General features: G+C 43.7%; 1 protein-coding gene and 2 pseudogenes across 3 annotated transcripts; all 3 read right to left on the minus strand.

Annotated features, from left to right (window-relative positions):
* Positions 1–13,211: 13,211 nt before the first annotated feature.
* On the minus strand, positions 13,212–25,768 carry LOC308173844 (annotated as a pseudogene). The gene is made up of 13 exons: positions 25,594–25,768; positions 24,997–25,096; positions 24,492–24,559; positions 24,299–24,369; positions 24,086–24,168; positions 23,898–24,009; positions 23,591–23,731; positions 23,100–23,402; positions 22,071–22,739; positions 19,234–19,698; positions 17,111–17,558; positions 14,932–15,411; positions 13,212–13,270 (listed from the first exon to the last, which is right to left on the minus strand). The product of its transcript is annotated as an uncharacterized misc_RNA (transcript).
* A 66-nt stretch (positions 25,769–25,834) lies between these two features.
* Positions 25,835–27,516, minus strand: LOC308173845 (F-box DNA helicase 1-like; the record flags this gene model as incomplete). The annotated part of the gene is given in 2 exon segments (XM_080548902.1): positions 25,835–26,988; positions 26,991–27,516. Coding segments are annotated over 2 exon segments (1,680 nt in total).
* A 4,749-nt stretch (positions 27,517–32,265) lies between these two features.
* LOC308173846 (F-box DNA helicase 1-like) lies at positions 32,266–34,784 on the minus strand (annotated as a pseudogene). Its single transcript has 3 exons — positions 33,114–34,784; positions 32,862–32,972; positions 32,266–32,369 (listed from the first exon to the last, which is right to left on the minus strand). The product of its transcript is annotated as an F-box DNA helicase 1-like (transcript).
* Between the last annotated feature and the right edge of the window lie 37,305 nt (positions 34,785–72,089).

Genomic DNA, 72,089 nt, shown 5'->3' on the forward strand with positions numbered 1-72,089 from the left:
TTTCAAGGAAATCACATCCCAGGTCTCTTCCAGGTCTTCCACGACAAGGAAAGTGATTCTCTCAGCAATGAAAAGGAGAAATTCGCATGGGAGCGGGAGGTGGAAAGCAGGCGGTTGGATCTCGAGAAGTCACGCCTCGACTTTGATATTCAAAGAATGGAGGCTGAAGAGAGGCGCTCTCATGATAATCGACTAATGATGATGCAGTTTATGCAGCGTATGATGCCTACACCACCACCCACTTGTATGTATCCTCCTATGTATCCAGGTTCTTTGGCTGATACAACCACATTTCCATATGGAGCTCCTATGCCACCAGCTACAATGGCTACACCAATTTACCAGCCAGACTCTCCTTAGAAGCCTGTAGTTTAGGGTAGCCATAACACACGACTAGTCACTTTGCTTTGCTCCTTCCTAGTCATGCTCGTACCCCTAATTTTTTGTGGGAACATTGTATTAAAACTAGCCAAACTTTTTCATGAGTAATACAATGTTCCCACTTACAATTAGGGGTAAAAACATGGGGTATGAGTACGACTTGGGAAGGAGCAAAGCGAAGTGACTAGTCGTGTGTTACTAAGTTTAGAGTAGCTCTGGTCTGGTACAGAAGTACAGCCCTGTCCTAGCCAATGTTGAGTCATGTTTAGGCATAGGAAGTGAAAATAAGTGTTAAATACATTTTTATTTATTTATTTTTTTTATTTATTTATTTTCCAGACTAAAAAAACAACCCATCTTGGGGGGCACTTAAGTTCTCAGGTGCTGACAATTGTACACTGTACATATTTTTTACTTTTACATTTATACTTTTATTTTAACTGAACACTACTTTTTGTTGAAGTTGTTAACGTTGTTTGTGGAGAAGATCCAGCAACCAAAAGAAAATCTTTAAATAAAGATACGTTTTTGATATACAATTCATCCTACTGCCTGTCTGCCTGCAATGTGTGCGACTAGAGCTTCACGGATCCTATCTGCAGTGGTAAGTGCAGGGAGGATCCCCTCTGCAGGGTTAGGGTTATTAGCTTCTGTATCTCACAAAAGTTGTGCAAAACAATGCAGGCTGCTACTATGCATTTCACATGTTCTGTTTGTGAGTCATTCCTCTTCATAATGGAACGCCACCGTCCTTTTAAGCGCCCAAAAGCATGCTCAACAAGAATGCGAGCACTGCTCAAGCATTCGTTGAACTGTTTTTGAGGTCCCCTTGCTGTGCCGTCTGCGAATTTGCGAAACCCAGGATGGTAGGGGGTGGCAGGGCTATACCGCTACCTGATTGGTTGGCGAAGCACTCCCTCATTGCCCCCTCATTGGCTGGCAATAACGCTACCTGATTGGTTGGCGAAGCACTCCCTCATTGCCCCCTCATTGCTGGGGAGTCTACCATCTAAAGCCAGACTCCTTGCTATAAGCTATAGCTTGGGCTAACGTAAACGCTAGCATGCGGCGTGTGAACGGGTTGAAAAGCACGCCCAGAGAAGTTAGAAGTCATAAGGAAACATGTTTATTGACTGGGCAACACAGTGTAAAAATACACAGCTTCATAAAATAAACCAGAAACACTCATTCTGCAGTCTGCACGTTTTATTCTGATATTAACCAGCTATCACAAACCATATTACTGCATAAGCAACCACACAGGGGAAATACAGTATCAAAGGAGCAGTACATTTCAGGAACATTTCAGAACTTTAGGAGTTGTTTAAACTTGAACTCTCTTAGATTATATTCAAGCCGATCAGCTACAGTGTTAGAAGTCATAAAGAAACATGTCACGTTCACGTTGTTGACGTGGACTGTTGATCTCATTTGCATACTCACGCTACGTTCATGTCTATAAATGTTAGAGCGCCAAATAAATCTTCCTCTTTCCGGAATGTTAACCGATGCGAGCAGTCGTGTGTACGTTATCCTTTCTATCTAATATATATATATTGTTATCTACGCTGAGGAACTTGGCTGAACTGTCAATGACATCTGGACACACGTGGACAGAGGTGGTCAGTGGAACACTTTTTTGGAGACGCATATTACAAGTTTAAACAGCAATGTTTCTCGCTGTCCACTTGCAATCTAATCTCAAAAACACATTCTAAGTGTAACAGTCTCATTGTTCCCCACCCTTCTAACATGTCTAACATTTTACATTTTGTATCAATTAAGGTAGACTACTGAAGGAGAAGTGAGCGAGGGAAAAGACGAGCGAGAGAGGGAAAAGATCGAGGCAGCCATGAACATTAAGTGGTGTCATATTTGTGGAAAGCAGGATGACTTGGGGATACCGGAGCATCTTGAGGTTAGGCTTAGTTTGGACGGTTAAGTTTAGGCACAGGTATCGAATGGTTAGGGTTAGGTGTCCGTTGTGTTGATCGGATCTAGCCTCTACCCATATCAACAGCCATTTTACAGTCCAAATACAGGTGTAACTCAGTAACGTGCAGTGAGGTCATTGGCTGGGTAGGCAGTGAGCTATTAAAAAAAAAAATGCGATTAACGCAGCAGCCAGACTTCAAATGGCATAGCGCATACTATAAAGGCAATCAATAGCCCTTATATCTTTTAACGCAGGCTCAAAACTCACTTCTTCAAGAAGTAGGTCTACTACCAGAATCCTCCCTGCACCTATTGTATTGTTAGTTTGCTATTCTTCTCTATGCTATTGCTATTGCTATATTGCTATACTGTATTTTTAGTTTGCTATTCTTCATTTTGCCTTAAAAAAGCAGTACACTCCTACGTTAAATGCAATTATTGTAAGTCGCTTTGAATAAAAGCGTCGGCTAAATGACTGTAATGTAGGCTAATATACTATACTAAAGTCAATCACATAGCCCATATATACTATACTATCAAATAGCTGGTCAAAAATGTCAAATGTATTGTTATCTCATAACTACACATAGCGTAGCGCAACAGCCTGTATGGCATTGCCTACATTCACCTAGAACCGCGGCGCGAACAGCAGAGGATGCCGCTACGGCAAGCCAAACGCAAACTATCAATCATGCTGTCAGAAGCAGCATGGGACGGTGCCTCAACGTCCACCAATGAAGACAATGTGAGAACAGACTACGCATGCGCAAACCTACGAAACCGTTGGTCTGTCACTTCGCATAGCACAGAAGCACAAGCACAGTCTGCCTCAGCCTCTGGGAGCAAACTCTCCTGGTGCCAGGGCATGCATTATATTTTTAAAACAACACATTTTACATCATTTATTTTTATTTTAACAACATATTAACACATTAAAGTTAAGAATAATGAGTAAAATAAATTAAAAATATATATTTTTTTGAGATAAAAAAATAATTAAAAAATATTTTAAAAAGACTGATATTCTTTTTCTTTCTTAAATGCCTGGGTGAGGCACTGCCTACCCTGCCTCACCTGACTGCACGCCACTGGTGTAACTGATCAAATGAACTATGGTCCAGACGGTTTATTTAGTGGGTGTATGTCTGTTCCAGCCATTTCAGTGAGCCAGCATGTGGGCACATTTTGTTTTTTAAGAATCTAAGACTGTTGTATAGACTGGATTTAAGAATCTAAGAATCTTATTTACACTGGATTTGAAATAACAGAATGACTACTGGGTTAAATGACAGACTTGCATATGTGCAGAGGAAGATGATGAAAGTGATATAATAACAATTTATGAGGGGATATGTAGGCCTATGTTTGTGTCAGGTGTCATGTAAGTGTGTATGTAGGTGTTGAATGAATGAATGCATATGTACAGTGGGTGCGGAAAGTATTCAGACTAGTGTAGATTCTAGATTCTTAAATCCAGTGTATACAACAGTCTTAGATTAAAAAAATAAATAAATGTAGAACTCTGGATTGAAAATGAACATAGTATTACATTATCTGTCAAGTATTACATTATCAGTAAAAATGTTATTACAATATCAGTCAGGTTATTTTATTACATTATTGGTCAATTATTACATTATTGGGTTTTATTACATTTTCGATGGAGTTAAGTGGACATTTTATTACATTATCAGGTGTTATTACATTATCAGGAAATTATTACATCATAGGGTGTTACATGCCCCACTCAAATTTTAAAGGGGACCTATTATGCAAAATGCACTTTTACAGTTATGTACCTACATATTTGTCTTCGTTGGTTTGTGATGGTTGATTTACTAACCTTACATTTAATGTGTTTAAACAGCAACTTGTCCCTGAGGGGTACTGCCATTATATCTGCTCATATACTCCACTGGAGCGGGGAGGTTTCACGGCCTCTTTAAAGCTCCAACTCAGCACCAGGGAGGAGGTAGAGACATGGCTGGAGGACTTCCAACGGTCATCACAGATGACCATGAGAGTGGACAAAACGTATCCTGCTACTCAGGAATGTGCACGGCGCAACAGCTACAGAGTAAGATCATTCAAGTAATTTTTCTTGTTTTTATAATTGTTAAAGTGGTAAGACCTTTAATTAAGAATTTCTATGTTCAAAGGTGGACTTAAGATGCCAACACAACACATGGCACACAAGTCAGACAAAGAAAAACACAAACTGTCCAGCTGGGCTCTACCTTGTGCTTAAAAAAAGCATTCGCTCTCGAAACCGAAAGTCCAGGTTTGTTCTGTAACGGAACAATCATTTTGAGATTAATATACATGACATACAGTTTAATCGAGGTTACATGCTCATGTTTCCGTTCCATATTTTGTAGATCTGTTGATTGCCACAACCAAGAGGGGTTGTTTTTCCATGTCACCATAAAAAACACCCACAACCACCGCCTTACTTGTGCCGAGGCCTTACAGCAGCGCGATGTAGCAAAAGAAACGGTGGAGAAACTGGAGAAGCTCTTTGAGAGTGGCCACTCACCCTCCTCAGCCCTGAACACACTGAAATACGACCTTCAGGAGGAGAAGGGTGATGTTTACCTATATGCCTCAGCAGATCGGTCCATCTGCCCAGATATCTACTTTTGTTATCGGTTAGTTTCACGTTAGCATATTCAAAAATAGTCACAATAATCAAGTAAGCATTAATGCATGTAACATCTCCCAGTGGACAAAAGATGGAAACATATTTGTTGTTTATTGCCATTACAGATTATACTATAACATTTTTGAGAGGGAGTATGGAGCAGCATCTGGGAACGCTATGATAGTAAACCTCCAGCAACGTCTGGAGGCCTACAACATGGAGCAGGGTGAGACCTGTGTGAGGATGGAGGAGACCACAGATGGGCAAACCATCATCGCTGTGTGCACTCCATTAATGAAGAGGGTCCACAGGCTTGGGAAACACAGTGGAGAACTGATGTTCATGGATTCTTCAGGTTTGAAGGACATAAAGCTGATTGATAATGAGGGAAGTGGTCATTTAAAGACTTGCATGGCTAAATAAAGTTTGTTTTTGTTTGTGTCAGGAAACTGTGACCGCATGAATAGCAGGATCTTTCTCCTGCTGACCCATTCGACTGCAGGTGGGCTGCCACTTGGAGTCATCATCACAACCTCTGAGTCACAAAGGACCATCACAGCAGGACTCAAGTTGCTGATGACCATCCTTCCAGAGGATGCTTTTTATGGAAGAGGAGAACTAGGCCCACAGGTCGTCATGACTGACGACTGCAAAGCCCTGCGACAGGCACTACAAAATGCCTTCCCTCAGACCACTCCCCTCCTCTGCTAGTTTCACATGCTGCAGGCCATGTGGAGGTGGCTCTGGGACACTCACCATGGGGTATGTCATCGAAATTCATATAATTTTATTCTAAAAGCTGTTTTCTGGTCCCCTAGCCAGGTAACACACAGAGTCAGGCAGAGTCAGTCAGGCAAATCACACTTCCACGGTATATCAAAGGAAGTTAGGTTACGCCACTCCACCAGGCCTTAGTATAGATCGAGCCGTAGCCTAGGTGGGCTCTAGTGTAACATATGAAGAAGCTTGATACAGTAATATTTTCTTACTTATTTATCTGGCCCCATGGGTAAACAGTTTTTTAGCTTCCCCCTGGAAAATGGTGCTGAAAGGGTGGGGCCTATACACCCCCTCCTTTCCTTTGTGAAGCACATTGTGTTGCCTCTGGGTATGAAATGCGCTATATAAATAACATTTCATTCATTCAATCATTTCCATCACAGGTGCCGAAGGGGGACCGGCAGCGTCTCCTAGAGATCTTTAAACATCTGGTGTACGCCGTGTCACCACAGGACCTGGAGGCCTCCTACCACCAGGCTCTCCAGGACCCGACGGTACTGAAACACCAGCGCTACAGGGACCATCTGGCCTCAGTGTTCACACGACGCATGGACTGGGCTGTCTGTCTCCGCTCAGGCCTTCCGACACGGGGCAACAACACAAATAACTTTGTGGAGAGTGCCATGAGGGTTCTGAAGGACAGGATCTTCTACAGGTAGGGATGCAATGCCATTCACACATACACACTCTCTGATATGATGCGTTTTGTGTAGCTATGTGCAAATGTTGTGTGCCTATCAAATATTGCAATACTCATTGTTTAACCTTAAACATATTTTAAGTGTGTCCACTCTCAGGACATAAACTGGCCACTCTTAGTGAACATGATTTGCTGTAACTGGACCTGAGCCAAAGATAGAGACCATAGCTAGTGGGGACCAGTATAAGGTTACCAGTGGTCAGCAAGACAGAAACGCATGAACACAGGATGGAGACTTATATGGGTACTGGGGTCAATAGATCAGTATATTTGGGAACGAACGGTCAGCTGACTGAGAGTCAGGTAACTGTTGACCGGCCGTTATGGTATTGGAAAGAGGCGAAAGCCACATCTAACTTTAGTGACAAGGGACAGCTGTTTCCGGTGTCAGCGGAAATCTAGCATATAAGCCCACTGCAAAGTGTCATTCGAGGTGTGACTCTCACCGTTGCTTGCCGTGTGTTGAGAGGCTGACCCAGCGCTGTGGAATAAACTTTATCTTAATTGTCTACTTGAGCAAATCTATTAATTAATTGCACCTCGGCCTGCCGCCCTTCATCTGACATTCACCCACTATCAATCTCTCTCTCACACACACACACACAGACACTTTCTCACACACACAAAGACTCTCTCTCTCACACACACACACACACACACGCACCATGAATTACAATGCTTATCTTTTCCTTTATAGTATCGTGATTCTCAGAGGTATAATTCTGATACGATTCAGTTCTCAATTCCCTTCCCTACAGGCTGAAGGCCTACAACATCACTCAACTGGTAGACTTCATCTTCACCAGGCTGGAGGCATACTATGTCAGGAGACTACTGGATGCCGCAAATAAGAGTACTGCGAAGCGGGAGTCCAAGTACAAAGACGTTGTGTGTCCTGACAGAATCGTCAAGGTGTGTATTCTTTGTGCATATGTAAGGGCGTACACCCAAAACGGTCACTACCACAGTGCGTTTTGAACCCAGAAGCATTAGCTGGAATGGAATGGAATGGAATGGAATGGAATGGAATGGACTTTATTTGTCATTGCTACAGTACAGGTACCAAACAACGAAATTTAGGAGGGGTGGCTCCCCTGGTGTTAGGAAAGGAAAAAGAAAACACATTTTAGAAAAAGCATAGATGCATAAAATCACAAGAAGGTAAGGAGCTGGTTTACATCAATAAAGGCTATGTACACAACCCACTGTACTATACTGCACAGATAGTCAACTAGGGTTGTCATATTGCACAAAGAGTCTTTTTTCACATTATTTTAAAGTGTCACAGTTTGCAGGCTTGAAAATGTACATGTTTGTGCCTCAGCACTAGCTGCCATACAATCCGTCCGGACTGTCCTGGGCCCAGAACTTAGGCCTTTTCTGTGTTCAGGGCCTTGACGGCCCTGTGGTAGAAGCAGTCCTTCAGTCTGTTTGTCTTAGCGGCCGGGGTCCTGTACCTCCTGTTCGAGGGCAGCTTGACAAAGTGTACGTGCCCAGGGTGGGTCGGGTCCTTGGAGATCTTGGAGGCCCTCCTGAGACAGCGTGTGTTGTACAGCTCCTCCAGAGAGGGGAGGGGGGCGCCGGTGATCTTCTGTGCTGTTCTCACGACTCTCTGTAGCTCGTTTCTCTCCGCTGTTGTGCAGCTGTAGAACCAGTTGGAGATGCCGAAGGTGAGGATGCTCTCCACTGCGCCATGGTAGAAGGCCACCAGTATCTCCTGCTTGTTGTGTTGTTTCCTGAGGCATCTCAGGGTGTATAGCCGCTGTTGTGCCCTCTTGATGGTGCCTTTAGTGTTGTCCTTCCAGGCCAGGTCATCCCGCATGTTGTGTCCCAGGAATCGGAGGGTTGAGACTCTCTCCACGCTCTCTCCGTCGATGAGCAGGGGCTGGATCTCGGACTTTTTCCTCCTGAAGTCTACGATGAATTCCTGGGTCTTTGACTTGTTTAGCAGCAGGTTGTTAACCTTGCACAGCTTGCTCAGTTGCTCTACCTCATCCCTGTACGCCGACTCGTCCCCCCCCGAGATACATCCCACCACGGTGGTGTCGTCTGCAAACTTTACGATGTAGTTGCTGGGGTGGACGGGGGTGAAGTCGTGGGTGTAGAGGTTGTAGAGCTGAGGGGTTTTGTAACTCACTGAAGGGATCTTTCAATACTGACCAGCTTGGCTTCTTACACAGGCTTGCTGGGCTTCTTACACGGCTATTTACCAACAAAATGTATACATAAAGACAAAATGTTGATCACAAAGTATTTTACGTTTATTTTGTAACGCCTGAGCTTATTTTTTTGTAATATTATCTTCAACGTTCATCTCTTTTCATATTTTAGGAAGATGAATCCAACTATGCGGTTCCCAGTGAATCTGGAGAAGCTGTGTACCTGGTGAATGTCTCTGTGGGCATGTGCACCTGTCCAGTTGGCAACAATGGGGCTCTCTGCAAGCACCAGCATGCGGTAATGCAGGCCTTCAACGTGCAAGGCAGCCACTCCTTTCCAGTGATGTCATCCACTGCAAGGAAGTGCTTTTATGAGATTGCCACAGGTATAGTACTTGGCTTGCTTGTCCATTCGCCTGATATATTATACACACAGTCTCTCAAAAATGAACAGTATTGCTTACTTCATGACTCTGTGTACCTCTGTCAAAAAGGAAAGCTCAACGTACCAGACAACTGGTTTAAGGGTTTGGAGTTTGAGAGGGAGGAAGACTTTGAGGAAACTCAACTCAATGCAAACAAGCACGCAGATTGGAGTCCAGCCTACAGCTGTGGCTCGTCGGAAGACACCACTTGGGGGCAGACGGGCACTGATCACCGGGCGGCCTCCTAAAAGAGTCCGGAGGGAGCATGACTATGGGAAAGTGAAAGAGGGGAGCGGTGCACTGCCCAAAAGATCTGCACCACACTCCCTCTCTCAGTGTGTGTCTGATGGTGTGTCCCTGGGTGGCCAACACAGCAGAAAATGAACACACTCCCCTGAAGTTGCGTCAACACACACTGTAGCTGTCCTGTTGGTTTTTTGTTTAAATGTGTATGCTCCGCTACTCATTCATTATAAATGAATATAAATCACAATTCAGATCGTAATCTCACCTATGCCCGCTCACTGCCATGATCTCCCTCACCTCGATTCCCGCATCGGACAGTTTCTGTATGTCTAATTAACATCGGACAGTTTCTGTATGTCTAATTAACATCGGACAGTTTCTGTATGTCTAATTAACGGTCATTTAATAGAACACCTGTGTGGCGGAGCGATACACATAGTTAAAGGTCCAAGTGCTGTTATACTGTATATCGGAATGCCTCTTGTCCTAGGAGGGAATTGTTCACAGAGGGTGGAATTCTACATCTGCGTGTGCCGTGTTAGGATTCCACCCATAATTGTTCTTCCAGAGCCTACATCCCACTGTCCACACTTGGCGTGCTGTTATTAAGTGGGCATGGCCAGCTCGCTTCGTACTCGGTAGTGTTGGACATTGGGACCTAGACTCTATAGCCTTTCATAAAGGGGTGTGCATTACTGAAATGTGTTGATGTGGAAAGCTTCGACTGGCTGGCCTAGAGGTTGTTCCTAAGTACTGGTCTGGTTTCGGCGAACTTTACCTTTAACCCCCCAACCCAATACTAACCTAAACCTGTAGGAGGTCACAATGCAACGCACCCTTAGATCAGTTCTTGGAACAACTTGGACCTATTCAGTGGGGAGGCCAAACAAAGTTACGTTCAGATAGAAATGTGCTGTCTAGAACAGACACTATGCTCTGTCGGTCGTGCAGAATAGGGAAGCGTGTTCTCTCCGTACACTACAGTTCTATCGCTCCACTGAATAGGCAGGGTTCGAGTGTGTGTGTGTGTGTGTGTGTGGGGGGGGGGGTGTTAGATGCCCCCATAACAGATCAGGGCCCTGCCACTAGAATTTAAGTATCAATGAGGGTCCCCCTCTAAAAAGTCAGAATCAACCAAGTTGTGTGTGTGTGTGTGTGTGTGTGTGGGGGGGGGGGGGGGGTGAGTTGAACCCTGTGAATAGGCCCCTGTTATACACACATTCATCTGCTTCTTCTCCTCCTCCTGGTGTTCCATCTCTCTAGAGCCAACACTATTATACTGTTTCCTGATACCTACTGTATATAATTATTTGTTTTAAAAAAAGAAGTAATAAATGGCTAATCTATATACTTAACATTTAGGTGTTGGTATGATACATGTGGTTCACATTGTAAAAGGAATAAAATAAACAATTGAATTGCAATCGATGTATTATGTTTAATTAAAGACAAAAACAGACTTTTACATTTGGGTGTTCTTTTTCTACGTTGTGTGAAGATCGGCTTGAATATAATCTAAGAGAGTTCAAGTTTAAACAACTCCTAAAGTTCTGAAATGTTCCTGAAATGTACTGCTCCCTTGATACTGTATTTCCCCTGTGTGGTTGCTTATGCAGTAATATGGTTTGTGATAGCTGGTTAATATCAGAATAAAACGTGCAGACTGCAGAATGAGTGTTTCTGGTTTATTTTATGAAGCTGTGTATTTTTACACTGTGTTGCCCAGTCAATAAACATGTTTCCTTATGACTTCTAACTTCTCTGGGCGTGCTTTTCAACCCGTTCACACGCCGCATGCTAGCGTTTACGTTAGCCCAAGCTATAGCTTATAGCAAGGAGTCTGGCTTTAGATGGTAGACTCGCCAGCCAATGAGGGGGCAATGAGGGAGTGCTTCGCCAACCAATCAGGTAGCGTTATTGCCAGCCAATGAGGGGGCAATGAGGGAGTGCTTCGCCAACCAATCAGGTAGCGGTATAGCCCTGCCACCCCCTACCATCCTGGGTTTCGCAAATTCGCGTGCCGTCTGGGTATAAACTCCACTCCTTCCGCGTCACATGGGACACGAGAACCAATCACATTCGAGAATTCTCGCATCAGCCAATAGGATCGCGTATTTTCAAAAAAAATGCAACCTATCTATTTTAGTGATTGGTTGCTGGGCGTTGCATATTTTTTGGGCGAACATTTTTACCTATATAAACAGATCTATCCAACGAGCCCAGGGTTGCCATATTTCAGACAGCAGCCATTTCGGTAAAGCTGTGCGTAAAGTACTAACTTTTGGCGAATTTATGAGGATTTTACGGACACAAGCACCACAATCAAGTAAAATAAACAACCAAATGTGTTTTTGTCGACGTTTTATTGTCACTAATATGAAAGAGCTAAAGCGGTGTCCAAGCATGACCCAGTTCAAAAAGCGCTATAAAAACATGGTTTTCACCAGGTACGAGGAGGAAGAAGGGCTTTGATAGTTACCAGTTGTTTTCACAGATTATTTGTTTATTTACATTATCTGTTTTCTATTGTTGGTAAATATGTAAATATGTAAATACATTTGATTTAATTAAAAAAATATATTATATTAATATTGAAGTTAACTGCAGAGTATTAATTATTAATCTCTGAGTATTGGAGAAGGGGTAGGATTAAATAAGCTTATGCTTCTTCCTACTCCTTTTCGGACATGTTAAGTAAATAGTGTTTTTTGTTTTGTTTGTTTTTTCTTGTTTTTGTTTTGTTTTTTCTTGTTTTTGTTTTGTCTTTTGTTGTTATAACTATTTATTTTTACACATGTTAGAAATAAAGCATTCATTCATTCAAAGAAAACATGTTTAGGAGGCAAAAGAGCACCTCATCTCAAAATCGAACGGAAAAAGGGAAAATTGCGTTTTGGGGGGTAGGCTCGCCTTCAAAAAAAAATTGGTGTTCCCATCTGCCACGTCATTCCCTCTCAGAACCAGGTTGTCAGCTGTTCTGGCCCCGTCCCAATTCACCCCTAGCCCTTCGTTTTCACCCCTATGGCTCGATTTGCGCGTTCACGTTTAGGGGTAGGGCTGTCCCAATTCATATTTCATCGAGCCATGGCTTCATTTCGAGGGCTAACTATGACTTCGTTTCGAGCGATTTCAGGACCAGACTAGCTTTGAAGCCATATGGGTACGCTACCCCTTGATTCCAGGATGCATTGCGAATCATCTACAGAAATCTTATGTCGCTCTATTCAATGCGTAAATGTCATTTTAATTCTCTGTAATTACTTATTAATAAAGATTTGAAAAAGTATGATAACCATCTTATTGTCTTAGTTTAATGTCATTACAATGCATTATAGACCTTTTATTTATAACAAGCATAACCCAAAAATCGCTTTTATGTCGGTGCTGTGTCTAACGTTACAGTAACGCAACGCTGCATGACAGTCGAGCATTTCAGAGATGTACAATCATAAATCAATTATTACCTGTGGCGTTTGACAGTGGATGATGGTACACATATGTAAAGTTATCTATCCAGGTGTTTGCAATAAGGCTTACTTAGCTTACTCCAGGACTCCATAGTCTCCGACTAAGCCACAGTTGAGATACTTTCATGCAAGCGGCTTAAATTACCTAGTTTAACTAGTCAAGATTAGGCCTAGTCCTGTCTTTATTTAAGCCCTGTCTGAGCAACCGGCCATGTCATGTTGGTCAAATTATATGAGATTTGGTTGGAGGTAGTAAATTTCATTCACAAGGTTTGGCAAGAAAACATGAACATAAAACAAACAAAAAATCCCCAGTGAAGGATCATGTGGTCAGTGTGACCAGGTCATCACTAGAGGCCACTCCCTAGTTCCCATGGATCTAGGATCAATTTACCAACCACAAATAAATAATATCCTTTAGCGTTCACGGGGAAAACCCAAAACTGACCCTAGATCAGTGTCAGTGACTTCATCTCACTACGAGTCCTTGGTCTTATGAACAGAGAAGCACTTGTTAATTTTAGACAGAGAGTAGCCTAAGAATGAAAACATGTATTAAAAGTTTTAAGGGTAACGTAACTTATTTTTTTTTAACCTTTATTTATACAGGTAAAAAACACATTGAGCCCCAAGGGCTCATTTTCAATTGTAACCTGTTCACAGACATACAACATCCACCACAAACAAATACAATACAAAACCTGGCCTACATAGTCTAAAAACTAAACTAAAAACGACATAGTCTAAAACTAAAAATAGTCTAAAATAATCTAAACTTTCCGTCAATATAGAATAAAACTAAACTAAAACTACATAGTCTAAAACTAAAACTAGTCTAAAACAGTCTAAGATAATCTAAAACTAAACTAAAACTACAAAAACCTAAAACTAGACAGCTAAAGATGAATGAATGAATGGTCTTTATTGTCATTGATATAGTACAGGTACCAAACAACGAAATTTGGGAGGGGTGGCTCCCCTGGTGCTAGGAAAGAAAAAAACAAGAAGGGAAAGGAGCTGGTTTACATAAATAAAGGCTATGTACACTATCCACTATACTTTACTGTACAGATAAAACGACTAGGGTTGTCATATTGCACATAGTGTTATTGCACATTCATTTAAAGTGTCGCAGTTTGCAGACTTGAAATGTACACATTTGTGCCTCAGCACTACACCTGAGTTTTTCAATCCAGCAGCAATAGATAAATGAGAACTTTGAATAAAATGTGATGTTCAACCTTCCTGTGTGTACCGTATAAAGACTGACTAGACAACTAAAGGCCTAACTGGCTCCAAACTAGTCTTTGGCTTTATAATTTCAATACTGTGTCACGTGAATAAGAAATGAGTATTTAGCTCCCATGTTAAACCCATCCTGTCATTGTATGACTAGAAAAACCTACAAAAACGACCATGCCATTGCACTGTATACGTATGATAAGCCCTGAATCCAAGAAGTGGTACAACAAACAACCATTCTCTGACCTCCCCAAAAAAGTCTGTGACACTCAGTTCAGTATATCAATCACTCATACGAAAATGATTTAACCAAAAGGGGTAGCTTCCATATAATAACTCCATCTGGTAGAAAGGCGGACATTTTACCCATTGTGGTGTACATGCCCCATCATAAGCATTCACTCCAACAAACAATGCTTGTAAACAAAGTGAGGGTTACAATTTCTGACATTAACAAATGTATTTAAGGCTTTTTATATACCTTGTACAATGTATACATTTTACATGCTATTGTTGAACTAAAAGGTATAACATAACAGTTTTTTTTAAGTAGAAAAAACAGCAAACCATACCCATTTCACTGACTTATGTCCATAGAACATGGTCTAAATTAAGTTGTGGGAATTGTCTAAAACAAACCAGAAACATGAAGAAAAAAAAAATCTCTATTGGTATTCCTGATACAGGACTGTTTATGTATAAAAAATAACTGATAGTACAGTTCAAAATTAAATTCACAGTATTCTTTCTTATGAACGCTAGAAAAAACAAACTGGATTTTAAAAAAGCAAACACAAAAGGTCCACAGCCAAAAGTGATAACATGTTTATTTTTTTAATGTTTTTTTGTATACTTGAATAATGAGTTTAAAAGAAAGGATAGAAAGAAAGGGTGTCTCAGTGAATGTGAAAAGAGGGATGCAGAGAAAAAAAGGGTGCCGTTGGCGATGCATGACCAGAAGGGAGGCTGAAGTCATCGTAGTCGGTGCGGCGTTGTTTATTAGGAGAGTGGTCGTTGACATGGTCGTCGCCATGGTAACGGCGCTTCCGGTTCGGCCTCTCCTCACTGCTTCCTTGATGGGGTGCCGTTGGCGATGCATGACCAGAAGGGAGGCTGAAGTCATCGTAGTCGGTGCGGCGTTGTTTATTAGGAGAGTGGTCGTTGACATGGTCGTCGCCATGGTAACGGCGCTTCCGGTTCGGCCTCTCCTCACTGCTTCCTGCCCTCCTCACTGCTTCTTTGGAGCTGGGCTTGTCCAGATGGGGCTCTCTGCCCTCTTCTCGTCGCTCCGGCCCTGTGGCCAGGCTGTCGGTCTCAGAGACAGTTCTCTGGATCTCCCTGGTGTCGTACTTGTGTGGGGCTACCAGGCCCACAGAGGCCCCCGGGGCTGGGCCAGGCGGGGGCTTGGAGAAGGCAGAGGTGACCGGGGTGTCGGCTGGGTGGATAAGGCCGTCTGGTTGTTGGGGTGCGTAGTGGAACTACTTGCCCTCTGGGCATCGGTTAGCGAATTAGCTCCTACATCCGATGTGTTCATGGTGGCAGTGGGCATTGGCGAACTAGCAGCAGAGGATGGTGCGTGGTGAGGGAGCGGATTAGCTCCGTTGTCATGGGTGGAGGCGCATATCTCTGGTGTAAGGGAGAGTCGACCCTCACTAACTGCACCGTGCAGACTCTCACTCTGAGAAGGGGTGGCCTGGGTATTATATACCTCTTTGCTAGAAAAAAAGAAGAAGAAAAGCATACAGGCTTAATACAATTACATTCTTAATATCATAATTTAAAATCATTGAAATCTGCACAGTGCCTGGAGGTGTGAGGGTTGTCTCACCTTGGCCGACTGTGATGAGACTCCCTGCCGTTAGCTATGCTTGGACCCACACCAGACGACAGCCCAGGACCACTGCTAGACACCTGCCACAGACCACAAACACAAACATCAATGGGCGCACTGATGAAAATATTTACATGACATGATTACATACTGCAGGATAATGACATGATGACATACTGCAGGATAATGACATGATTACATACTGCAGGATAATGACATGATGACATACTGCAGGATAATGACATGATTACATACTGCAGGATAATGACATGATTACATACTGCAGGATAATGACATGATGACATACTGCAGGATAATGACATGATGACATACTGCAGGATAATGACATGATGACATACTGCAGGATAATGACATGATGACATACTGCAGGATAATGACATGATGACATACTGCAGGATAATGACTAATTCAATACTGTGTCACGTGAATAAGAAATGAGTATTTAGCTCCCATGTTAAACCCATCCTGTCATTGTATGACTAGAAAAACCTACAAAAACGACCATGCCATTGCACTGTATACGTATGATAAGCCCTGAATCCAAGAAGTGGTACAACAAACAACCTTTCTCTGACCTCCCCAAAAAAGTCTGTGACACTCAGTTCAGTATATCAATCACTCATACGAAAATTATTTAACCAAAAGGGGTAGCTTCCATATAATAACTCCATCTGGTAGAAAGGCGGACATTTTACCCATTGTGGTGTACATGCCCATCATAAGCATTCACTCCAACAAACAATGCTTGTAAACAAAGTGAGGGTTACAATTTCTGACATTAACAAATATATTTAAGGCTTTTTATATACCTTGTACAATGTATATATTTTACATGCTATTGTTGAACTAAAAGGTATAACATAACTGTTTTTTTTTACATAGAAAAAACAGCAAACCATACCCATTTCACTGACTTATGGCCATAGAACATGGTCTAAATTAAGTTGTGGGAATTGTCTAAAACAAACCAGAAACTTGAAAAAAAAAAATCTCTATTGGTATTCCTGATACAGGACTGTTTATGTATAAAAAATAACTGATAGTACAGTTAAAAATTAAATTCACAGTATTCTTTCTTATGAACGCTAGAAAAAACAAACTGGATTTTTAAAAAGCAAACACAAAAGGTCCACAGCCAAAAGTGATAACATGTTTATTTTTTTAATGTTTTTTTGTATACTTGAATAATGAGTTTAAAAGAAAGGATAGAAAGAAAGGGTGTCTCAGTGAGTGTGAAAAGAGGGATGCAGAGAAAAAAAGGGTGCCGTTGGCGATGCATGACCAGAAGGGAGGCTGAAGTCATCGTAGTCGGTGCGGCGTTGTTTATTAGGAGAGTGGTCGTTGACATGGTCGTCGCCATGGTAACGGCGCTTCCGGTTCGGCCTCTCCTCACTGCTTCCTTGATGGGGTGCCGTTGGCGATGCATGACCAGAAGGGAGGCTGAAGTCATCGTAGTCGGTGCGGCGTTGTTTATTAGGAGAGTGGTCGTTGACATGGTCGTCGCCATGGTAACGGCGCTTCCGGTTCGGCCTCTCCTCACTGCTTCCTGCCCTCCTCACTGCTTCTTTGGAGCTGGGCTTGTCCAGATGGGGCTCTCTGCCCTCTTCTCGTCGCTCCGGCCCTGTGGCCAGGCTGTCGGTCTCAGAGACAGTTCTCTGGATCTCCCTGGTGTCGTACTTGTGTGGGGCTACCAGGCCCACAGAGGCCCCCGGGGCTGGGCCAGGCGGGGGCTTGGAGAAGGCAGAGGTGACCGGGGTGTCGAGGGAGGGTGTCGGCTAGGTGGATAAGGCCGTCTGGTTGTTGGGGTGCGTAGTGGAACTACTTGCCCTCTGGGCATCGGTTAGCGAATTAGCTCCTACATCCGATGTGTTCATGGTGGCAGTGGGCATTGGCGAACTAGCAGCAGAGGATGGTGCGTGGTGAGGGAGCGGATTAGCTCCGTTGTCATGGGTGGAGGCGCATATCTCTGGTGTAAGGGAGAGTCGACCCTCACTAACTGCACCATGCAGACTCTCACTCTGAGAAGGGGTGGCCTGGGTATTATATACCTCTTTGCTAGAAAAAAAGAAGAAGAAAAGCATACAGGCTTAATACAATTACATTCTTAATATCATAATTTAAAATCATTGAAATCTGCACAGTGCCTGGAGGTGTGAGGGTTGTCTCACCTTGGCCGACTGTGATGAGACTCCCTGCCGTTAGCTATGCTTGGACCCACACCAGACGACAGCCCAGGACCACTGCTAGACACCTGCCACAGACCACAAACACAAACATCAATGGGCGCACTGATGAAAATATTTACATGACATGATTACATACTGCAGGATAATGACATGATGACATACTGCAGGATAATGACATGATTACATACTGCAGGATAATGACATGATTACATACTGCAGGATAATGACATGATTACATACTGCAGGATAATGACATGATGACATACTGCAGGATAATGACATGATGACATACTGCAGGATAATGACATGATGACATACTGCAGGATAATGACATGATGACATACTGCAGGATAATGACTAATTCAATACTGTGTCACGTGAATAAGAAATGAGTATTTAGCTCCCATGTTAAACCCATCCTGTCATTGTATGACTAGAAAAACCTACAAAAACGACCATGCCATTGCACTGTATACGTATGATAAGCCCTGAATCCAAGAAGTGGTACAACAAACAACCTTTCTCTGACCTCCCCAAAAAAGTCTGTGACACTCAGTTCAGTATATCAATCACTCATACGAAAATTATTTAACCAAAAGGGGTAGCTTCCATATAATAACTCCATCTGGTAGAAAGGCGGACATTTTACCCATTGTGGTGTACATGCCCATCATAAGCATTCACTCCAACAAACAATGCTTGTAAACAAAGTGAGGGTTACAATTTCTGACATTAACAAATATATTTAAGGCTTTTTATATACCTTGTACAATGTATATATTTTACATGCTATTGTTGAACTAAAAGGTATAACATAACTGTTTTTTTTTACATAGAAAAAACAGCAAACCATACCCATTTCACTGACTTATGTCCATAGAACATGGTCTAAATTAAGTTGTGGGAATTGTCTAAAACAAACCAGAAACATGAAAAAAAAAAATCTCTATTGGTATTCCTGATACAGGACTGTTTATGTATAAAAAATAACTGATAGTACAGTTAAAAATTAAATTCACAGTATTCTTTCTTATGAACGCTAGAAAAAACAAACTGGATTTTTAAAAAGCAAACACAAAAGGTCCACAGCCAAAAGTGATAACATGTTTATTTTTTTAATGTTTTTTTGTATACTTGAATAATGAGTTTAAAAGAAAGGATAGAAAGAAAGGGTGTCTCAGTGAGTGTGAAAAGAGGGATGCAGAGAAAAAAAGGGTGCCGTTGGCGATGCATGACCAGAAGGGAGGCTGAAGTCATCGTAGTCGGTGCGGCGTTGTTTATTAGGAGAGTGGTCGTTGACATGGTCGTCGCCATGGTAACGGCGCTTCCGGTTCGGCCTCTCCTCACTGCTTCCTTGATGGGGTGCCGTTGGCGATGCATGACCAGAAGGGAGGCTGAAGTCATCGTAGTCGGTGCGGCGTTGTTTATTAGGAGAGTGGTCGTTGACATGGTCGTCGCCATGGTAACGGCGCTTCCGGTTCGGCCTCTCCTCACTGCTTCCTGCCCTCCTCACTGCTTCTTTGGAGCTGGGCTTGTCCAGATGGGGCTCTCTGCCCTCTTCTCGTCGCTCCGGCCCTGTGGCCAGGCTGTCGGTCTCAGAGACAGTTCTCTGGATCTCCCTGGTGTCGTACTTGTGTGGGGCTACCAGGCCCACAGAGGCCCCCGGGGCTGGGCCAGGCGGGGGCTTGGAGAAGGCAGAGGTGACCGGGGTGTCGAGGGAGGGTGTCGGCTAGGTGGATAAGGCCGTCTGGTTGTTGGGGTGCGTAGTGGAACTACTTGCCCTCTGGGCATCGGTTAGCGAATTAGCTCCTACATCCGATGTGTTCATGGTGGCAGTGGGCATTGGCGAACTAGCAGCAGAGGATGGTGCGTGGTGAGGGAGCGGATTAGCTCCGTTGTCATGGGTGGAGGCACATATCTCTGGTGTAAGGGAGAGTCGACCCTCACTAACTGCACCATGCAGACTCTCACTCTGAGAAGGGGTGGCCTGGGTATTATATACCTCTTTGCTAGAAAAAAAGAAGAAGAAAAGCATACAGGCTTAATACAATTACATTCTTAATATCATAATTTAAAATCATTGAAATCTGCACAGTGCCTGGAGGTGTGAGGGTTGTCTCACCTTGGCCGACTGTGATGAGACTCCCTGCCGTTAGCTATGCTTGGACCCACACCAGACGACAGCCCAGGACCACTGCTAGACACCTGCCACAGAACACAAACATCAATGGGCGCACTGATGAAAATATTTACATGACATGATTACATACTGCAGGATAATGACATGATGACATACTGCAGGATAATGACATGATTACATACTGCAGGATAATGACATGATTACATACTGCAGGATAATGACATGATTACATACTGCAGGATAATGACATGATTACATACTGCAGGATAATGACATGATTACATACTGCAGGATAATGACATGATTACATACTGCAGGATAATGACATGATTACATACTGCAGGATAATGACATGATTACATACTGCAGGATAATGACATGATGACATACTGCAGGATAATGACATGATTACATACTGCAGGATAATGACATGATGATATACTGCAGGATAATGACATGATGACATACTGCAGGATAATGACATGATGACATACTGCAGGATAATGACATGATGACATACTGCAGGATAATGACATGATGACATACTGCAGGATATTGTCATGATGACATACTGCAGGATAATGACATGATGACATACTGCAGGATAATGACATGATGACATACTGCAGGATAATGACATGATGACATACTGCAGGATAATGACATAATGGCATACTGCAGGATAATGACATGATGACATACTGCAGGATAATGACATGATGACATACTGCAGGATAATGACATGATGACATACTGCAGGATATTGACATGATGACATACTGCAGGATAATGACATGATGACATACTGCAGGATAATGACATGATGACATACTGCAGGATAATGACATGATTACATACTGCAGGATAATGACATGATTACATACTGCAGGATAATGACATGATTACATACTGCAGGATAATGACATGATTACATACTGCAGGATAATGACATGATTACATACTGCAGGATAATGACATGATTACATACTGCAGGATAATGACATGATTACATACTGCAGGATAATGACATGATGATATACTGCAGGATAATGACATGATGACATACTGCAGGATAATGACATGATGACATACTGCAGGATAATGACATGATGCCATACTGCAGGATAATGACATGATGACATACTGCAGGATAATGACATGATGACATACTGCAGGATAATGACATGATGACATACTGCAGGATAATGACATGATGACATACTGCAGGATAATGACATGATGACATACTGCAGGATAATGACATGATGACATACTGCAGGATAATGACATGATGACATACTGCAGGATAATGACATAATGGCATACTGCAGGATAATGACATGATGACATACTGCAGGATAATGACATGATGGCATACTGCAGGATAATGACATGATGACATACTGCAGGATAATGACATGATGACATACTGCAGGATAATGACATGATGACATACTGCAGGATAATGACATGATGACATACTGCAGGATATTGACATGATGACATACTGCAGGATAATGACATGATGCCATACTGCAGGATAATGACATGATTACATACTGCAGGATAATGACATGATTACATACTGCAGGATAATGACATGATTACATACTGCAGGATAATGACATGATTACATACTGCAGGATAATGACATGATTACATACTGCAGGATAATGACATGATTACATACTGCAGGATAATGACATGATGTCATACTGCAGGATAATGACATGATGACATACTGCAGGATAATGCTTTGCAATAGTATTTCAACAACAATAGCTTCTTCTCTTGTCCTTGCAAGCAGCCAAATACCATGACAACAATCCTATACGTGGCCCGATATCAGATAACCACACTTTATCAGATAGAAACTATTCTATGCTACCGTTTTGGCATGTTATTTGACTAAGTACCTTGTCAGTGTGTTTGAGGCCATTGACTTTGTGGTGTCCGTTCTGGTGACCGTTCTGGTTGGGTTTGGCGATGCCGTTACTGTTGTGGTACGCCCCAGCCTCACTCCCACCAGCACCGTTGGTCTTAACGGCCGGCTGGGGTCGCGGGGCCGGTCCGTAGACGGCTCCTCCGTTCCTCCCGTTGAAATTAGGCTTGGCCAGGCCGTTTTCTAGAGCGCCGCCCTCCTGATCAGACTCCTCTGATGACTCGTGGCCGTACGGCACCAGGAAGGAGGAGCCGTGATTCCCATTACTGGCTAACGTGCCGTTCATACGAGGCGGGCGAGGGGCGGACATACAGGCTGAGGTAGACTGTGAGGAAGAGGAAGAGGAGGATGCGGACGGCTGGACGTAAGAGGAGGAAGCTGAGGCTGAAGAAGAGGATGAGGAGGGGCGGATCTGCTTGCCCTGGCCAATGTAGAAGGAGAGCTTCTGTAGAAGGAGAGCAGGGTCGGGGATCCCAGTGGGACGGCAGAGTGGGTTTGAGGAGATGGAGGACGAGGAGGATGAAGAAGAGGAGGCGGAGGGCAGCACGTGGCTCGGTTTTCCGAGGCCGCCACTGCTGGTGCTAGGCTTGGAGCCAGATGGATTGTCTCTTAGAGAGCCGTTCCCGTTGACGTGAAGGGTGTTCTGTGAAACAACCAAAATAAGTTAGCTACAAGCCTCATTACACACTGATGTTTCCCTTACCATTGAATAGGTGGGGCGGACCCCCCTGTCTGGAGTTTTGGCTTAGATAGAACTCAATAGAAAATGAGTAAATGGTAATGGCATCGCTGGATGTGTACTCATGTGCCCTGCCAAAAACAAATCTGTGCGAAACACTGGTACGCGAGCTTGCTGTGAATACAGTATTATCATTCATTGATCTTTAATAATCATCAGAATTATCATTAAGTATCATGCCAATGTGGTGTGAAGCTGCGTGTGGAGGCTCATATGACAATCAAAGAGTGTGTGTGTGTATACAGTGCAGTATAGAGGCTGTAACTTAGCCATGTTTGGGGGCAGCTGGGGGCCGATGAAGCCAGTGGAGTTGTGGCGAGGTCCAAGGTTGACACGGGGCGTGAGGACAGGGCGCGGGGACGACTGGCCTGGGGTGCGGCTCACGAGGTTACAGTACAGGGGGGGGGGGGGGGCATGCACAAGAAATGTAAGTTGTGAAATGTCTTTGCGCCTCTGTGGTACTCACCTGATGTAGAAGAGCACGTAAGCCTGTTGGTTGAGAACAGATCTGATGTCACTGACAGACACCGAGGAGTCGTACATCTGATACCACTGCCCGTTACTGGCCTGAGAATTAAGAAGAGGACTGTTAACGTCACATCACATCAACATCTAATTCTGAGCAAAATGAGACTGGCTGATGCACTGGTGAACTGAATTTTTATGGGGTGTGTGTGTGTGTGTGTGTGTGTGTGTGTGTGTGTGTGTGTGTGTATGTGTGTGTGTGTGTGTGTGTGTGTGTGTGTGTGTGATACCTTGATGTAGCAGTAGTAGTGTCCAGCATGGCAGCTACGGCCTGAGTGGACCAGCACTGCGTATAGAACATAGACCTGGGGCTCCCCGTGGGACTGGGACATGAAGGGCCTAAGGTCCAGGTACTCGGGGTACCTCACGTCCTGAGTAAGGAGAGTAAGGACGTGGTCAGCACCACACAGGGAAACGGACAGGGGGTACATCTTCAAAATAACTAAGGCATTTCTGATTGTCTGAGAAGAGGAAAAAAATACCCTATTGCATTTAACATTCTAAACCTGAATCCAAATATTCCCAAAATGATCTTACCTTTCCAATCTTGCCCCCGTTGAAGTTGGCAAAGCGCTTCAGTGAGATGGTGAGCACGTTGGAGCTCCGGTGGATGGTGAATCTCTTTGAGGCTGGAACCATTTTCTTACACCTGCAGACAGGTTTTAGTCAGTTGCATTCCAAACTCAATAGGCTGCACAAATAAATGAATACAGGTATATACTAACTTTGTGCATTTGTATGCATTCTCTCCATCCAGTTGCTCTGGCTTGACAAACTGCTCCAGTGCCTTGGTTATGCTGGGAGCCATCTGCAAGACGACAGACACAATTCTCAATTATTTACTTATTACCAATATCTCATATCACGATGAATAATTCTTGCAAAAGGTACTTGATTGATGTGAAACAGCAGAATGATTATGTATAATTGTGTGTTACCGTTATTTCCAATGCGACATCCAAGTAGGGGTCAAACGTGTCAGAGACTGCTTTGCAGTTTAAACATTTTACTGTGAAAGATTGAGCATTGAAGATTCAGTGCTTTTCTTTGCTAACTTTGTACGGGTAAGCAACATACATACAGTATAAGCAGCATACAAATGAGCAATGCACGTTTGGACCAATAACTTACCCCTGGATCGTAGGTACCCTCCAAAGACTTGGTGGATAAAACTGGTTGCCTGCGTTTGCCTGTCCAATCTATTGAAAAAAGAAATGTCAGAAGAATTAAAAAGACAAACTACAAACTACTCAAAATGTGAATGAATTATTCCTAATAGTCAGCCAGTCTGTACTACAGTACATTCTCAAATCAAGATACTCGTTTATTAACCATTAGCAACACAAACTGTTACAGCCCTTTGAGAAGAAGAAATAAAGGGGAAGAGACAGCAGAGGAAATAGAGCAAAGATAATTACAGAAAGGTAACCTGTTGGCGCAGAAAGGAAATCCACTATCCACAAGAGCTTGCTACAGTCAGTTTTAAGGGTCGCTTCTATAAGCGAGGGTCATTGCAACATATCTATTAATCATGTCTCACTGTATTCTAAGCTAAATATGAATGTAGGTCAGATCCAAGTACACTACATCCTAGTGGCTGAACACTGATTTCCATAACTCCCTCAGTAACACCTACTTGGTTCCAGGCAGGCAGGACTTTTGCATAGCATCCACTGTGCATCGCAGGAACTCGTGGGCATCCTCCTGACTCCCTAAGCGGAAGTGCTTTGCCATCTCTACCGGGTGTAACAGGGCAGGTAGATGACCAAACCATACAGTTGACAAACACTTGAGAGCATCAAACAATCACATTGACATGGTTATGGTTAGCTGTTACTTATCGTTTGGTATTTTGGTGGAAGCATAGGATGCTATTGCTAAGAAACTGTCTGTCAAATAGTTCTCCCTCCAAAATAAATTGATAGCACCTTCTACTTTTTTGGAGGGAAAATACATTTTCTGAAGATACTGTGTGTTCCCTGGATTTGGCACCTGTGATGCTATCCAACTCTCTTTGCATTTTTGGAGGGAAAACTATTTAGCTGACAGGCTGGTCATATTGTCCATATATCTATTATTTTGATACAGCAAATATGTTTTTTTGTTTTGTTCTGATGTGATTGCAGGCAGTTATTATTATTATAATTTTTTTTTTTTACAACAACACATATTTCCATCAAGCATATATTAAATAGTAATATAGTTTTTTTTCTGATTGTGAGTGGACACTCACGTTTTAGTTCATTGAAGACACCAATGGGCTTGATGACGTTCCTCGAGTTAGCAAAGACCTGGGTGATGTGGTTCTGCATGGTGCACATCATACAGAAACCAGGCTCATGACCTAAAGGGGAACAGATATGGAGGTTAATCGGATAAGAGGCATGTTGTACCGTATCTTCTAGCATTCTGTTCCGATTAACTTCATTCCTCAATACAATTGTTTAAAATTCAATATATCACGACCAAAATAGTCATTCTAAACAGGTCTGGAAAGGTGTGTGTGCCACTAGATGAAGAGCGTTGACCGCTGCCCTGAAGGTGTAGATCTGCTGGTGAGGGTCTCCAACCAGGATCTTCCCACAACACTGAGACAACATGATGTCCATGATGGCTGGCGTGCAGTCTTGGGCCTCGTCAATAAAGATAGCATCATACTTGTCCAGACACGGCCTCTCTAGCTGCCACAGCTTCAGATAGCCGTCAGGGCACATGTGGTATCCTGAATCTCTGCTCCTGTGTCCCAAGTCCACCATTCTGTCCCAGATGTCCTGGGCGTCATTCACAAACAACCTCTTCTGTTCCTCGCTGGTTATCTGCATGTTCCCTTTCGTGTTCTTGTACCTCGCGGGGACGTGCTCCGGGGTGATGTGCGTGTCGGCCGAGGCCATGTAGGCGGTGAGGGTCTGGGTGACCACCTTGGCGTTGACGAAGCCGCCGCGCCCCTTGGGCAGGACCCAGGCCACCGAGAAGGGCTTCACATTGAACGACAGCTTCTTCTTCTCCTGATACTTCTTGCCAACGGCTGCAAAGGCCATGGAGTGAACCGTCCGGCAGTCTACGTTGGAGGGAAACAACCGCTGCGCCGCCATGGCAACCGACTTGTTGAAGGCCACGTACAGGAAACGGAGGTGTGGCCTCTGCTGGGCATACCTCACCAGTGTGGTGGTCTTCCCAGTGCCTGCAAAGGCCATGATCTTAACCACGTGGCCGCTCTGGATGTCATGGTTCAGGATCTGCTGCTGTTCGTGGGTCACCTGACACTGGGGTCTCCTGTGTAACATGGGGCCGCTCTGGCTGGTGACGGCTGAGGGGGGGGCGTTCTCCATCAGGTGGAGGACATAGAAGATGTTGTAGTGCCACCTGTTGCTGATGCTGATGTTGTTGTTCCTCATGGCGAGCAGCAGGGTTGCCACGGCGCTGAGGTACTCTGTGATGGCGGTGTGTGAGGCCAGGCAGCGCCTCAGCCGGGCCACCAGGGCCTGGACGTCCCCCACTCCGTCACTCAGCACGAGGACCAGAGTCATGGCCGCCCACGGGTTAGGACCCTCCTCCATGCCCTCTAGTTGAGGGAGCCTGTGTTTGAGGCAGGTCTCCGCCTGGGGGAAGAGACTGTGGCTCCTCAACTCTGCAGCACCGCGGCAGCCTCCACCCTCTCCCTGGGCTTATACTGGGCCATGAACCTGACAAGGTTGATGACACTCAGGTCGTCCTCCTTGGTGATGCTGTTGGCCTTCAGAATGCAGCTGATCTCCCGAACGGCCTCTCTCTCTCTTTTCTGGTAACGGTAATACAGCTTCTTCCATGGAACAAACAGAGGCTGGGTGACGATCTCCCTCCAGCGGTGACAGATCAGGCCCACGTGACGATAGAGGTCCTCGGCAGGGAGGAGACCAAACACCAGCATCAGTATCTCCCCCGGGAGGTCCTCCATGTGGCCCTGGGGCTGGGCCAGGGCCTGGCTGGTGCCCAGGAGGCCGTAGTGGGCGTCGGGAAGAGCGTCCACCTCGTCCTCCTCCTGCTGGAACACACAGCCTGGATCCTCCTGTCCTGCTCCCAAGGAGGAGGAGCGCTCAAACTCCTCGTCGTCCCCGTACATGGCCTCCGTCAGCCCCTCCAGACAGTCCATCATTTCCTCTGGAGGCTCCTCCTTCATGGGTGTGGTAAACGCCTCCTCCTCCTCCTCCGGCTCTGGTTCCTTTTGTTTTGGAGTGAACACTGCATGGGGTGTTTCTGTCTTTACAGGGGTGGAAGGCTGGGCGGCCTTCTGAGGACTGACGACCCTGACTCTACCCGTCACGTCTAGATTACTAGATCTAGCTAGTAATCTAGCAGATTCTCTCCTCTTCTTTTTGGTGGGGGTTCTCGGTAAGAGGTTAGGAATAGGGTTGCCATGGACAACGGAATGGGGCTGTGTGAGGGCATGGGTGCCCTGGGCGCTGCTCCCCAGACTACCACACTCCCCAGCGCTGAGGTGCCTCCGCTTGGCCTTTCCTTACCATCATCCTGGGGTTACAGTTGTTGAGGATTTTTCTCACCAGCTCCTTCTCTGAAATATCAGACTTCCACCTCAAGCAGAGTGCACGATAGTCATATGCAAAATCTCGCACACATTGGGTGGGGGTCTGGACCATATCCCTCAGTTTCTCCTCCACCTCTGTCTTGTAATCAGAGGTAAGAAATGCACCATGGAAGGCTTCTTTAAACTCTGTCCAGTTGCGGACCTTCTTTTTTTCCACGGTCCACCAGCTTTGGGCTGGTCCTTTGAGAACAATGGACAGGGTTCCAATGAGTACTGGATCTGAGAGCGGTCTGATCGATAGAAATGTTTCACACTTCTCAATAAAGTTCATCACATCTGATACTTCCCTTGAACCCCCAAAGACTGGGAAGTCCATCCTGATAGGAGGCTTAGTAAAGTGTACAGGCCCACCAGCTGCTTGGCTGAGAGGAACCCCTAGTGGTGGGGAGAGGCTAGTGTCAATCACCAGAGAGCGTTGGCCGAAGCTGACCCCTAGTGGGGAGGGGAGGCTAGTGCCCATCCCAATAGAGGTTCGGCCAGGGGTGACACCTGGTGGTGAGGGGAGGCTTTGATTGATTGATTGATTGAATTGATTGAAAACTTTATTAGAAGATTTGCAGAAGTAGGTACATGAAAGTACATATTACATACAAGGTCAACTAAAAGGATAAAAACCCAAGAAAGCCACTGGCTTATTTCAATTGGGGTCCTTGATTCTCAATTCATCGTAACATGTAAGACAGACAAAAAAAACTAGTACTATCTACAAGATAATACAGCTAGTGCCACGCCCTGCAGAGGTTTGGCCCTGAGAGGTCAGGCTGGAGGAAAATGGTGTGTGTCTAATAGAGCTACTTGGGCCTTGACTCACAGGGGCATTGCTAGGGCCTGGACTGAGCTACTCTGCAGGCCATAGCTGGATGGATGGGCTTGGATTGAGCTAACAGCGACTTGGCCAGGGGAATGACTAGTGTAGGGGAATGTCCTCTGAATAGCAGGGGTGTAGGCACGAATCATCCGTTGAGTCTCTGCTTTCCACGTCTCATCCCGCCTCCTGAGACAAGCAACTATTTGCTCATCAAGATGTTTAAAAGAGGTCGCGACCCATGATTCCATGTCTTCCATTTCCCTGGTCACATACTCCCTTAGACCTGCTTCCCTGTTTATAGCACTGTCCACTGATGAGTTGAATCTCTCCTCCAGGTCATTCACTTTGTCGGTAAACAGACCAACAGTTTCATTGAGGGCTATGAGTATGGAGGTGGATGCATCTTCCTTGGCATCGTCCTCCTCCCCCTCATCTTCCTCTACCCCGTCTGCTTCATCCTCATGGGATATGTATAGTGAGCTCAGCAGTGATGTTACTTCCCCTACAGGGTTTCGTCTTGTTACCCAATGGTCCCTGAGCTCTGGAGGAACAATACTTCCTGTGGGGGAAGACGTAGCTGACCGGTCATCTGTGTGGCCTGGTAGCTCCTCTGCCACAGGCTCATCGATTTCCTGATCACTCATTCTGACCTCTCTCTCTAATTAAATATATATCTTGTATTATTTTTTTAATATTTATTTTATTTTTTTACCATGTATTATTATGCACTGTTATCCCAACAACAATCACAGGATATAAACTTCTAGTGCACAGTCAACATCAAAATTACTTCAAGGAAAATAACAAATAAAGTGAATGGATATATTCCGTACCCGTACTGGCCACCATCTATAACAATCAGACCTGTAGTGAACAAATCTGTGCCATAGCAAACTCGGATTCTTTTATGGATAGAGTTAACTTCCCTCTGCTAAAGTAATAAATTGATATATGACATGAAAACAATGGCTTGAATCATCAGTAAACTGTATTTCCAAATCACATGAAAGTTCATAACAACGATATACAACACAAATAGCAATCCCTAACCAGTCCCGTTTGTCCGCAATGCGAACTATAGCTGGATCAAAGAAAATTAGTCTCAACAACCCTAGCCTATTAGGCCCGTCCACAGGGTTCCAGGCTGAATCAAAGTCATATAATCCAACGCAGGATGGAAAAAACGCACGGCGCAACGAGACTGATCAGTCCTAATTAAACCCCCCCAAAAAGGCAATTGCACAAAACCTTTTTCATTTACCCACACCATATACAACTTTGAGGACATTTCATTTCAATAACCCCTTTCATAAGTTATTTTCTGGGTAATTAAATATAGTGCACCATATACATTTATGGCACATGTGGCAGTGCCACAACTGTGCACACATACAGAACAGAAAAGTAACTAACATACTTCGTAAGAGCTGCCCCGCATCTAACTCAGTATGCATGTGGATGCAGATATTTTTATAAACGTGCTCGTGTGGAAGGTGATATTTTTATATACGGAAAACGTTTATCAAAAAAACGTATTGGTGTGGACATAGCCTCAGTAAAGATAACTTTGTTTAGCCAATCGTTGCCTACTATCTACTCCTTGTCCTGCATTGCACCTGGGTCCACATCATACACCAAGCCATCACAAGGACCAAACATTGACATTGAGGCCAGCAGTGGCGGCTGGTGGTGATACTGAGTGGGGGGGCTAATAAATCCATTAGGCCTAGGGCCTATACCCATCACTAGTTCACACTGCAGCAACAGCAGCATCACATCCCAGATACAGTGCCAACTAAAGCCGGGTACACACAAAGATAATCGGGCCGATTTTCCCCCTTCCGACCAAAGACAGAAAACGCACGATTATCGGATGGCTCTTATCCTATAAGATTATCCTGTGGTGTGAGGTGTGTTAAGAGTCAATTGATCTGTATAAGAGCGGGACAACGGGCAATCAATCAATCTGACCAATCAACTACCACGTCTGTTGCTTTGATTGCGTATGTTACTTTGTTTACATGAAGGGCTGTGAGAACGCAAATCAGAGAAATAATTTATGCAACAATGTTGTTAACTCATCCACTTGCTCCGGGTCTCGATTCGGACTTTCATGTGAGAACATGACCTCAGACTTCAGACAACTACATGCTGTCTATAAGATAGATGGAAGACGACTAGCTCGCTGTTTTCCAAGTGTTTTGCGTTATGGTCAAATAGACCGTAAAAAAGTATTATGTGTTGGCAATGAAAGTTGTTCTCCTTCTATAGATATTTGGATTGACGTGATGGAGTTTCATGCCAGATATTTCATTGTAATGTTGAATAGTAGGACTGTTTCATCTGGTTGTGTGGGTGGCATTTATTTTTATTTTTTTCACATCACAGATTGTTTATAGATTTACAATCAACTGCATTTGATAAACAACTGATTGGAAATAGTATACTTCACACCATTATGAGGTGTAGCCTAGCACTTTGTTGTTGTGATATCAAGCGTACACACATTTCTCCACCAATAGTCTTTCAGCAACACAAATTGTTTACAAGACCGGTAAAATACCCTACGTTCAAGTTATCTTTGGAGTAATAACAAGATTGAAGTTCAAGTGCAAACATATATGTAGTATTTTGATGACACAGTAATTAAATGCCAGCATTGAATGTTCACAGTTTAAACTGAAGGCAGGCAGTTCAGTTTTATCTGTTTACTGCTTATTTGATTTCACTTATCGTTCAGCTAAAGCTCTGTCGTGGCTCGGATTCTGTATTTCTTGTGGACTATGACTTCCCAGTCTCTGCGCACATGGACGCACGGCTCTTCAGTCACCGGCGCAAAAGGAAGAAGTGAACGTAGTACCCGGATAGATCAGCGCCAAATTTCTCTAATGCCAACATCCGCTTGTAGCTATTGCACTCTAGGACTTGTAGTCTTCTCTCTCTCTCTCTCTCTCTCTCTCTCTCTCTCTCTCTCTCTCTCTCTCTCTCTCTCTCTCTCTCTCTCTCTCTCTCGCTCTCTTGAGCCTTTTCCCCCGTTCTTTACCCTATATGGATATGGTCAGTGTGTGTGTGTTGGTCATCTGGGTGTTTTGAGAAAAAAGGGTGTGTGTGTGTGTGTGTGTCTGTGCTTACAAGCTGTCCCAAACCCTCTGCAATTCATGGTATGTGTGTATTGTTGTGTACCTACTAACCACAGTACATGTATGTTTCAAGTAAAATATACTACAGTATCTCAGCTACATTCAGGGGAATGTAGCAGCCATCTCTGTATGCCGTAACCACATGTGGATCATGTCGGCCTTCCTGTCCCATGATGAGTGGCTCTTATTCCCATCGGTGGGCAAGGGTGTAGTTGTGGGTGTGTGTGTGGGCGTAGCAGCCAGCGAAAGGGAGCTCAGGTACGTGGCGAGGCTGGATGGGTCCTGTATTCTAAGCTAAATATGAATGTAGGTCAGATCCAAGTACACTACATCCTAGTGGCTGAACACTGATTTCCATAACTCCCTCAGTAACACCTACTTGGTTCCAGGCAGGCAGGACTTTTGCATAGCATCCACTGTGCATCGCAGGAACTCGTGGGCATCCTCCTGACTCCCTAAGCGGAAGTGCTTTGCCATCTCTACCGGGTGTAACAGGGCAGGTAGATGACCAAACCATACAGTTGACAAACACTTGAGAGCATCAAACAATCACATTGACATGGTTATGGTTAGCTGTTACTTATCGTTTGGTATTTTGGTGGAAGCATAGGATGCTATTGCTAAGAAGCTGTCTGTCAAATAGTTCTCCCTCCAAAATAAATTGATAGCACCTTCTACTTTTTTGGAGGGAAAATACATTTTCTGAAGATACTGTGTGTTCCCTGGATTTGGCACCTGTGATGCTATCCAACTCTCTTTGCATTTTTGGAGGGAAAACTATTTAGCTGACAGGCTGGTCATATTGTCCATATATCTATTATTTTGATACAGCAAATATGTTTTTTTGTTTTGTTCTGATGTGATTGCAGGCAGTTATTATTATTTTATTTTTTTTTACAACAACACATATTTCCATCAAGCATATATTAAATAGTAATATAGTTTTTTTCTGATTGTGAGTGGACACTCACGTTTTAGTTCATTGAAGACACCAATGGGCTTGATGACGTTCCCCGAGTTAGCAAAGACCTGGGTGATGTGGTTCTGCATGGTGCACATCATACAGAAACCAGGCTCATAACCTAAAGGGGAACAGATATGGAGGTTAATCGGATAAGAGGCATGTTGTACCGTATCTTCTAGCATTCTGTTCCGATTAACTTCATTCCTCAATACAATTGTTTAAAATTCAATATATCACGACCAAAATAGTCATTCTAAACAGGTCTGGAAAGGTGTGTGTGCCACTAGATGAAGAGCGTTGACCGCTGCCCTGAAGGTGTAGATCTGCTGGTGAGGGTCTCCAACCAGGATCTTCCCACAACACTGAGACAACATGATGTCCATGATGGCTGGCGTGCAGTCTTGGGCCTCGTCAATAAAGATAGCATCATACTTGTCCAGACACGGCCTCTCTAGCTGCCACAGCTTCAGATAACCGTCAGCGCACATGTGGTATCCTGAATCTCTGCTCCTGTGTCCCAAGTCCACCATTCTGTCCCAGATGTCCTGGGCGTCATTCACAAACAACCTCTTCTGTTCCTCGCTGGTTATCTGCATGTTCCCTTTCGTGTTCTTGTACCTCGCAGGGACGTGCTCCGGGGTGATGTGCGTGTCGGCCGAGGCCATGTAGGCGGTGAGGGTCTGGGTGACCACCTTGGCGTTGACGAAGCCGCCGCGCCCCTTGGGCAGGACCCAGGCCACCGAGAAGGGCTTCACGTTGAACGACAGCTTCTTCTTCTCCTGATACTTCTTGCCAACGGCTGCAAAGGCCATGGAGTGAACCGTCCGGCAGTCTACGTTGGAGGGAAACAACCGCTGCGCCGCCATGGCAACCGACTTGTTGAAGGCCACGTACAGGAAACGGAGGTGTGGCCTCTGCTGGGCATACCTCACCAGTGTGGTGGTCTTCCCAGTGCCTGCAAAGGCCATGATCTTAACCACGTGGCCGCTCTGGATGTCATGGTTCAGGATCTGCTGCTGTTCGTGGGTCACCTGACACTGGGGTCTCCTGTGTAACATGGGGCCGCTCTGGCTGGTGACGGCTGAGGGGGGGGCGTTCTCCATCAGGTGGAGGACATAGAAGATGTTGTAGTGCCACCTGTTGCTGATGCTGATGTTGTTGTTCCTCATGGCGAGCAGCAGGGTTGCCACGGCGCTGAGGTACTCTGTGATGGCGGTGTGTGAGGCCAGGCAGCGCCTCAGCCGGGCCACCAGGGCCTGGACGTCCCCCACTCCGTCACTCAGCACGAGGACCAGAGTCATGGCCGCCCACGGGTTAGGACCCTCCTCCATGCCCTCTAGTTGAGGGAGCCTGTGTTTGAGGCAGGCCTCCGCCTGGGGGAAGAGACTGTGGCTCCTCAACTCTGCAGCACCGCGGCAGCCTCCACCCTCTCCCTGGGCTTATACTGGGCCATGAACCTGACAAGGTTGATGACACTCAGGTCGTCCTCCTTGGTGATGCTGTTGGCCTTCAGAATGCAGCTGATCTCCCGAACGGCCTCTCTCTCTCTTTTCTGGTAACGGTAATACAGCTTCTTCCATGGAACAAACAGAGGCTGGGTGACGATCTCCCTCCAGCGGTGACAGACCAGGCCCACGTGACGATAGAGGTCCTCGGCAGGGAGGAGACCAAACACCAGCATCAGTATCTCCCCCGGGAGGTCCTCCATGTGGCCCTGGGGCTGGACCAGGGCCTGGCTGGTGCCCAGGAGGCCGTAGTGGGCGTCGGGAAGAGCGTCCACCTCGTCCTCCTCCTGCTGGAACACACAGCCTGGATCCTCCTGTCCTGCTCCCAAGGAGGAGGAGCGCTCAAACTCCTCGTCGTCCCCGTACATGGCCTCCGTCAGCCCCTCCAGACAGTCCATCATTTCCTCTGGAGGCTCCTCCTTCATGGGTGTGGTAAACGCCTCCTCCTCCTCCTCCGGCTCTGGTTCCTTTTGTTTTGGAGTGAACACTGCATGGGGTGTTTCTGTCTTTACAGGGGTGGAAGGCTGGGCGGCCTTCTGAGGACTGACGACCCTGACTCTACCCGTCACGTCTAGATTACTAGATCTAGCTAGTAATCTAGCAGATTCTCTCCTCTTCTTTTTGGTGGGGGTTCTCGGTAAGAGGTTAGGAATAGGGTTGCCATGGACAACGGAATGGGGCTGTGTGAGGGCATGGGTGCCCTGGGCGCTGCTCCCCAGACTACCACACTCCCCAGCGCTGAGGTGCCTCCGCTTGGCCTTTCCTTACCATCATCCTGGGGTTACAGTTGTTGAGGATTTTTCTCACCAGCTCCTTCTCTGAAATATCAGACTTCCACCTCAAGCAGAGTGCACGATAGTCATATGCAAAATCTCGCACACATTGGGTGGGGGTCTGGACCATATCCCTCAGTTTCTCCTCCACCTCTGTCTTGTAATCAGAGGTAAGAAATGCACCATGGAAGGCTTCTTTAAACTCTGTCCAGTTGCGGACCTTCTTTTTTTCCACGGTCCACCAGCTTTGGGCTGGTCCTTTGAGAACAATGGACAGGGTTCCAATGAGTACTGGATCTGAGAGCGGTCTGATCGATAGAAATGTTTCACACTTCTCAATAAAGTTCATCACATCTGATACTTCCCTTGAACCCCCAAAGACTGGGAAGTCCATCCTGATAGGAGGCTTAGTAAAGTGTACAGGCCCACCAGCTGCTTGGCTGAGAGGAACCCCTAGTGGTGGGGAGAGGCTAGTGTCAATCACCAGAGAGCGTTGGCCGAAGCTGACCCCTAGTGGGGAGGGGAGGCTAGTGCCCATCCCAATAGAGGTTCGGCCAGGGGTGACACCTGGTGGTGAGGGGAGGCTTTGATTGATTGATTGATTTAATTGATTGAAAACTTTATTAGAAGATTTGCAGAAGTAGGTACATGAAAGTACATATTACATACAAGGTCAACTAAAAGGATAAAAACCCAAGAAAGCCACTGGCTTATTTCAATTGGGGTCCTTGATTCTCAATTCATCGTAACATGTAAGACAGACAAAAAAAACTAGTACTATCTACAAGATAATACAGCTAGTGCCACGCCCTGCAGAGGTTTGGCCCTGAGAGGTCAGGCTGGAGGAAAATGGTGTGTGTCTAATAGAGCTACTTGGGCCTTGACTCACAGGGGCATTGCTAGGGCCTGGACTGAGCTACTCTGCAGGCCATAGCTGGATGGATGGGCTTGGATTGAGCTAACAGCGACTTGGCCAGGGGAATGACTAGTGTAGGGGAATGTCCTCTGAATAGCAGGGGTGTAGGCACGAATCATCCGTTGAGTCTCTGCTTTCCACGTCTCATCCCGCCTCCTGAGACAAGCAACTATTTGCTCATCAAGATGTTTAAAAGAGGTCGCGACCCATGATTCCATGTCTTCCATTTCCCTGGTCACATACTCCCTTAGACCTGCTTCCCTGTTTATAGCACTGTCCACTGATGAGTTGAATCTCTCCTCCAGGTCATTCACTTTGTCGGTAAACAGACCAACAGTTTCATTGAGGGCTATGAGTATGGAGGTGGATGCATCTTCCTTGGCATCGTCCTCCTCCCCCTCATCTTCCTCTACCCCGTCTGCTTCATCCTCATCGGATATGTATAGTGAGCTCAGCAGTGATGTTACTTCCCCTACAGGGTTTCCTCTTGTTACCCAATGGTCCCTGAGCTCTGGAGGAACAATACTTCCTGTGGGGGAAGACGTAGCTGACCGGTCATCTGTGTGGCCTGGTAGCTCCTCTGCCACAGGCTCATCGATTTCCTGATCACTCATTCTGACCTCTCTCTCTAATTAAATATATATCTTGTATTATTTTTTTAATATTTATTTTATTTTTTTACCATGTATTATTATGCACTGTTATCCCAACAACAATCACAGGATATAAACTTCTAGTGCACAGTCAACATCAAAATTACTTCAAGGAAAATAACAAATAAAGTGAATGGATATATTCCGTACCCGTACTGGCCACCATCTATAACAATCAGACCTGTAGTGAACAAATCTGTGCCATAGCAAACTCGGATTCTTTTATGGATAGAGTTAACTTCCCTCTGCTAAAGTAATAAATTGATATATGACATGAAAACAATGGCTTGAATCATCAGTAAACTGTATTTCCAAATCACATGAAAGTTCATAACAACGATATACAACACAAATAGCAATCCCTAACCAGTCCCGTTTGTCCGCAATGTGAACTATAGCTGGATCAAAGAAAATGAGTCTCAACAACCCTAGCCTATAGGCCCGTCCACAGGGTTCCAGGCTGAATCAAAGTCATATAATCCAACGCAGGATGGAAAAAACGCACGGCGCAACGAGACTGATCAGTCCTAATTAAACCCCCCCAAAAAGGCAATTGCACAAAACCTTTTTCATTTACCCACACCATATACAACTTTGAGGACATTTCATTTCAATAACCCCTTTCATAAGTTATTTTCTGGGTAATTAAATATAGTGCACCATATACATTTATGGCACATGTGGCAGTGCCACAACTGTGCACACATACAGAACAGAAAAGTAACTAACATACTTCGTAAGAGCTGCCCCGCATCTAACTCAGTATGCATGTGGATGCAGATATTTTTATAAACGTGCTCGTGTGGAAGGTGATATTTTTATATACGGAAAACGTTTATCAAAAAAACGTATTGGTGTGGACATAGCCTCAGTAAAGATAACTTTGTTTAGCCAATCGTTGCCTACTATCTACTCCTTGTCCTGCATTGCACCTGGGTCCACATCATACACCAAGCCATCACAAGGACCAAACATTGACATTGAGGCCAGCAGTGGCGGCTGGTGGTGATACTGAGTGGGGGGGCTAATAAATCCATTAGGCCTAGGGCCTATACCCATCACTAGTTCACACTGCAGCAACAGCAGCATCACATCCCAGATACAGTGCCAACTAAAGCCGGGTACACACAAAGATAATCGGGCCGATTTTCCCCCTTCCGACCAAAGACAGAAAACGCACGATTATCGGATGGCTCTTATCCTATAAGATTATCCTGTGGTGTGAGGTGTGTTAAGAGTCAATTGATCTGTATAAGAGCGGGACAACGGGCAATCAATCAATCTGACCAATCAACTACCACGTCTGTTGCTTTGATTGCGTATGTTACTTTGTTTACATGAAGGGCTGTGAGAACGCAAATCAGAGAAATAATTTATGCAACAATGTTGTTAACTCATCCACTTGCTCCGGGTCTCGATTCGGACTTTCATGTGAGAACATGACCTCAGACTTCAGACAACTACATGCTGTCTATAAGATAGATGGAAGACGACTAGCTCGCTGTTTTCCAAGTGTTTTGCGTTATGGTCAAATAGACCGTAAAAAAGTATTATGTGTTGGCAATGAAAGTTGTTCTCCTTCTATAGATATTTGGATTGACGTGATGGAGTTTCATGCCAGATATTTCATTGTAATGTTGAATAGTAGGACTGTTTCATCTGGTTGTGTGGGTGGCATTTATTTTTATTTTTTTCACATCACAGATTGTTTATAGATTTACAATCAACTGCATTTGATAAACAACTGATTGGAAATAGTATACTTCACACCATTATGAGGTGTAGCCTAGCACTTTGTTGTTGTGATATCAAGCGTACACACATTTCTCCACCAATAGTCTTTCAGCAACACAAATTGTTTACAAGACCGGTAAAATACCCTACGTTCAAGTTATCTTTGGAGTAATAACAAGATTGAAGTTCAAGTGCAAACATATATGTAGTATTTTGATGACACAGTAATTAAATGCCAGCATTGAATGTTCACAGTTTAAACTGAAGGCAGGCAGTTCAGTTTTATCTGTTTACTGCTTATTTGATTTCACTTATCGTTCAGCTAAAGCTCTGTCGTGGCTCGGATTCTGTATTTCTTGTGGACTATGACTTCCCAGTCTCTGCGCACATGGACGCACGGCTCTTCAGTCACCGGCGCAAAAGGAAGAAGTGAACGTAGTACCCGGATAGATCAGCGCCAAATTTCTCTAATGCCAACATCCGCTTGTAGCTATTGCACTCTAGGACTTGTAGTCTTCTCTCTCTCTCTCTCTCTCTCTCTCTCTCTCTCTCTCTCTCTCTCTCTCTCTCTCTCTCGCTCTCTTGAGCCTTTTCCCCCGTTCTTTACCCTATATGGATATGTATAGTGTGTGTGTGTTGGTCATCTGGGTGTTTTGAGAAAAAAGGGTGTGTGTGTGTGTGTGTGTGTCTGTGCTTACAAGCTGTCCCAAACCCTCTGCAATTCATGGTATGTGTGTATTGTTGTGTACCTACTAACCACAGTACATGTATGTTTCAAGTAAAATATACTACAGTATCTCAGCTACATTCAGGGGAATGTAGCAGCCATCTCTGTATGCCGTAACCACATGTGGATCATGTCGGCCTTCCTGTCCCATGATGAGTGGCTCTTATTCCCATCGGTGGGCAAGGGTGTAGTTGTGGGTGTGTGTGTGGGCGTAGCAGCCAGCGAAAGGGAGCTCAGGTACGTGGCGAGGCTGGATGGGTCCTCTGTCTGGCGGCCGCTGGTCAGACGTGCTCTCCGGTCCTCCATGATCTTCAGTTTGGTGTAGAACACTCTGCAGCTGAAGCCCTCCCTCCAGCCCTGGTCGATGTGGCCCATCAGGGTGCCCAGGTTGTCGTGGTACCTCAGACACCCTGAGCACTTATACTTCCTCTCCCCACACACCATCTCAGCGGTTGTGACTTTGAGGATGAACAGAGGGTCTACCTCGCCACATGGTGCCCCCTGCTGGTTTCTGGCTGTTGCAACAGTAACAGAATGCTAAATATCAAGCTCATGTGAGATCCAAGACAGCATAGCTAACTGTTTTTGAATATATCAGCAAAAGTGATGCATACAGTGAACTATTTTCATATATTTTTGCATAAACAGAGGATAACATTCAGTTCACTTAGATTCAACAATAGGTGTAACTTTACCTTGCATTATCTTCACAACCAAGTCTATTGGACTTTTTGTGTTTGTGTGCAATTCTGTTTGGACTTCTTGTTGTACAAAAATGCAGTCTTTAATGCTGTTTAAATACAGTACCTTGTTTCCTTGTTCCCCAGGAAACAGGAATTCTATGAGATCAGTGTTCCATCCAAAGAACATATTTAAATGATGCAATAATATAAATGCACATAGCGTGTACAATATGCACATGGCATGTATACATTATGCACATGGTGAACATTGATTAATAAGTAGTGTGTTCAGTTACATGGCACTGTATAGATCAATTATGACAAGGTACCAGCACATCTTTTCCACTATCACAACCACATTCACCAAATAAATCTGAGTAGAGTATATTAATGATTCAATTTATTATTCAGTGAATTCTATATCAGATCGGGGATAACATAAACAAAACTGACAAGCAGTGAAGAAATAGCCTGCATGTATTATGTCCCAGTCCTATGGTTTTTTCCTCCCTGACAACCAAAGCTTGATTTGTCCTGATGTCGGGGGGGAGGGAGTTCCAGAGGCGAGGGGCGGAGCGGCTGAAGGCTCTAAAACCCATGGTGGACAGACGGGCTGGGGGGACAGTCAGGTTGATGGAGGAGGCAGACCTGAGGGACCAGGTGGGAATGTTGATGTGGAGGAGGTCGGACAGGTATGGAGGGTGATGATGGCCGACCCAGTGTCCACACTGAAATGACCAGGTCCTTACTGTTTTGGTTGATTTGTCTCTTACATTCACAGATGTCTGCTAATGAGACAAAACTGTACAAATGTCAAATTAAAACATTCTCATCACAGGTCTTTTCCTGCCATGTTTGGAGTGAAAGGAAAGCGACGGTGCCTCAGAGGACCTTCCAACCACTGCACACCAGTCAGAGAGTTGCAAATAACATTTTACCTTTTACCAACATGTGTTGAGCGCACTCCTAAAGGCAATGAAGAAGTTCTTCATCTGCAAGCTGGTTTGGGACGCAGGTCCAACCAGATTCCTGAAAATTACAGTCACAATGAGGTGAAGCACTGTTCCACAGTTGGAAGTCATTTGCAGTCTTCTGATAACTTGTTTTAGTCCACCAATGCTCCTATTTTATTAATTTGATGTTATGTTTCATATCACTCCTGAAGATATTTATCCGAAATTGGAAAGTGTGTCTTGGGGCTGGTTGTTGTACAAATCTGCAGGTGGGTTACATAGATATCGTGTGATATTGCTTAAATAAATCCTTACCTCTGGATGCACTGCTTCCCAAATTGACTTCCTTCTGAGGAAGTTCTCTAGCCCCGGTAGAAGGTCCCTCAGGTCTTCCCTCGTTAATGAGGGTAGTAGCTCCTCGGTAATATTTGCAGCTGTAATGAGTGAGAGCAGATCACCAAAAATCTGATCAAAATTGTATAAGTCTTGCTTGGCAATTGCAGCAACAGACTGCAACTGTTAGCAAAGAGACCATATTAGGGAATTATGATCAGGGGTTCCCAACGTTTTTACACTTCAGTTCTACTTTTACATGTTTCAACATCACAAGATCTACCATTACCACCCCACCGACCGTACCCCACGATCGACTGGTTGGGCACCACTGCTCTACATAGCCTATACATAGCCTATACTCATATATATGATATATCGATATGCACAAATGATAGATGTCAAAATAATCCAAGAGATTTACCTTGTAAGAGTGACACTGTTGTGTTGTCTAATTTCTCCATCTCTCCAATCTAGGGTGACCAGGTCCCAACAACCCAAATGTGGGACAAGGAGTATGTTCGTGTGGGACAATGTAATAATTAATTAATAATAATTAATGTGGGACGCCCTCTCAACAGGCCCCGACCGAACTTTAGGTGCCCCTGGTACACACCTGTCCAGCATGCTTTGCACTGTTGTGCACTATGTGGGCCATACAGTTAGCCTTTATGATGCAACTGTTGTCTGCTTTTAGCTTCTGGAAAACAGAATTGTTTTTCCCATAATTTACACTTGCATTGTCGGCAGTGTATGCTGAAATCATGTCAGATTGCAGGCCCTTTTCTTGTAGCTTGCTTGTAATCTGGCGGTGTATGGCAGCAGCTGACTCATCACTATCCTCATAGAAGTCAAGGATCTTACTTTTCAAACCCAACTCTGGGGTCCAATATCTCAGAGACAGTGGGAAGAGTTTTGTCGTGCCATGATTTGAAGCATCTGAAGCCACCGAAAAAAATGGTGTTGTCTTTAATTCTGTCAAACAACTCTCCACTGACCGGTATGATTGGGAGTGTTGCACTGTATGGTAAACATTTGTTATTTCTGCTGCTGTTACCTTATCAGAGTGGCCATACTTTTTCGGTTTGAGTAGGAATGTCTCCATAGAGTTGGATGTCTCTTTTTGAGCGACACGTTTCTTGTGAGAATCGCATTCTCGGTGTCTTTTGATGTCGTATTCACCGCCATGTGAAATTGAAAAAGAACTCTTGCAAAGATTGCAAAAAACTCTCTGAGAGTCGCCCTGCACTGGCTTCACCCACGTATAAGTGTTTTCCCAGTCTTTGTTGTAGGTGCATCTTCTTTTCTTGCTGACTGTGGTTTGAGTTTCCTCCATTTTCTATAACCTGCTGCATTTGACTCGCGTTCGTTGTTGTTGTTTGGGGGGGAATTACTTTCATTGGTTAACCTGGCTGCACTTGACCCCAGCACCTGACGTGTGCTACAGTTTGATTGACAGCAAACACAGCCCTGTGATGATAGCCTTCCCTGCTTTCTCCACAGCCATTGGATAAATCCGATTATTTTTTTTATTTTTTTTGCCATTAATAATTACATATGCGGGACATCGTCCCAATTTGCGGGACGCACTAAAAGTTGTGAAAATGCTGTGCAGTCCCGCACAAAGTGGGACATCTGGTCACCCTACTCCAATCTGTAATTTACAGGAGAAGGCGGTCACTGTGGTTAATGTGATGTTTGTGTGTGTTGATTTTTAATGTCACTAAAAAAGTCCCAGAAACTAAATTGACAATAGACCCTTTTCTCATCGGCCATGTAATTACTGGTATTAATTACACCTGTGCTTACCCTGCTTTGACACATCAACATGGCTGAGAAAAAGGCCTATTGCATTGGCGTACTGCTGTGATTCACTGGGAGAGACTTACTTCGCGCCATGTGAAGCCATATGACTGGAAGTTAGCTAGCTAACGTTAGCTCAAAGCTAGCTAGCTTTTAACAGGAAAACATTCCTGAACACCAAAAGAAAACATGATATTAACGTCAGCTGATCTTGTATAACTTATAGACAATTTCTTTACCTAAGACTGTTAGCTAGCTAGCAGTAGCATCTAACACCTGAGGTAAAAAAGTTAGCTAACGTTAGCTAACGTTAGCAAAACGGGTGTCAGTTAGCGAGCGATGAACTTAATACATTTGAAGCACAAATCATTTACATATGCCTACGCACTTTTAATTTTGGGCAATTATCTGGATTAGCTGACGTTTAGTGCTAACTAACATTACTGCTACGTTGAGTTAACTTCTTACTTACTTACGTCTTGGTCAGTTGCTGCTGGCTTTCTGGTGAACTGACTGGTCCGCTTCGGGCTGTCCCGCGCCTGCAATTAGCGTCCCGGAGAGCGGGAGCGCAGCCCATGCACCAAGGGATGCTGGGTAGCGTAGTTCGTTTGCTCAAACTTACAATAAACTTACGCCAATAAGTATTTTATTTTTTGTTGTCAGACACCTACAGCTCCTGGAGAGCAGAGGAGAACAGAGGAGAACAGATATGGGCAGAGATCTGGGCCACTAGAATCTGAATCTGAATTACTGACTTTGAATTACTGACTTTGAATTTGAATTGCTCAATTTGAATAAAAAAATGACTTTGAATCACATAATTTGAATTTGTATTCAATTCAGTTATTTAAGTTAAACAATACAAATTCAAATTATGTGATTCAAAGTCATTTTTTTTATTCAACGTAATTTTTTTAATTCAAATTGAGCAATTCAAATTCAAAGTCAGTAATTCAGATTCAGATTCTAGTGGCACATATCTCTGGCCATAATCCGGGTCCTTAAGGAAGAGCAATCGAGCGCTGATTGATCTAACTCCTTTTCGGCCAATCAGCACCTTTCATTAACGTACCCAAGGCACTCCCGCCAGTAAAGTTGAGTGGATTAATGTACTCACCAGCAGCACGGAGGATAGGTCTGTTCAGATGACCTTGTCCATGGGCCTGTCATTCTAACGCTGTAGTACACTGGTACGGGGAATGTACTCTGGTGCGGGGAATTTCTGTTTTTTAATGCAAAAAGTCACGTTTGACGTCAGACTTAACAACCGAATAGGCTCTACCAAGGCTGATTACTATAGGCTCTACCAATCCTACCCAATATTGCTTGCCTTGCTTCCACAATTTCTCCCAATATACAACTGGGCATATTGTGCTTGCATGCTTGATTATTATTATGTAATATAATAATGATGAATGCGTTGACTGGCAGCAGGTGCAGGGCTTAAGTAGGAGCCAGTCGCGATCAGTTGGTCCCAATATGGGTCAGATGAGATCAGCGTCTATATCCCGTCTATATCCTTCGCCTCTTGCGGTTAATGTCTTGAGTTAGGGTGCTTCCGCGATCCTTTTGACACTCTGCTGAGGTCCTGCTGTCCAGTCCATGAAGGAGTCGGCATCCTGTCCATGGCTGGAGGCAGGCGAGAAGGCTAGAGTGTGAAATACGAATATAATTAGTTTAAATAAACTAATATATATATATATATTGTGGACCTTTAAGAAATGTCCTGAACAGCAGCAGAGACTGTAGGGGAAGCTCTCAGCTGAGGTCCTGCAGTCCAGTCCATGAAGGAGTCAGGACCGTGTCCACGGCTGGAGGCAGGCGAGAAGGCTAGAGTGTGAAATACAAATAAAATGAATTTAAATAAACTGTATTAATCAGTAAATGTTGATGATCTTCATGTGGCAAGTTATACAGTAGAGTGAAACGATGTGGCAGATACACTGGACTTAATGTGGAAGCGCTTACATCCAGTACACAGTGCAGAGTCACTAGACACAACATATCATAATTATGCATTCATAAGTCTAAATAATACAAATTCCATTATATTTATATAGTTTTAGCACCTTGTACTCACCTTGTACTCACCAGCAGCAGAGACTGTGGGGACAGCTGGCTGGAACTTGAAGGCTAGAGTGTGAAACACAAATAAAATGAATTTATATAAACTGTATTAATCAGTAAATGCTGAAGAGCTTTATGTGGCAAGGCATACAGTATATATATATATATATATATAGTGGACCTTTAAGAAATGTACTCACCAGCAGCACGGAGGATAGGTCTGTTCAGATGACCTTGTCCCTGGGCCTGGTTCTGTGGACTCAGGTGGAGACCTTGTCCCTGGGCCTGGTTCTGTGGACTCAGATGGAGACCTTGTCCCTGGGCCTGTTTCTGTGGACTCAGGTGGAGACCTTGTCCCTGGGCCTGGTTCTGTGGACACAGATGGAGAGCTTGTCCCTGGGCCTGGTTCTGTGGACTCAGGTGGAGACCTTGTCCCTGGGCCTGGTTCTGTGGACTCAGGTGGAGACCTTGTCCCTGGGCCTGGTTCTGTGGACTCAGGTGGAGACCTTGTCCCTGGGCCTGGTTCTGTGGACTCAGGTGGAGACCGTGTCCCTGGGGCTGGTTCTGGTTCTGAGCTCCTATGAAGTGATGAGTCAAGAAGCTGCAGAGGTCTTCCTTTGATAAAGATCTCAACAGAACATTGTATGTGTTGAGATCCAGAGGAAAAGGAGGACAATGTGTGAAATAGCTCAGATATTGTAGAATATCCATCTCACTGCAATTCGTTTTCTGGTAACTGTCAGGTTCGTGGTCTGGTACTACACTGTTTGTGGCTTATAAAGCTACTGCATAGTCTCTGGACTGCTCACCAGGAGCTCCTCTTTGTATTTCTTCCTTGCAGATTCATTTTTAATTTTTGCTGGAAACTCTAATTTGATGGCTTCTGTGTGGAGGTTTGTAGAGTCCAGTAAATAGCAGATTTACATTCTAAAAAGGAGTTACAATTGCAATAAGTGTGATTTGCACCCCGCATTTGTTTTTTAAATGATCATACCACTGCTATTTTGAAACATTTAGCTACTTTGGAAAGTAGCCACACCCCCCCTCTTTCAACTCTATGTGGTCCACTCCAATCGTGAGGGAAAACACGTCTTTTTTTTCAAGAGAAAATCTTGCCGCGTTTGGCTGAACGCGTGACTAGCTCTGACAAAATCAGAGACAGACAGCTCTCAACTTACCACCCGATGGACAGAAACAGGTAGCTTGCTGGATGGATGTCATGTCAAACCTACAGCCACATCTGGTGCGCTGTGCAAGCTAGCTAACTAAAGTTTAACTTACCTAGTGTTAAGTCGTGACGTGTTTCCGGGTCCAAAGTTGGCTGAGGCGCTCTCTTCGAAATGCCGCAGTAATAGTAATAATTCATTAGATTTATATAGCGCTTTTCCGAGGCTCAAAGACCCTGACAATATGGGGAAAACGGGAAAGTGCTGTGTCTCTTGTTGTATGAATAGATCCGTGTCTAAAAAACGATTGAACTGTCATTCTAACGCTGTAGTACACTGGTACGGGGAATGTACTCTGGTGCGGGGAATTTCTGTTTTTTAATGCAAAAAGTCACGTTTGACGTCAGACTTAACAACCGAATAGGCTCTACCAAGGCTGATTACTATAGGGTCTACCAATCCTACCCAATATTGCTTGCCTTGCTTCCACAATTTCTCCCAATATACAACTGGGCATATTGTGCTTACATGCTTGATTATTATTATGTAATATAATAATGATGAATGCGTTGACTGGCAGCAGGTGCAGGGCTTAAGTAGGAGCCAGTCGTGATCAGTTGGTCCCAATATGGGTCAGATGAGATCAGGGTCTATATCCCGTCTATATCCTTCGCCTCTTGCGGTTAATGTCTTGAGTTAGGGTGCTTCCGTGATCCTTTTGACACTCTGCTGAGGTCCTGCTGTCCAGTCCATGAAGGAGTCGGCATCGTGTCCATGGCTGGAGGCAGGCGAGAAGGCTAGAGTGTGAAATACAAATACAATTAGTTTAAATAAACTAATATATATATATATATATATATATATATATATATATATATATATATATATATATTTATTGTGGACCTTTAAGAAATGTCCTGACCAGCAGCAGAGACTGTAGGGGAAGCTCTCAGCTGAGGTCCTGCAGTCCAGTCCATGAAGGAGTCAGGACCGTGTCCACGGCTGGAGGCAGGCGAGAAGGCTAGAGTGTGAAATACAAATAAAATGAATTTAAATAAACTGTATTAATCAGTAAATGTTGATGATCTTCATGTGGCAAGTTATACAGTAGAGTGAAACGATGTGGCAGATACACTGGACTTAATGTGGAAGCGCTTATATCCAGTACACAGTGCAGAGTCACTAGACACAACATATCATATGCATTCATAAGTCTAAATAATACAAATTCCATTATATTTATATAGTTTTAGCACCTTGTACTCACCTTGTACTCACCAGCAGCAGAGACTGTGGGGACAGCTGGCTGGAACTTGAAGGCTAGAGTGTGAAACACAAATAAAAGGAATTTATATAAACTGTATTAATCAGTAAATGCGGAGAATGAGAGTCGTAGTCCACTTGGAGAGACGAGCACTGAGCAGGGATACCGCCTGCTCCACAGTCCCCTAAGCTCACCTCAGACCCAGTATCGAAATCAGGTCCAGGCCCAGGCCCAGTATCAACATCAGGCCCAGGCCCAGACTCAGTATCCAGGGCTTAAAGTTCTCCGGCACGGTGCGTCTGATGGCCTTCCACTGCTTTTTGTTCCTGCGGCTGTGTCACTTGGTGCTGGACGAGGTGGATCTTCTCTACTCACAGGCCCCAGACGAGGTCAGAGAGAGAGAGACATGATTTTATGATGTTTAGAATGGGGTTCGCTAAGTTAAAGAGGAACAACCGACTGATGCAGTGGAGGACTGTCTGTCAACTAGGGCTGGGCGATATGCCCAAAAAACGTTATCATTATATATTATATATTTTTCCTATTGATCAATAACTACAATTAACATAATAATTAATTAAATGATGTTCCATGTACTTTTTGAAGGGCATTTTATGCTTATGACTGAAGTCTAAAGAAACCAGCAGGTTCAAAATGTCTGAAGGCAATACCAGATAACCAAAAAGCAGCGCTTGATTACAGTTGCAGTAATAACACTTTTATCTATATCTTTTTATTCATTGTCTTATTATATTGTTAAATGTGTATCTATTTATTTTCCTCCTTTTTCTGTATTTTTTAATGCTATATGTAAAGTTATTTGAATTGCCCCTGTTGAAATGTGCTGTACAAGTAAACTTGCCTTGCCAACACCATCTCCCCATGAGTGTTCTCTGACTGCATTGTTCCTTCTCACCCTTCTCAGATGGCCACCATTCTGCAGCACTTCCAGAAGGTGACCGACAGAAGCGAGCGGGCTTCCTGCCCCAGGCAGATCATCGCCGTGGGCAAACGCTGGAGCAGCCAGATGGTGGGGCTCCTGGCAGACCACATAATCAACCCCTGCATCATCATCACAGTGACCGAGGAGGCAGCACTTTACGGCAACGTGCACCAGGTCAGCTTAACCCTTGAGGTTGCATATAGGCAACCATGTCTTTAAACTAATGCTGTTAAACATTTTAATCAAGTTAATCACAATAATAGGCTGTGATTAATCATGATTAATCACATGTTTAAAATACTAGTATTTACTTGTATTTTGGGGGGGAGATAAAACTAAAGCATAAAACAAAAACAGCTGCATGACATACTGGTTAGAGGAATCAGTTTAATTTTTTTACTTTATTATAACATTTCTTAGTTTTGATGATTTCTAAATAAAATTAGAATCTCTTAATTTGCAGAATAAAAAAGTCTCAAGCTATGCAGTCAGAATTGCACTTAACTGCCAAACCTCAGACTGCACAGATACACTGCACCCGTCTGTTCTCTGAATTCTAGTCGGTTGACTCAAGACCTATCGTAAGTAACTACTCCGCCTCAAAGGTGAAAGGAAAACACGTTGTTTCCGCCCGGTCTCGAACCGGGGACCTCCGGAGTTGGGAAGAGTTACTCTGAAACTCTTATGTCTTCGACCACTAGTTTGTTTTGTGGCGCTGTTCCGACTTTTAGTACTTCAGCAAGCTGAGAAGTAGTCTCCGAAGACTAGAAGAAGTCTGACAAATGTCTTGCTTTCAGACAGTTATTTTCTTCAAACCCATCACTGTTATTTTCATTCTCGAATTGCTATCACAGAATACAGTATACTTTTATAGCTCCTACATTAACTAAGAAGGACACAAGTTAAAGAATACCATTTGTTCTTGAGATCACTTTGGCCTTGTGAGAGGAAGGGGAATTACCTCTAATGTTAGAGCGCTCGCTTAGCATGCGAGAGGTAGCGGGATCGATGCTACGCATTTTGCGTAAAATGTTTCTAAAGTTTCTGTATTAATCGCTACTTTAAACACTTGATGACATGTCTGTACACGATCAATTCACAAAAGTAAATTATTATCTTGAGCAAGAGATCCTAATAACATGTTCTACCACCTTTTTGTGGCCGATTGTTATGATTACATCAAGTTTTCTCTGAAAAATGGTGGACATCGCATGTCTGTAAACACAAAAGAGTGAGTTTCTGAAATTCAATGGATGCAAAATGCTCATAAGATTTCCAGAGTTGCCTGTATACATTTTTTATTATTTAAATGTTTTGTCAAAGCAAGCATGTGGCCTAAAGATTGTTTTAGTCTGTTGTCATTTGAGGTCAATGTAGAAACAGTGATGGGACATGGTTTGTCTCTTAGATCATGAGGCGAGTAAGGGAAACAGTGCATAGCTGAATTCAATGCATCCAGTTCTATCTGCCCACTATCAATTAGATGTTTTAGCACACATTTGATCTCCATAGGGGCGACCCCTTCAAGAATGATATGGATAATATCTTGTGGGGTCTGCTCAATAAGATTGAAGCCAGGAAAATCAACCAATGTACTTCTTCTGTTGATCCCATATGTTGTTTTTAAATTGTTCTTAACAAAATCTGTGCTGGCCCTCTCAATATTCAAACACTGTCTCAGATGTCGCTCCACTGTTCTTTTGTTGAACAAATCCTCATCAATGTTAGTTTGCATGTTATCTGCCGTACACTCACAATGCCTACATTTACAACGAGCAAACCCCACGCCCACTTTAAAACCTGCAAGGTCATGTTGAGCCAATGTATCCCCAGTAAAGGAAACCACAGCACCATACATGATCCTCTCACCAACAGCTGTTTTGATTTGAACACCGTGGTACAACACATCTAAATCTTTTTTTATTCTATCTAAAACCACATCCACACCACACTGAGACAGCTCACTTGATTTTGCAATTTACAATCTAATTGCAGACAGCGTTGATCTATACTTTGGATCTATATTTCCTAAAGTGTAATAAACCATTAACAGTTTGTTTTTTGTTGCATGTGCTCCAAGTGGATTGCATATTTCAATTTCGTCAGTATATAAAATTAACTGCAAAGCAGAATGTCTGACGGAGAAGAGTGGGTGGTGCCTAAGAAGTTCACCATCAACTATATCGTATAAAAACCCCTCTTTACACCTCTTAGGTATGGAGCTTATCATTGCGAATATCCGGGGATCTGAAAACAATTCCTCAAGGCTCTTGAATAAGGGTACATAATAAAATGAATTAGTTTGAATGGCAAGAGCTCTTGAATTTCTTCCCTTACTACATGCAGTTTGTGATATGACCACCTCCTCTGACTCAACAGGGTTGAAAAAATGCTGAATGCTACTGTCCTGTAGATACGTAGATGAGACTTTCGAGAAGGGGTCTTTGAAGTCATCGAATACTGCCAGGACTGCTGTTTGCAGCGTCTCCTTACTTTCATGGGTGTCAAAAGCATTCTTGATCTGGTCCCTCAGGTTGTCTAGAAGGGAAGCTTGGTACTGTTGGACATCTGCAACAACAGTGTTGACATTCTCCTAGAAAGAAAAGTGTGTACATGTATGAATGAAAAAGCATTATCCATTTTCTTAAAGGAACAGAAACCTTTGTAGACTTAAAAACTTCACCTGACTATCCATCGGCCATGGGGTGAGTAGATAATAAGTGAATTAAAATGTTGGGGTGAACTGTTCCTTTAATCCATCACATCTTTATCATCTTTATCATCAAAACCATACCAGTACAAACATTAATGTATCTAGATAATTACTTTATCTTACATAAGTGGAAATACACAATATAATAAAAGAGAGGCAGAATTATTTGTGCAATACCTGAGACAAGTAACATCTCTCACGGATATTCAGCGCAAATGCTGCAGCATGCTGGGTCAGACTGTGACCACTCACACCAAAGGATGCCTGTCCCTAAAACAACAGTCACAAATGCAGTGAAGTTCACAATTAGGGATGTCCCGATGCCACTTTTTCACTTCCGATACCGGTACCGATACTTGGGCTTTGGGTATCTTTGATACCGATATCGGGGTCATCCCTATGTTCCCCGATTTCTTAGCCCCGCTTCCGAAAAAGGGTCCTATGTTCCCCGCTCCAGGAAAAGGGTCCTATGTTCCCCGGGTCCTATGTTCCCCGCTCCAGGAAAAGGGTCCTATGTTCCCCGGGTCCTATGTTCCCCGCTCCCGCAAAAGGGTCCTATGTTCCCCGCTCCAGCGAGTTAACGTGACATCATAATGCTCCGTGTTGATGAGTGTAACTCCCTAGATAGATCATTTTCGAGATGGAATTGAAAATCTTATATTCCTAAAAGAACACCAGTGACAGTGTATATAGTATATATACACATTATTACATATGTTTTCTATATTTTTGTCAAACGAAATCAAATAAATACAGTAGAGATATCAATCCAAAATATAGGCTTTTATTGCAACCAACTAATTAAACTATGTTTGTGCATATGGTTCAATTTACTTCAAACAGTAAACCTAAATAATAACAATAATAATTAAATTAGGCCAATAATAATAATAATAACAACAACATAGGCCTACTGGACAACATATTTACTTCAAACAGTAAACCTAAATAATAACAATAACAATAATAATTAAATTAGGCCAATATTAATAATAACAATAACAACAACATATGAAAAGTGCTATCCAAATAAAGGTGCATAAATGCAAAAATCAAAAAATCAAAATAAAAGTCTACCCCTTTCGATCTAGCCCATAAGGACGCTACGGCTGACAGCCCTCCAGTACGAAGCCAGATGTCTGAGGCCCTGAATATATTGTTCTTTCAGCCTCAGTAGACGGGCCTCCAACTCCCTCCACTTCCGTCTCCTTGTTGGGGGAGCGTGGCCTCTGTCTGCCATCCCCAGCTTATCCTCTGCAAGCGTTTGCTGATCCTTCAGGTGACGAAGGAATATCCAAAGTGAAGGATGGCGCACTTGGACAGCATCATTTAGAGTACGATGATAAGCTAGAACAAAAATACAGAATTATAACTTATTAGCCTATTAATGGCCTATTAATGTGCAAACTGGTTCTACATCTGCAAGCTGATCTACTAACGGTGTGCAGTGAGGATTGTTGATCTTTCCAATGTAGAAGATAGCGGGCCTTATTTGAAGTATAGCCTATAACAAGTATATCTCACAACTTCCCCTGTGTGTGAACTTCAATTAGTATTCGTTATTTGGGATCTTAGTAAATCAGGCCCTAAATGTTATTAGTTTGGCATGAACATTTTGACATTGAACATTTTCCCCTCTGTGTCTCCTCCTTTCACAATTTTAAATCCTTTCTTAATCCTTTCTCAATCACGGTGCCCACCCATGATTGGACTGCTGTTACGTCCATCATCATTAGCGCGCCTGTACCGGACCAATATTGGCAACTCGTCCACCTGTTTAAAGAGCCCTCCTGTTTAAAGAGCCCTCCTGTCCTCTGCTGTGTTTGATGTTTCATTAATTTTTGTTTCGGCTCATAGTTAAACCTATACTCGATATACGCACAGGCCCAGAGGTGATAGGATAAGAATGAATTAACCCATAATTAGCAGACAATATTATATTAACAATATAAAATAATTAACTTAATACTTCAGATTTAGTTATTAGATGAAATTATATATTTTTTGTTCAGATCTGTCATTGTTACACTTACATTCAACATGGTTATTGGTCCTTTGCTCCATGTTTCTTTCGAACACATTCCACATTGCTGGTGGGAAGGCCGCTCCAGGCTGGACATAATGTGTTACGAACATATGTGAGGAAGTCTTGTAACTGAGGGTGGTTCCTCAGGGCACGACTGGTGTCTCTGTGGTTGAGGAGAAGATCAAAATTGATCTGGACCAGAGGCAGGTGTCCTAAGGCCATCACCTTGCGGATGACTGCTGCCAGTCGATGGTCATTTTGGAATGGACCAGCCAATCCAAGTCCCTGTACCCTCTTCCACAAGGCTTGGTTGAAATGGAAGTAGCATCCTCCGATTCTGGCTTGTGGCAACTCCGTTTTAAGAGCAGTTTTCAGCGCTTGCTCAAAGTCACAGATGACTTTAAGCGGACGCCAACGGTGGTGGGTGATTCTCCTGACTGACGTTTTGACACACTGGAACACTTGTCGGTAGTGTCCAATTGTACGTTGCTCCATGAGGACATGTACAAGGGGGACAACGAAGCCATGAATGTCCCCGAGTATAGTAAAGACTTGGTTGTATGGGCGTGGGCACGACTTGAATGTAGCATCCATGTACAATGTCCTGCAGTGTTGCAGCTGTCTCAGGTTGTCCTCTGTGGAAAACACTGCTATGCCCCACTCACTGTCTTGGTGCAGGAGGACGTGGTCTCTGCCCCATGTCTCAGCCCATGGACCGTCGATCCTTACATAATCAACGGTAGCTGGGATGGGAGGGATTACAGCAGCTCTGGCTCTGGCCATAACAGACCTAACTGACAGAAATCTTTGAGGTCGCCCCCGACCTCCACCCTGGATCGGACGGCCCCGCTGTAGACCTACGCGCTCAGCGTTGTAAATGTGTTTGATGGGTACGGTGGGTTCCCTCACCACCTCTCCAGTAACCACTTGGCGAAATTCTGCATTGTTCACCCTTTGTGTATCGGGGGCATGTACATGTTCGTAGACCTCCCGAACTTGGATGTTGGGATTGTCTTCCTCTACATCAAAGATGTTGGTCACCAGTACTCTCCGGCAGTCTTCTCTCCAACACCGCCACCGAATATTCTGTTTGTTTGTGCGGTGTTTGTGGTACCTAAAATTATCAAGAACTAATATTTTACCTCCTCGGTCTCCAGTCATTATTTTAGCCATTGTCACTGCCTGGTAATAACAATTGAGCTTAAAATAATTGATATGGGGGCTATTTTATTTTAAGCTCAAACAGCCCAGCTATCTCACGACGTCGTCCCGAGTTTAAAAACTCTTTCACTTGTCACGTCGCAGCGACGTCCTACAAAGACGTAAGACGTAAATATTAACAATAATAACAATAACAATAATAATTAAATTAGGCCAATATTAATAATAATAACAACAACATAGGCCTACTGGACAACATAATAACCTCCTCCTGATTATTTGTTTGAAAAGTGCTATCCAAATAAAGGTGCATAAATGCAAAAATCTAACAAAAAAAACACGGGGAACATAGGACCCTTTTTCTGGAGCGGGGAACATAGGACCCAGTGAACATAGGACCCTTTTTCTGGAGCGGGGAACATAGGACCCGGGGAACATAGGACCCTTTTTCGGAAGCGGGGAATATAGGACCCTTTTTCGGAAGCGGGGAACCGGGGAACATAGGACCCGGGGAACATAGGACCCGGGGAACATAGGTACGCTCCCCCGATATCAATCCGATATATATATATATATTTTTTTTTTAATCTTAAATAATAGTAGGGCTTTACCCGACTCTAAATGTTGTCAGTCGAATCGGATTCGCCTGTTCAAACCAGAGATTCAACAATTAAAGCCTACAGACGAATAACCATGTCACATTTACAGTTGTGTTACTGTTTTGTAATCTCAGTGTCTTCTGACTTTTACAGCAGAAGAAGGTTAAATGCATAGCACTACATAGAAGACATTGTGTACTTACAAGTGATGTATATCATTCACACAAAATATGATTAGGATGGTCTGTACATCTGTTACTGATCCAAGCTCTCCCCAAAACTAGGATAGTTGTTACATATATACTATTGTTGTTCTCTTTTTACCAACAATACACCTACAGTTACCACAGTACACACTGACATACTGGATTTGTATGTCTAGAGTTTCGGGAAAACAAACAAAAAGACCCTGCACTGATTTGGGGACTTTTTTGTTTTGTTTTGTAATGTAAAATTATAATTGTTTACGTTTGGCAAAGAGCTTCCAGCCAATCACAGTACTTTCTCCTCAACTTCACTGCCTAGCCTTGACCACACGGGGGCGGTGTGACATCTCGCCACACACAGTCTGCTTCAACAGACCCAAGGATGCACTGTGAACTGCCTGCCACACAACAGCGGAAAAACTTGTGCAAACTCCCCTTGTACATGTGTTCATATGCGTTCAATATGCATATCTTCCATTTTGTTTAGAATTTGTGTGTGTGACAAAAGTGTGTGCTGGTTTTACTGTGTAATTTTCGGTCCTGAAACATGTCCTACTGCTCCCTATTGGCTGAGAAGACTAATATAACTAGTGACCCAACTGCTAGCTTTGTTTGAATGTTTGCAGCTTTCTAGATAGGGATCCCTGAAAAAGTATTTTTGGAATGCTAGAATGCTAGCAGTAGTATCTGGAAAATGCTAGTTTTAGTATCTGGGTCTGTTTGTTTGTTGACCTCAGACCAGCAGATATTATATCATCCACATACGAATCAGGACATAAACTCTCATCTTATTTGATCTTTTATGTAAAAATGTTGGTCCAGACATTGGAACTTTAGTCTTCCTGGAAATTAAATCATAACATTAGATTAAACCATAACAAGGAAAGTGTTACTCTCCATTAAATAGGACACATAGGCACATGGCGTGTGAGCACAGTGCCTTGTGACACAAATAAGGACAATATGACAAAATAGAGTTGACATGATTGGCTATAAAATAATCAAACCAGTTTCTTACCTTCTCCTGAGCTCGATTCAATGACTTTTGTACCCTTTGCAAGAGAGACATTTCAAGAATTCCAGCCCCAGCCCCAATGTTTGGCCCTGTCTTGTTCTCTGCCATCGTGTCTTCTTTCCAAACTCCCTCAGCACATACTAGGACTCACTATAGAGCTCTACACTAGAGGTCTACACACCCTCAGAACACGGCACTGCACTAGAGAATCCCACTCTAGTCCCAACCACTGTAGTATATATGTTATGGTACATGTGGGAAAACTAGGGTTAGGGTTAGGTGCTAGGGCGCTACGGTTAAGGTTAGGGTTAGGGTTATGGTTAGGATTAGGGTTAGGGGTAGGGTTAGACATGCCAGCATGTACCAAGTCGACGTAGCACCTAACCCTAACCCTAGTTTTCCCACATGTACCGTATTCCCACATGTACCGTAACATACATATATATATATAGTACTAGTCCTACTCTAGTCCCAACCACTATAGATGGTGCAGCTGCTGATATTACAGATGCCCTAGGACAAGCTCAGTGTCTCCCCCTACAGGCAGTAAAGCTCAGTGTCTCCTGTTAGAGGTACTTGAAAGTAAGTGATATAGTGTCAATAAAAATATGCACTTTTTATTAGTTACAAGGATAGAGGTCGCAAAGAGACTTTGACACTGTAAGGGCAAAGAGACTGACACTGTAAGGGCAAAGAGACTGACACTGTAAGGGCAAAGAGACTGACACTGTAAGGGCAAAGAGACTGACACTGTAAGGGCAAAGAGACTGACACTGTAAGGGCAAAGAGACTGACACTGTAAGGGCAAAGAGACTGACACTGTAAGGGTGAGAACGTGAAAAAGAGAGTGAGAAAAGAGAACAAATGAAAAGAAATAGAGTTGCATCACCTCTCTCATGACGTCAGTACGGGGGGTGTTAGGTGTGTTTACCTCTCTCATGACGTCAGTACGGGGGGGTGTCAGGTGTGTTTACCTCTCTCATGACGTCAGTACGGGGGGGTGTCAGGTGTGTTTACCTGTCTCATGACGTCAGTACGGGGGGGTGTCAGGTGTGTTTACCTCTCTCATGACGTCCCGTATGGCGGGGGTGTCGGGGGTGAACAGCAGCTTGCCGATGAACAGAGGCTTGACGCCGCGCCACATGATGCGAGACAGAGGGCTGGCCTCTAGGATTTACTTCTATAAAAACTGTGGCGAGGGACAGGCCCGAATTATCAAGGTTGGGCCCCATGGGCCCTTTTGGTATGATAATATTATGTTTAGTGTAGGTTGTCCACACACACACACACACACACACACACACACACACCTGACTGTCTCTTTGTTGTCCTCTGTTTATGGACAGAGATCTGTGCCACTAGAATCTGAATCTGAATTACTGACTTTGAATTTGAATTGCTCAATTTGAATATATTTTTTTACTTCGAATCACATACTCTGAATTTGTATTCAATTCAGTTATTCAAGTTAAACAATACACATTCAAATTATGTGATTCAAAGTAATTTTTTTTATTCAACGTCATTTTTTAAATTCAAATTGAGAAATTCAAAGTCAGTAATTCAGATTCAGATTCTAGTGGCACATATCTCTGGCCATAATCCGTGTCCTTAAGGAAGAGCAATCGAGCGCTGATTGACCTAACACCTTTTCGGCCAATCAGCACCTTTCATTAACGTACCCAAGGAAGTTTAAACACTCCCGCCAGTAAAGCTGAGCTCAGTTCGTCATCGTGGAGGGAAGGACACCAAACACGGTAAATATCAACTGGTTACCATGTATTTTACCGGCCTTTTGACTGTTAACGTTACACAAGTGGTAGTACTACCGTAGCTGTTGGCTAGATGTGATTAACATGTTAACTGTAGCTGTTAACATGGAGCAGCTGAGCTTGTTACTGCTGCAGCTATTTGGCTAGCTTAGTAGAGCTAGCTGGCTAGCGCATTAACTGGAATGATAGCTAGCTACCTACATTAGCCTACTACAAGCCGTTTTCGCCATGGCTCGTCGGAGCTCTGGTAACAAGTAGCCTACTGAACAATTCGGTGAACGAATCTTTTCAATGAACTGATTCTAATGATTCAGTATGTTAGTGTAATACTTGGGATAAATGATTCCAAGGAAAGCTCTCAATCGAATCCCATGTGTTCTGTGTCTATGAATCCCATGTGTTCTGTGTCTTGGACCCTCGCCCTCAGTGTTGCAGTAGGCTACTTGATGGTGTATAGTGTATACTAACAATCACATTATTATTTTGCATTCGTTTTTCAGTTATCGGTTCTATGTAACCCACCTGCAGATTTGTACAACAACCAGCCCCCAGACACACTTTCCAATTTCGGATTAAATCCTTTGGAGTGCTGAAAATATCTTCAGGAGTGATATGAAACATAACATCAAATTAATAAAATAGGAGCATTGGTGGACTAAAACAAGTTATCAGAAGACTGCAAATGACTTCCAACTGTGGAACAGTCTCATTGTGACTGTAATTTTCAGGAATCTGGGTGGACCTGCGTCCCAAACCAGCTTGCAGATGAAGAACTTCTTCATTGCCTTTAGGAGTGCGCTCAACAATTTTTGGTAAAAGGTCAAATGTTATTTGCAACTCTCTGACTGGTGTGCAGTGGTTGGAAGGTCCTCTGAGGCACTGTCACTTTCCTTTCACTCCAAACATGGCAGGAAAAGACCTGTGATGAGAATGTTTTAATTTGACATTTGTACAGTTTTGTCTCATTAGCAGACATCTGTGAATGTAAGAGACAACGAGTTGCAGGCTGACAAATCAACCAAAACAGTAAGGACCTGGTCATTTCAGTGTGGACACTGGGTCGGCCATCATCACCCTCCATACCTGTCCGACCTCCTCCACATCAACATTCCCACCCGGTCCCTCAGGTCTGCCTCCTCCATCAACCTGACCGTCCCCCCAGCCTGTCTGTCCACCATGGGTTTTAGAGCCTTCAGCCGCTCCGCCCCTCGCCTCTGGAACTCCCTCCCCCCCGACATCAGGACAAATCAAGCTTTGGTTGTCAGGGAGGAAAAAACCATAGGACTGGGACATATATACATGCAGGCTATTTCTTCACTGCTTGTCAGTTTTGTTTATGTAATCCCCAATACCCAATTGAGCTCAGCAGCACAGCGGCAGCTGCATACATCGTATGACATACTTTTACTTCAGGAGGTTTTCAAGGTTTGCAATGAACATATGAGATCTGTGTGCGATCTGATATAGAATTCACTGAATAATAAATTGAATCATTAATATACTCTACTCAGATTTATTTGGTGAATGTGGTTGTGATAGTGGAAAATATGTGCTGGTACCTTGTCATAATTGATCTATACAGTGCCATGTAACTGAACACACTACTTATTAATCAATGTTCACCATGTGCATAATGTATACATGCCATGTGCATATTGTACACGCTATGTGCATTTATATTATTGCATCATTTTTGTTCTTTGGATGGAACACTGATCTCATAGAATTCCTGTTTCCTGGGGAACAAGGAAACAAGGTACTGTATTTAAACAGCATTAAAGACTGCATTTTTGTACAACAAGAAGTCCAAACAGAATTGCACACAAACACAACAAGTCCAATAGACTTGGTTGTGAAGATAATGCAAGGTAAAGTTACACCTATTGTTGAATCTAAGTGAACTGAATGTTATCCTCTGTTTATGCAAAAATATATGAAAATAGTTCACTGTATGCATCACTTTTGCTGATATATTCAAAAACAGTTAGCTATGCTGTCTTGGATCTCACATGAGCTTGATATTTAGCATTCTGTTACTGTTGCAACAGCCGGAAACCAGCAGGGGGCACCATGTGGCGAGGTAGACCCTCTGTTCATCCTCAAAGTCACAACCGCTGAGATGGTGTGTGGGGAGAGGAAGTATAAGTGCTCAGGGTGTCTGAGGTACCATGACAACCTGGGCACCCTGATGGGCCACATCGACCAGGGCTGGAGGGAGGGCTTCAGCTGCAGAGTGTTCTACACCAAACTGAAGATCATGGAGGACCGGAGAGCACGTCTGACCAGCGGCCGCCAGACAGAGGACCCATCCAGCCTCGCCACGTACCTGAGCTCCCTTTCGCTGGCTGCTACGCCCACAGCCACACCCACAACTACACCCTTGCCCACCGATGGGAATAAGAGCCACTCATCATGGGACAGGAAGGCCGACATGATCCACATGTGGTTACGGCATACAGAGATGGCTGCTACATTCCCCTGAATGTAGCTGAGATACTTAGTGTGCTGTGTGGAAAATAATAAATGAACAGCACTGTTGGAGAAGCTACTCTGAAAATGTATTTAACTAGATTACCAATTACTGAGGAAATTATTCAGGAAAGAAGTAGAAAATTGAAGTTCAAAGACTAGAATAATAGTTTAATTCCAATGTTTTTGGGGGGTTTCTTTTGGAAGAATTTAGTGAGCTTGTAAACAGCTTGTAAACACTTCTAGGATTTTAATCTATCTTAAAATCCACCAAGCTACTGCAAATGCAGTTACATGTAGTGGAAATACTCCCCAACACTGACGAACACAATGTTTATATTGTATACATATATTATATTTTTTTCCTCAAAGGATATCTGCAGTTGTACAAGTATGTGTTATCTTTCAGATTTTTTAGATGAAAGAAGCAGATTCAAGATTCAAGATTGCTTTATTGTCTGTCACACAGTGTGTTCATGTGCAGTTCATGAATACAGTTTCCACATTAAAAACACACATAGGTCACATACATACAATAAAAACAGACAGACATAACAGTGTTTATAAAATGTAGTGCCTATTTAAAAAGTCCAGTCATTTAAAAAAAAAAAGAAGTAAAAAACAGTATTATGATTTAAAAAGCTAAAATGGATAGTGCATAATAGAGCATTAAATGTGGTGAAATCCACAATACATGCCGCTAGCTGTAGCTCTAGTAAGCTCACGCATTAGCCAACTAGCTGCCATTACAGTACTAACATTTTAATCAGATCTAGCCAACAGCTACGGTAGTACTACCACTTGTGTAACGTTATAACAGTCAAAAGGCTGGTAAAATACATGGTGACCAGTTGATATTTACTGTGTTTGGTGTCCTTCCCTCCATGATAGCTATCCACATTAACGTTGCTGTGTACTTCCCTCCACGATAACGAGCTATCCACTCAACTTTACTGGCGGGAGTGCCTTGGGTACGTTAATGAAAGGTGCTGATTGGCCGAAAAGGAGTTAGATCAATCAGCGCTCGATTGCTCTTCCTTAAGGACCCGGATTATGGCCAGAGATATGTGCCACTAGAATCTGAATTACTGACTTTGAATTTGAATTGCTCAATTTGAATAAAAAAAATGACGTTGAATAAAAAAAATGACTTTGAATCACATAATTTGAATTTGTATTGTTTAACTTGAATAACTGAATTGAATACAAATTCAAATTATGTGATTCAAAGTAAATTTTTTATTCAAATTGAGCAATTCAAATTCAAAGTCAGTAATTCAAAGTCAGTAATTCAGATTCAGATTCTAGTGGCCCAGATCTCTGCCCATATCTGTTCTCCTCTGTTCTCCTCTGCTCTCCAGGAGCTGTAGGTGTCTGACAACAAAAAATAAAAGACTTATTGGCGTAAGTTTATTGTAAGTTTGAGCAAACGAAATACGCTACCCAGCATCCCTTGGTGCATGGGCCGCGCTCCCGCTCTCCGGGACGCTAATTGCAGGCGCGGGACAGCCCGAAGCGGACCAGTCAGTTCACCAGAAAGCCAGCAGCAACCGACCAAGACGTAAGTAAGTAAGAAGTTAACTCAACGTAGCCGTAATGTTAGTTAGCACTAAACGTCAACTAATCCAGATAATTGCCCAAAATTTAAAGTGCGTAGGCATATGTAAATTATTTGTGCTTCAAATGTATTGAGTTCATCGCTCACTAACTGAAACCTGTTTTGCTAACGTTAGCTAACTTTAGCTAACTTTTTTACCTCAGGTGTTAGATGCTACTGCTAGCTAGCTAACAGTCTTAGGTAAAGAAATTGTCTATAAGTTATACAAGATCAGCTGACGTTAATATCATGTTTTCTTTTGGTGTTCAGGAATGTTTTCCTGTTAAAAGCTAGCTAGCTTTGAGCTAACGTTAGCTAGCTAACTTCCAGTCATATGGCTTCACATGGCGCGAAGTAAGTCTCTCCCAGTGAATCACAGCAGTACACCAATGCAATAGGCCTTTTTCTCAGCCATGTTGATGTGTCAAAGCAGGGTAAGCACAGGTGTAATTAATATGGCCGATGAGAAAGTAATTACATGGCCGATGAGAAAAGGGTCTATTGTCAATTTAGTTTCTGGGACTTTTTTAGTGACATTAAAAATCAACACACGCAAACATCACATTAACTACAGTGACCGCCTTCTCCTGTAAATTACTGATTGGAGTAGGGTGACCAGATGTCCCGCTTTGTGCGGGACTGCACAGCATTTTCACAACTTTTAGTGCGTCCCGCAAATTGGGACGATGTCCCGCATATTTAATTATTAATGGCAAAAAAAATAAAAAAATCATCGGATTTATCCAATGGCTGTGGAGAAAGCAGGGAAGGCTATCATCACGGGGCTGTGTTTGCTGTCAATCAAACTGTAGCACACGTCAGGTGCTGGGGTCAAGTGCAGCCAGGTTAACCAATGAAAGTAATTCCCCCCCAAACAACAACAACGAACGCGAGTCAAATGCAGCAGGTTATAGAAAATGGAGGAAACTCAAACCACAGTCAGCAAGAAAAGAAGATGCACCTAGAACAAAGACTGGGAAAACACTTATACGTGGGTGAAGCCAGTGCAGGGCGACTCTCAGAGAGTTTTTTGCAATCTTTGCAAGAGTTCTTTTTCAATTTCACATGGCGGTGAATACGACATCAAAAGACACCGAGAATGTGATTCTCACAAGAAACGTGTCGCTCAAAAAGAGACATCCAACTCTATGGAGACATTCCTACTCAAACCGAAAAATGATGATCACTCTGATAAGGTAACAGCAGCAGAAATAACAAATGTTTACCATACAGTGCAACACTCCCAATCATACCGGTCAATTGACTGTGTTAACAAGCTAGCTCCGACCATTTTTCCAGACTCTGAGATAGCAAAGAAAATGTCATGTGGTCGTACTAAAGCAGCGTCCATAGTAACAGATGTGCTTGCCCCTGCCTCTGTGGAGAGTTGTTTGACAGAATTAAAGACAACACCATTTTTTTCGGTGGCTTCAGATGCTTCAAATCATGGCACGACAAAACATGGCACGACAAAACCACGACAAAACCAGAGAACAGCTGAGCCTGCAGGAGACCATCAACACTCTGGAGGAGACCGTCCTAGAGTCCAAGAGGGCTGGGGAGGTCCTGAGGAGCGAGGTGCACGACCTGCGCCTGGTGCTGCAGTTGTCTGATAAGGAGCTAGCGGCGGTGAAGAGGGCGCTGAGCGAGGGGGGGGAGGAGCAGCGCAGGGAGGCGGCCCAGGCCTCCAGCAGCCTCATCAGCACACAGCTGCAGCTGCTGGAGTTGGAGCAGCTCTTGGGGGAGTAGAGGTCCCTGCAGGACGCGTACGACCAGCTCCAGGCCGAGGCCACGTTTGAGGCGGACGAGTCCAGACAGCAGCTGGAGGAGAGGCAGAGGGAGGTCACCGCCCAGAGAGGACAGATCACGGAGCTGACCGCCTCCATCCAGACTGAGAGGGACCACAGCAGCAGCCTGACCTCCCAGTCCAGACAGGACAAGGAGAGCACCTCCAAAGAGCTCCTACAGGCTCTAGAGCAGAACACTCTGCTGAGGAGGCAGGTGGCTGACCTGATGACTCAAAACCAACAGCAGGTTTCCAACAATGCAAGTCTTGATCAAAACGTGACAACTGACAATGGAACCATCACAAGCCTCGAGCAAAAGATTGAGCAAGACAAAGGGTTCGTGCTGGAGCTGATGAACCAGACCCGGGAGCTCCGCAGTGAGCTGACCCAGAAGGACCAGAACCTGGCCCTGCTGTCAGGAGACGTTAGTGACATCACGGCTAAGTGCAGCGCTGCGTGCTCTGAGAGGGAGCAGGTCCAGGAGCACAACTCCAGGATGCAGGCTGAGCTCCAGGCCTTCAAGGAGGTGGAGGATAGGAGGGTGGCATCCAACCAGATAGAGGTGGAGGTGTTGCAGGAGGAGGTGGTGTACACCACGGAGGAGGTGGAGCTGCTGACCAAGGTGCTGGGGGAGCAGACGGCCCTTCTCCAGGCCTCCCAGGACCAGACCGCCCTGAGGGACACCACCATACACACCCTGCAGGACCAGTTACAGATGCTCCTCTCAGAGCTGAACGCAGAGAGGGCGACCAAGAACGCCCTCTGTGGGGAGACAGTCTTGTATGCTCCTAACTTTAACATTCCTTTTTCTCTGCAGACAGACGCGTCGGATAGAGGGCTGGGGGCGGTGCTGACCCAGCAGGTGGTGGGAGCCGACCGTCCGGTGCTGTTCCTGAGCCGAAAGCTGTCGGAGCGGGAGGGCAGGTACAGCACGGTGGAGAAGGAGTGCCTGGCCATCATAGACCACCTGTTGGCTGACATCAAGAAGGGCTATGCACTAAGGAAGACCACCAGGGCCCAGGCAGACAGGGCCAGCCTGCCCTCTAATGACAAGAAAAGGGATAGCACCCAGCCTGGTGAGCCCCTTTTTAGTTCAGTAGAATCTCTTTCTGAGAGTGTATATTTTCTACATATAGAACATATAGGACCCATATATAACAACATCTGTAGTTCATTGTTTCCCTCTCCTCTACCCTAGAACATGCCAAGCTTGAGCGATCATCAGCCGTAGATACCCAAGATGGCATAGAAGTGGACAAGGTGGCATCAACCATTCAGCAAGGATCGCAGGACAGACTGCCACACACAGGGGAGTCCACATCAGGCCTTCCAACAGGACTCAAACTGGATTCATCAGAGACCATCGCCCCACTCAATCCTGGATTGGATCCCCTGCTCAAGGAGGGATCTTCAGAGAGAGATGAGGGCATGGCTACTGAATCCGGGGTTGAGGTTAAGGATGTGAACCGTAACGAATTATCCTCTACTGGGGATGCTACTAGGGAAGGAAACACAGAAACAAAGGTGATGGATCAGAGAGGGGCTGATGGAACGGTGGTGGATGGGTGTCCAGTGTCAGCACCTACCTTGGCCACAGTTGACGGAGACACAAAGTCCAAAGAAAAGACTGTCGTTGGGAGGGGGATGATGAGCTGATTACGGACAGGTGTCAGTGATCAGACTCGTTATCCCACTGGTCTATTTAACCTGTGTGTTTGTTCCCTCGGGAGAAAGGAGGAGGCAGGAAATACCTGCCACACAGGGCGAGAGAGAGAGAGAGAGAGAGAGAGAGAGAGAGAGAGAGAGAGAGAGAGAGAGAGAGAGAGAGAGAGAGAGAGAGAGAGAGAGAGAGAGAGAGAGAGAGAGAGAGAGAGAGAGAGAGAGAGAGAGAGAGAGAGAGAGAGAGAGAGAGAGAGAGAGAGAGAGAGCCACGGCAGCAGCAGCAGCAGTTCCCGAAAGGGGGTGTGTAGCGGAGACTCCGCGGAGAACTATCCCGGAAGGGGAACAGCTGGGCGGGACGCGCAGGAGCGGCCGCGCGCCAGTGGAGTTTGAGTGGAGATTATTATTATTATTATTATTTGGGAACATCTCTCTCTCCAGCACGCCTGTGACAGTGACCACCTGTGCAACTCAATAAAATATGTGCTTGTTACACCGTTCCTCTGTGTCGACCTCCCTCTGTGCCTAGAGACCTTTACAATTACTTTTCGTCTCCTTCCTTCTTGCTAGTCTTTGCAGCCTAGAATATGACACACCCATTGACAACGTCACGGTTCTAGTTTTTGGTTCACGCTGAGAACCACTATTTTCTGCTTCCAGCTGAGAACCCCTATTTTCTGCTTCCAGCTGTGAACCAACTTTTCAGGCTCCGAACTAATTTATTTTCACTCTGAACACGCCAGCCGGTTTGTGAGCCGCCAGACTAGGTTGGCGAAGCGGAATCGTAATGTACATCCAGGTACTAACCCGGCCCAACCCTGCTTAGCTTCTGAAGTCATCCAGGTACTAACCCGGCCCAACCCTGCTTAGCTTCTGAAGTCGGACGAGAGAATAATGTCACCGATCATCCGTATGGAACAACCGTGGGCACCTCCACACGCTACCCACGAGCGAGACTGCCCTGCCCGATCGGACCCTTTTTCGGGAGCGGGGAACATAGGACCCTTTTTCGGGAGGGAGCTAAGGTACCGGGGAACATAGGTACACTCCCCCTGTTGCATAATAGGGATGACATTTATCCGAGTCATGAGATCGAGGCTCATACCAGTTTTAGAGTGAGGCGCTGTGCAACCACGCAGTCACTTCTTACCTATTGTTAGTTACTGTATGTATCAAAATCTGGAGATGCGGTCATGGGATTGTAGCCATTTGTGTCACGTTCTAATGCTTTGGTCTGCATATCGGAATCTGATGTAACGATCTGACTTTTCTTTCAGAAAATGTGAATACATTTCTGCGTTGTTGAAAACATCGCTAGTCAACTAACACAGCTTGTTTTGTGAGCCTGCTAACAATGTAAAGTAGTTTTGTAGTTAAGTAGGTAGCAGTGGGGATTACTCACTGAATCCATTGCGTTGCAGTATTTTGGTGTTTGTGTTGTGATTCTCAACAATATTGAAACGTAGTTCCGTGTTTAAAAAAAAAGTCTGAACATGTTGATTGGTTGCCGATATGCGGACCAAAAGACTAGAACGTTTCACATTTTATTTTAAAAAAAATCTCCAAATTATTACTTTGCCCCTTGAAATATCTTCCTCTGGTTTAAATGGCGAAGAAGCTGTTCAAGGCACCAGGGGGTATTCCACGTATGTTGATTAGTAGATTAGCGTTTAATTTTATTTATTTTTTAAAGCCTGCATGGTTGGAGCAACTTGATTGGGATTCAAGCCTCAACTGATCATAGTTATTTTAAGACGGGGGTTCGAATCCTGCTTCTGACATACACTTTTTTTCTGCATTTCGTTGTCTGATGCTTGTATGCAATAACAATAAAGTTGAATCTAATCTAAAAATGTATGACTAAAATGATGGTGTAGGCTAATTTAACTACAATGGCGTTTGAAAGCTTTCTGACTAATAAATAAACAAACTGGTGAAGAAGGCCAGCTCTGTGGTGGGGACCGGGCTGGACAGCCTAGAGGTGGTGGCAGAACAGAGGATGGGGAAAAAACTGGCGGCCATGCTGGCCAATCCCTCCCACCCGATGTACTGCGAGCTGGCAGGGATGAGGAGCAAGTTCAGCCACAGATTTGTTCTCCCCCGTCAAAGTACAAAAAGATTTGGACAGTCCTTTATTCCAGCTGCACTACGACTCTACAACCAGGCCCTGCAGGGTGGGGGAGACCTGGAGATGGAACTTTTGGAACTTTTTACTTATTGAGCCTGCACTGTTTTATGTTTTTTATTGAATGTTTTTCTGTTTTCTGTACTGAATGTTTTCTGCCCTAACTGAGCTGTTTGACAACAAAATTTCCCCATTGGGGACAATAAAGGTTTTCAATCAATCAATCAATCAAATGAACTAGCATTTTAACTGGACCCTGGATTTGGCATACATTATTATTTCTTATGATTACTGATGGATAGATGATTCACTTACTTAGACAGATGTATTTATTGTAAATCTTTTTTTGCATGAAGGCTTCTGTTAAATGTAAAAACTATAAACATGAAATTAAAGCCCACCTCTTTCTCCTGAGGCAAGGATGCTGCCTACACACCTGCACCAGAGACACCGCTCTGTGTTTTATAATGCACAATGACACACATACATCTTTTTACACCCTTTTATCTACCTACCTACATCTATATCTATCTATCTATCAAACTGTCTATCAAAATATATAATTATCTATCGTCTATCTATCTCGTAAAAGGTGGGACCTAATATTTCCCAAAAGTCACTTGAGGAACTGTCATTAGGGATGTTGTTTCCGCATGTGAGACATTTTTGCGCATCTAACTTAAACCAGACCATAAACCTGGTCATCTAACTTAAACCAGACCATAAACCTGGTCATCTAACTTAAACCAGACCATAAACCTGGTCATCTAACTTAAACCAGACCATGAACCTGGTCATCTAACTTAACACTAGAACAGCCGTGAGGTGTTAAACAGCACCAGTGAGTACAAAAAAAATTCTACCTTTGCACTCGATCACATTTCAGGACCCTCCTTTCATGACTTTTCCTAGATATGTGCGTTCTACCACCCAGCATTTTTACATTTTCAAAATCGAGTTAGTATAAAGCGTTTTAGCAGTATTTCTGTGTGTGTCTGTGTATTTGTGGCTGCCATCTTTTTCTCCAAGCCTGCAATTCTCTTTTATATCAGCAGAGGTAGCAAGGGGGCACACACTGTGCTCAAATTCAGGCTTCAGTGCTGAATGAGACACAGTGCATAAGACTGATATTTGTGTTTATATATAGGCTACAATAACAATCAAAATAAGATATGTATATGTGCAGACAGTTATGAAAATGATAAACTGTACAGTATGTCTCCCAATCAATGTTCGTTCAGACAATACAACCAAAGGCGTAAAAATACTGATGTTCTCATAATGTAATTATAGATATAGCTAAATTAGACTGTAGACTGCTATGGAGTTATATTGAAACCAATATATAGATTATATATATAGATTATATATACAACCTGATTGGATTAAATAAGATTCTGTTGTGATTGTGTTGACATTGTTGTGATTGCAAAATAAATCTTGGTTATGTAATGTGTAAAGAACATGATGACACGAATGCCTATTATGATGATATGCAAAAGGGACAATCTGTCTATGAATCTTGAACAATCACCGGTTGAATATGCTAATATAGGAACAGTGCCTAAAACCCCACTTCAAAAGGTTGTTATTCAAAGGCAGCATCCTAAGCCTACTAACACAATGCACAGTAAAAGAGAACATGATCAAATGTCAACAATGAATAATCAGTCAACAATGGATAATCTTATCAATCAAGACACCATGTCCAATGTAGAGCAAAAACATGACATCGCTGATATCCTTCTTACTCAGCAGAAACTTGCTTTACTTCCTGTGAGGGAAATGAATACATTTGATGGAGACCCAATGAATTTCCTACCCTTTATGCGTGCTTTTGAACATTGTATTGAGGACAAGACAAGTAGCAATCCAGACAGGCTTTATTTCCTGGAACAGTACACCACTGGACAGTCACGAGACTTGGTGCGTAGCTGCATGCATATGCAACCAGACAGAGGCTATGCTGAAGCTAAGAAGCTAGTAGTAGTAATAGTAGGCAATTGTTTATCACAGATGAATCCTGACAATTGATGGTTGATGCATGGGGGAGGGTCATCTTATTCTCAATGATCTCTTTCTGATCGTTTCCGATCACCACACAAAGGATGCCTCCAACAAGCCCTTCAAACCATCCCCCACCAGAAAGGTTGTACTTACAGGAAAGTAAGGAGAAGAAGGGAGAGAGTATATTGACAATTGATAATAAGATATTGATAATGTATTTCGCTGTCGACCAAAATCGTTTGAAATGACGTGCTTGTGCATTGAATGACACTATGTACAGCGCTGTCAATTTTTAAATAATGCAATAGGCTATATATATGAATGTTCAGTTGTGATATGAAGTAGCCAACAATTCTCATGTCGACCATGATAATAATAGGCTACAACAAGGTTGTACATAGATATACGCAGATTCATATTTGGATAGTTGATTTTGGCACCATTGTATAGTAGCCAATTGCAGAGAGTATACATTATTTTGTTTGTTTACTGCACATTATAAATGAAATGATGTGTATTAATTATTTTGTTTGTTTGAATCCTCACTGTGTTCATGTGTCTGCTGATGTTAGGGCCGGCGTGAAGTTCACGACAAATAAACAGACTTTGTGAAGCTCATAACTATGATAACACAATATTGCAATATTTATTACTATTCTTTTTTAATAATGATAATCAACTTTCATTCATTAGTAAAGCTCCCGCAGTCTCAATCAATCTCCTCTCCATATATAGCATTTAATCTGTTCCATAGTTCGTTCTCAGCTGACTCAAGCTTCATATCAGATTGCTCTAATAATTTCCCCACTTCTCTGCTTATAGGAACTTTATGCATTTTAGAGAAACATGCAGAGCATGTATTTGACAAAGAAACGTGTAGGCTAAGAACTAGTTTCTAAAGTGAGTTACAATCACTTGATGGTTGATACACGGGGGAGGGTAATCTTATTGATCGTTTCCCATTAGGGGAAGGGTAATCTTATTGATCGTTTCCCATTAGCAAAAATAGCTGCCAATTCATGAGCGAGCCAAGCGGGTTTCAAAGCTGCCAAGCGGGTTTCAAAGCTGCCAAGCAGGTTTCAACGCTTACAAGCTTACAGCAGTCGATTGTCTGCTGATGTTACGGGCACGGCCGGCGTGAAGTTCACGACAAATAAACAGACGTTATCACTGTGAAGCTCATAACTATGATAACACAATATTGCAATATTTATTACTATTATTTTTGTATAATAATAATCAACCATCATTCGTTAGTAATGAAAACTCCCGCAGTTCCGATCAATCTCCTCTCCACTTTACACATTACATAACCAAGATCTCTTTTGACATCACAACAATGTCAACACAATCACAACAGAATCTTATTTTATCCAACCAGGTTTTATATTTTGATTATGACATCATGTCTTTCAACATTGTCACACTTTTCATTACACACATTAGCGGCATCAAAAATGATGGGCTGGGCGTGCGAGGGAGCGTGCTTATTCTGGCAGATTGTGAAATATTAAAACCAATAACATTCTGAATGATTTATCATTCTGTACTCTTTCTCTCCTTTCTTTCATGTATTTTCTTTTCTTTTTCTCAATTAGTAGTCTCCTAATCTCGCTACAGTTTGAGCGAGACTGTAACTGTCATTGTTTGAATGAATGAATGAATGGTCTTTATTTGTCATTGATATAGTACAGGTACCAAACAACGAAATTTGGGAGGGGGGGCTCCCCTGGTGCTAGGAAACTAGGTGCTAGGAACTGGTGCTATAACTGTGTTCATGTTATAATGTTTAGTGAACGAACAATTGTTGGGTGTTTGCCACAAATCGGAATTATCTTGCCGTGAAATGTGTACATCAAATAACATGATGTCGGCGATCTACTAGAACTGCGGGACGACTGCAATGTAGGCTACCATATCATACCGTTTTATATTGAAAAATATGATGGTAAATAAATACATGTGGGACCGATGTATGATGGCAGAGGTGTGGTGTGTATCAGTCAGTCTTGTTCCAGCGATAAGGCATGCGCTCTGCGCTGCGGGCAGTGGGGCTCTCCGATCAATGAACAAAGAGATCGGGTTTCCCCCGTGGTGTGTTGCGTGTTCACGCTTCTTGCGTGACATCGCCCTCCAGCGATCTTTGTGCGTCAGTACACTCTTCTCTATGTTAAACTATCATAGTGCTGAAGAACACCTCATCGCGATTGAATAAGGTCGCGATCCGCGGCGCTCCCAGTGTTAAACCAGACCATAAACCTGGTCATCTAACTTAAACCAGACCATAAACCTGGTCGCTACCAGTTTGGTTTGTTCCTTTGTACCGGTTTGTTCTGAAGGATTGGTTGCATAGCAACGCAACAACAGCAAATTATTTCAGCCACATTCAGGGAATGGAACTCAATTTGAAATGATCGTAAATTATGAAAACACGCCTGAATTACTTGTAGTCGAGTTTCATAATATGAAATACCCCCCTTAATATAAGAGTGATTGATGTTCTACGTAATGTGTATGATTGGTAAACCAGCAGTTTTATTGACAAATAAATGTACCTCATAGTAGAATTGTTGAAAAGA

The sequence above is a fragment of the Nansenia antarctica genome (assembly GCF_963989245.1).
Source record: "Nansenia antarctica genome assembly, chromosome: 19".
Classification (NCBI taxonomy): Eukaryota; Metazoa; Chordata; class Actinopteri; order Argentiniformes; family Microstomatidae; genus Nansenia; species Nansenia antarctica.